The sequence below is a fragment of the Adiantum capillus-veneris genome, chromosome 9, assembly GCF_014529385.1.
Source record: "Adiantum capillus-veneris isolate H3 chromosome 9, ASM1452938v2, whole genome shotgun sequence".
NCBI lineage: Eukaryota > Viridiplantae > Streptophyta > Polypodiopsida > Polypodiales > Pteridaceae > Adiantum > Adiantum capillus-veneris.
Window position 1 is genome coordinate 96,184,024 of NC_140939.1, and position 72,089 is coordinate 96,256,112.

The 72,089-nt window shown below is 42.4% G+C and overlaps 2 protein-coding genes across 3 annotated transcripts in view; one reads left to right on the forward strand and one right to left on the reverse strand.

Moving 5' to 3' along the window:
- The window catches only part of LOC147450844 (uncharacterized), a 25,281-nt gene extending 24,677 nt beyond the window's left edge, over positions 1 to 604 (reverse strand). The window contains exon 1 of the mRNA XM_086519855.1: positions 584 to 604. The gene's annotated coding sequence lies outside the window, so the exon portion shown is untranslated. The remainder of the gene's footprint in view (positions 1 to 583) is intronic.
- Positions 605 to 25,174: 24,570 nt separating this feature from the next.
- On the forward strand, positions 25,175 to 52,577 carry LOC147450845 (uncharacterized). 2 transcript variants are annotated; one of them, XM_086519856.1, is made up of 2 exons: positions 25,175 to 29,341; positions 52,423 to 52,577. In XM_086519856.1, exon 1 carries the CDS (start codon positions 25,362 to 25,364, stop codon positions 26,322 to 26,324), a length of 963 nt encoding a protein of 320 aa, XP_086375982.1. In that variant the 5' UTR covers positions 25,175 to 25,361; the 3' UTR covers positions 26,325 to 29,341; positions 52,423 to 52,577. The 2 variants fall into 2 exon arrangements, with proteins under 2 accessions (XP_086375982.1, XP_086375983.1); XM_086519857.1 differs by lacking the exon at positions 52,423 to 52,577 and having other exon boundaries at positions 25,175 to 28,241; positions 28,355 to 30,457.
- Positions 52,578 to 72,089: the final 19,512 nt, after the last annotated feature.

The window sequence follows — 72,089 nt, forward strand, 5'->3', positions numbered from 1 at the left end:
ACATTCAGTTTCGCTTGGTAACAGTATAAAATTTATTAAAAAAAACAAATGTCTCAAATCCTCTATTTCTTTCAACTCGCCTAAAAAAACTAAATAAACATAAATATTGGTCAAAAACAGCATACTTAGCACTTGCTTGTTTACACATTGCCTGCTGTGACAACATCTGACACACGTACGGAGAAAATAAAAGACTCTGCATACACCACTATGCACCAAATTTAAGGTGCATCTGCTATTGTTTTGAGAAATTTGCAGTTTCTTAAAAGTTATCTCATGCTAATGATGAAATCACTATAAATAGTTGATATATCATTATGCTGCGGACTTCTCTTTTCCTCACAAGGAACCCGACATCAGACAGCAGAAACTTGCACCAAAAAAACTGGTCTGCAGTTTGCTGTGTTTGGGATCCTTGAAACGGAATTGGTATAGTTCCCCGATCCATTTGTGTATGTGGGTATGTGAGAGAGAAAGCTCCATGATGAAATGGCTAAGCCCTCTCTCCCTCTCTCTCTCTCTCTCAAGCAGATACAGACAAAAAACGACATCGAAGACAAAAAAAGAAGTAGCAGAAGGAAACCTGCACCGTCGGTAGCGTCTTAAGTCAGTCTCTCTCTCTCTCTCTCTCTCTCTCTCTCTCTCTCTCTCTCTCTCTCTGTGTGTGTGTGTGTGTGTGTGTGTGTGTGTGTGTGTGTGTGTGTCTGGGGTGTGACTGTATGGTCGAAGAAAGCTTACCTGCAGAAAGATCCTTGCCGATCGAGTGTCCGGCTTCGGTTCTTGGAAGGAGGAGGTACCTTCTTAAAGAGAGAGAGAAAGAGGAGTGGTTGGGGCGTGTGTTCAAACCCTACTACTGATAATTTCGTGTGGGGATGTACTCATCTTACGAATGGGGGATGTACTAACTCAGGCGGAGGAAGGACGATTTTGAAAAATTCGTAAATACCTACCCTTGAGGATAATATGAGGTAAAGGTGAGGATGTAATACCCCAATAATGATGTTCATAACATAAGGTGAATTAAGCTACAGAAGAATCTGCGAGGGTCGCGTGCAAAATGCATAGGCCTTACCCTAGCTGTAGCGATGGCTTAGGCAAGCAGGTCACAGCAACTAAGCTAGAGAGTGACCTTTGAGGTTACGCCTCTCTCTCTTAGTCATCATGCCCCCCCTCCCCCCACAATAAATGCTCCCCTCTTGTCAAACGCGTGGCACTCGTCTAATCTACTTCCCCATCGAAGCCTAGTTCTTTCAAACACTAACAAAGAAGACAATGTGATGAATGCTACTCTGTTCCAAGAGGTACTGCAGGCGCTCCCCCAAGGCCTAGCTCAGCGTCTCAAAGCTTCAATACCAGCTGGCAGAGATGGAGTCCCCTCGTCGTCATCCCATCTCCAAACTGCTACAGAAAGACATAGCGAATCTCATCGCAAGAGCTCCCACCCTAGGCAAGATCAACTACCCAAAGAGCTTCTTGGGGGAGAAGGCAAAGGAACTACTCCAAGGGGCCTGGCATCAAGTTGCAGAGGTGAGCCTCATATTACCTTACCTGCTTCTCAGATAAGAAAGAAACAGAAAGACCTCGAAGAACGAGCACTCATTGGATTGATAGTAGGGCCTAGACCGCCAGTGGAAACTCTTAGAAGCTGGATCAAGTCACAATGGGGGACATTGGCTGCAGAAGTGGAAACAATACAGGCTTTTCCTAAGGGCCATTACATGTTTATTTTCAAAAAAGCAGAGATGGCATTCTCTGTTCCGAGTCATGGTGTGCGCGTCTGTCGCATGTGTCAATGCAAGGGACTTGCCGTACACTGTGTGCGAGCCACAAATGGCTACAAGCACACAACCAGACTAATCTAGCAAGCTCAAGAGAGTAAGGGTGTGTCACTCACCGCCCTACGCTCGCCTTCGTGGAGCATTCCTCGCCGCGAAGAAGAAGGAGTTACCGTCGTGTCGCGCTCAACCACTTCGTTGCCACCGTGCCGTCGTCGTAATGCTCTCTCTCTCTCTCTCTCTCTCTCTCTCTCTCACACACACACACACACACACACACACACACACACACACACGTACACACACACACAAGGAGATGAAGAAGAAGAAGATGGAGATGGAGCAAGAGCACTCTTCAATTGCACAAATGAAAAAATGAGTGATTTTTATGTTTAGGTGACTTTTATATGAGCTCGTCCCATTCACACTTGGGCATCCATACTTAGCCAACTAACCCTTGAATGTTCCTATTAGAGCGCGCCTCTCATCGGCGATCACTCTTACCCTTTTCCTATTGGATCGACCAGCCCGGCCCATGACTACTAGAAGTGGACGCCAGTGGTTAACATGCCCCCTTCCTGATGTAGATTCCATCCTCAAAATATAACAGTGCAGCACTGGGATCCACGATATAAGTATCTTTGTCAGAAGAAAAACAACATTTGTGAAAGCTCAAAGACAGCATGTGCAGGTGTGCAATAAGTGAGATGCATACATGATATTGTAGGAAATGCAAAAACAAATTCATGAATTGTAACATTGCCAACTACAACAAGCGTAGTACGTGAATAAAATGCAATTGAGTTAGGGTCTATTAGGTCGACTCTAAGAGAAGTACACAAGAGCTAGGGCTAAAGTAAGTACTAGATTGACCAACATTAATTAAGAAATGTCGATTAAAGAGTAGTTAACCCTAGGAATGCTTCTTGGGGTCTAAGGACTAGTGATCTTGTCACTTATACCACTTAAGTGTGATCAACATAAAATACGAGGAAGTTTGTGCTATTTGCTTTCTCTTTTCTTTTTCTCTTTTTGTTTTTTTTTTTTTTTCTTTTGTGTTGTGGTCATAGTTGTTACAAGTAGCTAGGGGACTCGAGGTCTCAATTACCAACAGCTGGGAGACTCAAGGTCTCAAATACCAGCTTAAGGATAAACTAGCCGGGAGACTCGAGGTCTCAAATACCAGCTTAACACATGGGCTTCCATAACACAAGTCACACTTAGGTGGAATAAACTAGAGAGAACTATATCCTTATAGCCTAAAATATTACTAAAGTTACTACAATTAATAGACTATTTAGGAATTAAAGTCAGCAATTAAGTGGCTTAGTTTATCCTAAGGTCCTGATACCTACTTAAAGCCAATTAATAGACCAAATTCAAAGAGAAGAACAAGGTACTAGAAGTTTGAAAAAATTATAGCATCTAAATTGGCAATGTCACAACTTCATAAATTTTATGCATTGTTAGAATTCAAATGACAAGATGCGAACATGTAAATGTGGAAGCATAGATAAAAGGAAGTAGTACACCTGATATAATGGAGAACATCCGTTGTAACATGTAAACATCCATTGTCGTTGTCATTCAAAGGCATCCTTATGTAGTCACGAACTGCACAATAGTCACCACCAAACATCCACCTTCCAGAGGCACATCAGTGGAAAAAGGTACCAACACTTATGAACACAGTTAAAAAAACATAAGGAACCCTAACCTAATTATTTGCACTCCCCCTAGAGAGTCAAGTGAATAAGATATTGTAGAGATTGAGGGAGAACCCTAAGGTTAAACCCCCATCCTCATCGTCGAGAAAAACAAAGTCATCATCCGTGAGACCATATGTGCCATCCGTGTAATCATGTAAATCTTCTTCATCATCAGAGGCACCAATGTTTACTAAGAATGTCACTAGACGCCTATAGTCATCTTGGTCAAAAGGATAGGCTTGTGCAATGGGAGAGACACTTTATACTAAATATGGATCAATCATGGTCAAGAGACGTATCAACCATTCTAACTCCTCAAAATTCCTCTCACATGCTAGCGTACTTGCCAAATCCCATTCACAGGCAAGCACTGGAAAGACCATGTGAAACACTTGTGAAAAGTAACGAGGGTACCTCTCACCCAAGGCAAGAGTGGATGACTCTAGCGTACTAGCCATATCTGTACACACAGATAGATGATGGTTAGAGTGCAAATATTACAAGGGCCGTGTTCTTGTACATAATGTGTTTTTATGATTTTGTGTTATGTATAGAGCTTTTAAGTTTCCACATTATTATTTGGTGGCTCTTGCTCTTTTACTTTTTTCTCTTGTTTTTGTGAGTATAAGGCTTTATATATACATTCCCTAGGATTGGAGATTGAGAGGTCAGGGAGGAAGGTTGAGAGGGAAGCAAGTGAATGATGGATGTCAGCAAACACTCCCCCCTTTCTTGGGTAAATCATACCTTTTGGAATGATGTCGTCACCTTTTGAAACCAATTGTTCCAAGTTGTTATGGGTGAAGGCTTTAACCAATAGTTTTTGACCGCCCTATGCGTTTCATCTAATTGCAAGGGTGGTAAGGTAGTCTCCCATGATTTTATTTGCAACGTTGTTGTAGGCGGTGAACTTACAACGGGAGGTGCAAACTCTTCCTTGTTTATATGGATATGTACAATGGTAGGTGGAGGTTGTGTCAAAGCTTCTATTTCCGTATAGGAATTACATGAAGAGCAAGAAGCTTCATTTGACTTCCATGTTCCTGAGCTAGGTGGAACAAATAGTTCTTTCTTCGGTACCCAAATTAGCTCTAGACCGTGTGTGTAGCATTCTGTGATTTTTTCCTTTCTGCGATCTTCAATTCATTTTGGAGCCACAGGATTAGGCTCACATGGGCCAAGTGACAAGTAAGAGCACAATTTACGTTTTGGCACCCAGATTTGATCATTTTCTTCATAGTAGCCTTGGGCTTCCAACTCGCTTCCAATAGTTTTTTAGGAATCCAACACAACGTTTCTTTACATTTCTTGGGGCGAGTGGGACGTCTCTTACCATGCTCCTGTCTTTTAGCACTAGCTATGGTCGCTAACGAAGCTTTAGGGACCCACTTGTATGTTTTCTTTGTTATATTGGGATGGGTCTTGTGTGTCTCAAGCTTTATTTCAACTACATCAGTTGAAGATCTAGAGAGTTGGGCTATGGGGACATATGGTTCAACCTCTTGGACATGCAATGTTTTGGGTTTTATTTTCTTAAGAGGCAATATCTTAGGGACTATGGCTTGAGTGGCAGGGCTCAGAGTTGGTTTCTGCGTTGTGACACCCCAATCCCCCAAGCAATAGTGCATTTGGCGGCTATCATCCACGTGCGTCCTAGGTTTGTATTACCTTCCATTTCCAGCAGGCATGACCAAAACGTCTTGAGCTACAACCCCATTGTCATAACTGACAAAAGTATGCCAGATTCCAAAAACCGCAATTTTTTTCTTGTTGACACCCTTGACTTGGATAATACTCTCAGATAGAGGTGGCTTCCCTAATTGACACCACACCCCATATGATAGCAGATTATATTTAGCACCCATGTCCAATAAGGCGTTATATAGCACTTTTCCATAGGCGTTGTTTAGCTCAATAGGGTATCGTAGAGGTGTGTCAGAGTCCAACCAATCCTCGTCGATTTCAACGTGGAATGCATGTGTAACTCCAAGGTTAGCCTCTCGTTGGCGTCTTATGCGTTGTTGTCGCTCCTTAGCCTCAGCTTCAGCTTGTATCTTCTTCAATTCTGTTTGTGCCTTGGCTGCCTTTTTTTTATGGATGGCACGTAGATTCTCTTGGCTTAAAGGATCATAGTATCTTTTAAATTTACTCCGATTGAAGAATCCAATGGTTTCAACTCCATCAAGAGTCTCCACACGAATGGTTCCTTGTGGGGTAATCTCACATACTCTATATGGTCATTTTCCCGCATATTTCAACTTTTTCTTTTCGTTACGCACTCCATACATAAGGACTTTATCACCAACATTGATATCTTTGTTCTTTAGATGACGGTCAAACCATTTTTTCCTCCTATCTTTCTCCACAAGTGCATTTTGCACAGCTAATTGCCTCTCTTCATCTAGCCTTTCAAGGATATATAATCGCTCAACTAAGGGGTTACCATCCCAACCTTCTTGAGAAGCTACTCGAAGACTAGGAACCACAAACTCCCATGGCATAACCACTTCTTGGCCATACACCATCTTAAACGGTGTGCAGTTAATGGAAACTTTGTACATAGAGTTGATGTAAGCTTTAAATCCCAATCTGTATGATGAGCGTCAACTGTCTTTGTCAAAATGGAGATGAGAGTTTTGTTGGTACTCTCAGCTTGGCCATTTGCTTGTGAATAATAAGGTGTGGACTTATGGTGAGCTATCATGCAGTTGGTAGTGAGTTCTTTTATCACTCCATTTATAAAATGAGTGCCATTGTCACTCGTAATCTCAAAAGGACAACCAAATCTTGTAATAATTTTCTCAAAGAGAAACTTGGCAGTTGACCTTGCATCACCCTTGCGTGTCACCCTGGCTTCCGCCCACTTTGTTACATAGTTAGTGGCAACGATAATATATCAGGATTGAGTGCTACGAGCTGTCGGACTAATTGGGCCTACAAAGTCCAAACCCCACTTTTCAAATGGTTGAGTCACTTTAACAGGATGTAAGGGCATCCTATCCTTTCGTTGCATGATCTTGTCACGTTGGAATTCATCACATCCTTTTGCAAAAAGTGATGCATCCTTGAATAAGGTAGGCCACCAATAGCCTGATTGCAACACCTTTCTAGCTGTTAGTTCCCCTGAGAAATGTCCTCCGGCTATACCCATATGGGCTTCTTGCAGTAAGTATAAATACTCATTCTCACGGGCACAACGTCTAAGAATATCATCCTTCCCTAGCCTGTAGAGTGTTCTTGCAATGAGAGAGTAAGGTTCATATTCTTTTAACAGTTTTCGAGCTATGTCCTTACGAAGCTCTTTGGGTGGAAAACCATTAACTAGAAAGTCACAATCTTCTCAGTCCATTTAGGTATGGTTTCGACTAGGAATAGAGAAGTATCGGGCAACTCATCATCGACTCCAGTAGGGGCTTCACCATTGGGTATGCGAGACAAATGATCCTCCATGACATGTCTTTTACCAGGTCTCACCACAACGATAAAATCAAACTCAAAGGAGAATTAATAACCATCGTGTAATTGTTCCCGTGGAACAAGGTTTATTTACTAGATACCACAAGGCTTGATGATCAACATAGAAAACAAACTTGTTGGCCAGAAGGTAGTAGCGAATTTCTTCACTCCATAAATCACACCTAAACCTTCTCGCTCTGTAGTGGTGTAGTTTCTCTCGGCATCATTCAATTGACGACTTGCAAAGCTAATGGGGTAGTCCAATTTATGTTCTCCTGGTTGAGCTAGATCACACTCAATAGCAAAGTTTGATGCATCAATATGCACATGGAAAATTACATTCCAATCAGGCGCTTGTAGAATAGGAGCACTAGTCAAGGTCTTTTTCAATGACTCATAAGCATGGTCACACTCCGTGGTCCAGTGGAACTCAATAAGAAGCTTGTACAAAGGAGGAGCTATCTCGACAAATTTTAAAATAAACTATCGGTAATAACCAACATGGCCCATGAACCTTTGAACTCCTTTATAGTTTGTAGGTGGTGGCAATTCAGCAATGGCTTTAATTTTGCTCTCATCTGTGGAAATCCCATTTTTGGACACTATATGCTCTAAAATGACTCCATGTTTAACCCAAAATTGGCATTTGAAAGGGTTTAAGGAGATGCGATACAATATGCACTTCTCAAACACTTTTTGTAAGCATGATAGATGTTCTTTCCAAGAGGAATAAACACAAAGGTCATCTAAGAAAGCTTCGCAAAACTCCCTCAAATATTCTCTAAAAGCAGTGTTTATTAATCTTTGAAAGGTAGCAAGGGCATTGGTTAAACCAAAAGCCATAACACAAAATGCGAACACTCCAAATTCGGTTATAAAGGCCGTTTTAGCTTGGTCCTCTAGTGCGATTGTGATTTGATTGTAGCCACAATACCCATCTAAAAAGCTATAAGCTTCCTTCCCTGCAACTCTTTCAAGCACATGTTTGAATATGGCAAGGGGTAATGGTCCCTCCTAGTGGCGGCATTGACCTTCTTGAGATCCACGCACACTCTGAGTTTCCCATTCTTTTTTGGCACAATCACTATTGGAGACACCCATTCTGAGTGCTCAATAGGTTATATGAATCTGCATTTCACAAGCTTTTCAATCTCTTCTTGAACGATCTTTGTGTATTTAGGATTCATTGGGTAGGGTCGTTGCTGAACTGGTTTGGCCATGCTATTCATGGGGATTGTGTGCTGCACCACAGAAGGTGGAACACCTTTCATAACATGCTATGTCCAAGCAAATATATTTATGAATTCCTTGAGAAGTTCTCTAAGTACACACTCTTCAGTCTCTGTCAGATCTTGGGCAATGAAAACAGGTTTGGACTCTTCTCTTGGATCTGTCAACTCTATTTTCTTAACTATCACTGGACCATCATAGACTTCGTGGCTTCCATCGATAGGTTTTCTTTGAGCCTTTGTATACACGACCTTACGTTCCTCTGTGGTGTAGGATTTGAAATGTTCAGGTGCAGGGTGTAAGTCTATGGGGTCTTGTTGTTTTGTGGACTGTGATTTCACTTTCGATTCCTTTTGTTGTTGAGATAACTCTCGATTTTGTCGTCTCCTTACGGTACGGCTCAACTTTGGCTTCTTTGCAGCCTCTAGTTGTGGATGTCAATGGGTTGTGGACTACGCCACATAACGCTTTGAAGGTATTGACCCCAATTATCTATCAACTTCCGATGAGCATCACATACCCCTATATAATTAAGCCATTCTGCGATAGATTTCTTTTCATTTATTCTAGCACGCATATTTGCTCGATATCGTCGCCTCTTATATATCTTACTCTTCTTGTCTAATTTTCGATTACGGCCGATCTCTAGTGAAGAGTCACTAGATGAATCTCTACTTGTGTCTTCTGCTCCCTTGGATAGATTGTCATCTAGGGTACCACTGGGCCCTGAATGGTTATTCCCCACATTTGCACTAAGATTTCTGACCCCAAATTGTGTGGGCTATAGTCTAATGAGACGCTACTGGTTCCAATGTCAGTCAAACCTTCATCGTATAGGTCATTGGAAGCTATATGCATTGCTTCCAGTATATTTAAGGGTACGAGTGGTGGCATTTCATCCCCCTCAGGTGTTACCCAGGTCATCCCCTTGTTTCCCCAAGTGTCTATGGTTACTGCTAGGTGGACCCAATCCACATTGTCCGGCTCAGTCATCCCAGGTAGTACATCCATATAAGAAGAATCTTCCGCAACATCAGTGTTCGCTTTACACGTGTAACAATACTACAATGGGGCCGAGTGAACTGTGGTGTCAGATCTATGATCAATTATAAACCTGTTTCCTAGAGGATGTGCTCGGCCAATTAAAAGATCCACTCGAATGACAGAATCTTGGAACTGCAAGTAGACATGGTTTTTAAACCAGTCATGCACCATTTTTTCTTCCCTCATGAAAGGACGTCCTAAGATCATCTCAGATTCCATAGTGTGCTTGGAGGAATCCATAACAATGAAGGTAATTCTTATTTTATGTCCAAAGACATTGATCTTGAGATCTTCTAGCATCCCAATAGGTTTAACAATAGACCGATTGGCCATCTTTACTACTATGGTTGTGGTCCCAAGGTGAGGTCTTCCCATAGTTTCCCATCAATTTTTAGTCACAATGCTAACCCCAACGCCACCATCAAGGATTCCCTTCACAGTTAATCCCTTGGTAGTGATTGATATGGTTGCATTGGATTCAATGCCCTCAAAGTATTGTCCCAACTTGTTAACATGTATTTCTACAACAAGGTTCTCATCTAGGTTGGGTTGTGAATCTAAGTGTTCCTCCTCTATTGGCATCTCCCTAGCTCCATCCATCTGTGAAAATTGTGGTAGCCCAACCTTTAGTTCTCCATTGAGAAAAGCTCGAAGAGTTGAGACTATCTCATGGTCTTTATATAGTTTGGACATGATGGTGGTTCTAACTTTTGAAGACATGAAATCCATCAATTTGGCAATGTTTAACGGCACCTTTTGGGCTTAAGTCCCTTGACGTGGGGAAGATGGGATCTCTATTTCTTCAGTAGGGTCAGGTAGTCCCTCTGTAAACATTCTTCCATCAAGAAGTGAGTACGCCCACTTTCCCATGACTTTAAGTCACTTTCTTCTTGGATGACACTAGGTATGGCTAAGGGTCTATGGACTTGGTGAGGTTGTTGTTGCGTAGGGAACACTGTGTCTGTAATCGAGATCTGCCTAGGTGCTGGTTCTAGATCCCTTTGGGTATCTTCTACCAAACTCCTTAATTGCTTGACTCACTTGATCTCCTCTGTAGGGTTTGGATAAGTTCCTATCTTCTTCTTGGATCCTGGCCATTGTGGCTCATGAAGATCTCCCTTGTTGGTTTCTATCTTAGTGGTTGTTTTGGTCCCCATGGTTTCACCTGAATCAGAATCCTCTTCAGTGTCGTTCATATATACGGGATCCTCACCAGTCCCTATGTTGGTCTTTGAACTGGGGTATGACTTCGCAGCTTTTTGCGATCTCTTCCTTCGTGTTTTCTTCTTTTTTTGAGATCGGGCAATTGATGCCATGTTCTTTTCTCACGAATATAATTTTGTTTTTGGAGCATCGATCGTGTGAGTACGTTTACTGGTACCACAGGTGTACTTTGTGATGTCTCCTCGGTAACCTCAATCAAGTTTAATGGTGTGATCTTCGATGCATTTGGATTATTCGGGCATTGGCCAATCAAATGATCTATGCCACTTCGATTACACATGAGTATTGGCATTGTAGACGTGCTCGCTTGATTGGTTTACATTAATTTGGCGCTCTTTTGTAGCCTAATAGGACACTCGGCCACACGATGTGGATCTCCACACTCATAGCATTGAAGAGGTGATCTCTTAGATTGATGTTTTGGCCTCTTGCAGCAAGAGCAGCTACTTGATAGACAGGTTTGACTTGTCCCCAATAGTCCTCCATGTAGTATTGTGGACTTTCTTCAAGCGCATCCATCCCATAGGCAATATAGGGTCTATATCTTCCTCACAGCCTTCCAAACAAGCAATAGATGACTCACAACCCACTTGATTCACAAAGTGATTCTCGGATGTGGTAGTTGCGGTCCTAGCATTGGAGGTGGTAAGGGTGTTGTTTGAACAACATCTTGGGCCCTAGGGACCATTTGTTGTGACGTTTGTTCAAGAGGTGGGGTCGGCATCAATGCAGGCACTTGAGGTGTGTCTGTCCATGCTACGGTTGGTCTATTGGCCATCGCGCTCTTAAATACTATGCAATCCTTATCTTGATGACCATACCTCCCACAGGCATTGCAGTTCCCATTGAATTTTACTCTAAAAGTAGGGAATTCACTGGTACTATGCGGTCCATAGCATACTGAGCACCATTGTTGCTCCCTACTTGGATACATATAATTGTTTTGCGGAGCACGATTGTCTCTAAGACTCTCTTGAATGGCCTTGGTGAGATCTGCTACAGTCATCTCAGATATCTTTGGCTCCTTAGCAATAGGCTTTAGGGTCATCGGTTGATGTCCCAATGCTTGCGGGGTATTAGATTTAGGCTCAACAGACACTCTTTCTCCTTGAATCATTAAATTATCCTCCAATTGGATCGCATTGGTGGTGATTGCTTCCCAAGTGGTGATACCTCTAATGACTAGGCCATTGTAGATATCCTCATGTCGTAATCCCTAATGAATCTATTAAGCAATTGATTATTATTGAAGCACTCATTTGGATTACAATGCGAATTCAAATGCTTCAAGCGACTAATAAAGTCTCTCACCGACTCTCCTTCCTCTCGTTGGGTTTTCTGGAGCTAAGAGGCTGCATCCCAAAGCACTCCCTCTTGTATGTATTCTTTCGAGAATAATCTCCTAAGAGTAGGGTAAATCGTTTTTTCTTCCACCCTTAGGGTTCTATACCAATCCCCAACCTTCCCACTTAAGGTTAGGCTTAAACCATTACTCTTATGCAGGTCATTGTGTTCTCCTAGAGAATCGCATATTTGTTCAAACATTTCGATATGCTTTCTCGTATCCTCGTCTCCACTAGATTTTTGTGTGAGCTTGACTATTTGTGCTGCCTTACTTCTAGGTTCTCTATCAGGCATGTTACGCATAATCTCAGCAATAGATCGACCGATAGCTTGAGCAAATGTTGCCAAGTCACCTAAGTGAGCAGGCATCGTGGGTGAAGGCGCTCCAGAGACTACATGTGGAGTAGGTTTTGGCATTGGGCTTGGCGCGTAGGAAGCCCTTGGGTTCCACGTTTGGTACGGTGTTGTGCCATGTGGCGGCCCAAAGTTCATATGTGTGGGCCTAGGCATAGTAGACATCGGATGTGACATGCTAATGCTAGCCGGTATGGTCCCATGGAAATAAGAACTTGGGTGTTGTGGTTGTGGAGCATAGGTTGTTGAAATAATGGGAGGGGTAGGGACTACATGAGTACAAGGACCCATAGGTGTATACGATTGGTACACACTTGTAGGTACTGTTGCATGCATTGAGCTACCATGTAGCGGTGTTTTACTAACAAATGAGGTCCAGGACATGTTTCTTGGCATGCCCATCATTGGGGTAGCCATGGTGTCATCAAGGGAAAGATGAGCTAGACTTGGAAAAGTAAAGCTATCACTTGTGGGCTCAGATTGCACTGAGACCCTTGGCGAAACAACATATGGAGGATCCATCGGACTTACCGAGGGAGTCTCCATTTGCGATAAGGTTGGTTGTTTAGCCTTCCCTGTATCCAAGAATTTCATGAGACCCGTTGAAGGTATGTGGATCCCTTGGTTCTGTCTCTCAGCTCAATAACCCTATGGATGACCTCACAAACTCTTTGTTGTTGATCCTCCACACTAGTAGCACCCGTTGTGGATTTTAGGACATCTAACCAACCCACGTGATAGGTGTGACCTGTGTATAGGTCGGCTAGAGTTTCCGTTTGTCGTTCGTACTCCTAGTTCTCATTTAAGAACGCTCCATCTAGGATTGAGGTGCTAGGGGTGTCTTTTGAACTAGATGCAATGTGGCTCTCTATGGGTTGACCCTAAGTGGTCGCTAATCCTGGAACACTCGATTTCTCTCCTAGCAAAGATATTGACATAGGGGCTTTCACTTTAAACTCTCTTCGTTGCTCCACCTTGCGTGAGCTCTCGATTTCCTTTTCCCTAGCCGCAATGATATATCGCTCAACCTCTTGCACTTTGGCAAGGCTTCTACCATCAGGTAATATAACCTCTGAGGGGAATAGCTCTGAAGAGTCAGGGGTGCAGTGAATGGAGTATTCACGTGTACATTCTCTAAGGGCATAGGGTCTACGTTGGTCATAAATGGAGAATTTACTTCCCTACCCCCCTCATTTACATCGTTAGCTCCATGTTCGGAGCGAGTGGCTCTACTAAAGGTCTCCTTCAAGCGGCTAAGCATGCTCGGCCCGGACCATTGGCCCATGGCATGCATGTCTTGGCTTGAGCTATCAGGATTAGGCATTGGGTAACCCTCCATGACGTCGTAGTCAAAGGAAGAGTCACTAGACACTATATGTGGGTCCTGAGTGGTACTACCTTGGGTTCCCGCTGAGGGCCTAGAGCCTAAGGTAGAGGAATAATGAGAACTCGCGTAAGTCAAAATGCTCGCTAGTTGCTCTGCCTCTAGCACACGACCAGAGCGTAGATGCATGTGCCTTTGGCACCCTACAAGCATCAGCGAATACCCTGGAAGGTTAACCGCCTGAATTTTTGGGCGTTTTGTACCCTATTTTCACTCGTTTTTTGATGTTTTTAAATATTTTTTAATGACGATCTTTGGATTAGAGTGTGTGATAGCCTAAAACGAGCGTATCGCTCAGAGGTCGTGGTGTGCTTTATAGCACAACGTTCGATTACCCAAAGCTCCGATGGTCGTCAAAAAGGTCGATTTTTACTTAGGCATGAGGCTAAAATAAGCAATTTTAAAGGTGACTGAGGCCTGAGCTTGAGCGTGGGCTTGGGCTTGAGTCTGGGCTTGGGCCTGGGGAATATTTCCAATCCCGGTCCTACCTTTAAATTTTTTTATTTTTATTTTTTTAAAAAGGGATAAGGTCGCCACGGCCGCGCTGCAACGCGAGCATACACACACCTAACCTACCTACTTACAACTAACACAGCTACTGTTACACACTAACTCAGTACTATAGCAACTCATTAGCTAACATATCTACTTACTGTACTTTACATAAAACTAATATTATGGATCTACTACTTTAATTCTAACACCTTATCACAGAGAAAACACAGTACCTTTCAACACCTTATTAACAAAAACAATACACTACAGCAAAACAAACTCCTTCTCAACTCACACATCTTCCTTCTCTACCTTTCCTACATTTCAAAATGCACCACAAAGAAGCATAGAGTGATACTCGAGCTTAATGCAGGGCATTTCCCCGGAACCGACGCCAAAAATGTACGCGTCTGTCGCATGTGTCAATGCAAGGGACTTGCCGTACACTGTGTGCGAGCCACAAATGGCTACAACCAGACTAATCTAGCAAGCTCAAGAGAGCAAGGGTGTTTCACTTACTGCCCTACGCTCGCTCAACGCCGCGAAGAAGAAGGAGCTACCGCCGTGCGGCGCTCAACCGCTTCGTCGCCGCCGTGCCGTCATTGCAATGCTCGATCACACACTCTCTCTCTCTCTCTCTCACGCATACACACACACACACACACACACACACAAGGAGATGAAGCAGAAGAAGATGGAGATGGAGCAAGAGCACTCTTCAATTGCACAAATGAAAGAATGAGTGATTTTTAGGTTTAGGTGAATTTTATATGAGCTCGCCTCATTCACACTTGGGCGCCCATACTTAGCCAACCAACCCTTGAATGTTCCTGTTAGAGTGTTCCTCTCATCGACGATCACTCTTACCCTTTTCCTATTGGACCGACAAGCCCAGCCCATGACTACTAGAAGTGCACGCCAATGGTTAACACATGGCCAATGGGTCAATCGGTCGTCTCTGTTGAAATAAAGACTTTAATCCTGAACGCTCGGCATTGGTGAACTACCCACTATGGGGTGGAGTTCCCAAATTTGCCAATGCATTACCATTCACACCTACCTGAAATAGGGTCACCATTGGGTAAGGTTTTAGGGGGAAGACAGAAGACCAACTATGTCCCCCTTGGCATCCTCAGATATTAATCAAAATGGACATCTCATTGGAGTTGCCTACGGCAACTGACATCTATACCGATGATGGAGAGCTCTTTGAGCAAGAGATAACGTATAAATACCTCCCGAATACTTGTTTCCGATGTGGCGATAAATCTCACTTTGTCAGAAATTGTCCCATAAAGTTTTCCCCAGTCCCCCATGCTGATCAAACAGCAAAGAATGACCAAGCCAAAGAAGGTGACTCGGGCAGGTTTACCACAGTGTCACACAGTAGGGGCAAGACTTCAGCCCACAACATAGACAAGGGGAAGGAGAGGCAACAAGAGAAAGGTAAAACCTGGCAACCTAATCGGTTCTCGGTTCTGGCCCCTCTAACAGGTTTTGACGAAAGTGACTTCATAGACTCTGAAGTTTCAGAGTCAGACGCTGAAGAAAATCTTTACCCACGAAGCTAGAGGCTTGTTAATCCTCACGGCTCACGGACACCCTATCACCTACGACGGACGTTGTATTATTTACTTGTAGAGTAAGGTATCGGGCTTGTCGGTCCAATAGGAAAAGGGTAAGAGTGATCGTCGATGAGAGGCGCACTCTAACTGGAACATTCAAGGGATTAGTTGGCTAAGCATGGGTGCCCAAGTGTGAATGGGGTGAGCTCATATAAAAGTCAACTAAACCTAAAATTCACTCATTCTCTCATTTGTGCGATTGAAGAGTGCTCTTGCTCCATCTCCATCTTCTTCTTCTTCATCTCCTTGTGTGTGTGTGTGTATGCGCGTGAGAGAGAGAGAGAGAGAGAGAGAGAGAGAGAGAGTGCGATCGAGCATTGCAATGGCACGACGGTGGCGAGGCGGTTGAGCGCGGCGTAGCGACATCTCCCTCTTCTTCGCGGCGAGGAATCCTCCACGAAGAAAGCATAGAGCGGTGAGTGACACACCATCGTCATCTTTGAGCTTACTAGTTTAAGCTTGTTGTGTGCTTGGAGCCATTTGTGGCTCGCACGCGGTGTATCAGCAAGTTCGTTGCATTGACATGTGCAACATACACGCACATTTTTGGTGCCGTTGCCGGGGAATGCAATACACTAAGCTTGAATGGCACTCTGTGCTTCTTTTGTGGTGCAATTTCAATTGTAGGAAAGGTAAGGAAGGAGGGCGTGTGTGTTGAGAAGAAGGATTTTGTGTTATACTGTGTGTTTTTTTTTAATGGAGTTTTCAAAGGTACCGTGTTTATTCTATGTGTATTAAGGTTGTTAGTTTTCTTTGTTAATGGAGTTTTCAAAGGTACCGTGTTTATTCTCTGTGTATTAAGGTTGTTAGTTTTCTGTGTACAGTAAGTAGGAAGTAAATTTGTGAGAGCTAATAGAGTGTATTAGTGTGTAACAGTAGGTGTATTAGTTAGAAGTAGGTAGATAGAGTGTGTGTGTGTGTGCTCTCGCGCAGGCCGCGGCGACCTTATCCTTTAAAATAAAAATAAAAATAAAAATAAATTAATTAATTTTTTTAAAAGGTAGGACCGGGATCGGGAATATCTCCTAGACCCAAGCCCAAGCTCACGCTCAAGCTTAGGCCTCAGTCGCCTTTTAAAATTACGAATTTTAGCTTCACACGTAGCTAAAAATCGATTTTTTGAGGACCAACGTAACTTTAAATGCCCGAAAATTGTGCTGTAAAGCACACAACGACCCTCTAAGTGATACTCTTGTTTCGAGCTATCACACACTTTAATTTTAAAAAAAAAAGATCATTAAAAAACATTAAAAACATTAAAAAACAAAAAAATCAAACATTAAAAACGTAAAAAACACGAGTGAAAATGGACGCTTAAAAAAGGTAAGCGGTTAACCTTCGAGGTTATTCGCCGACGCTTGTAGGGTGCCAAAGGCACATGCATCTACGCTCTGGTCGTGTGCTAGAGACGGAGCAACCAGAGAGAATTTCGACTTACGCGAGTTCTCAATATCCACCTACTTTAGGTTCCGGGCCCTCGACGGGGACCCAAGGTAGTACAAACCAAGACCCGAACATAGCGGCTAGTAACTCTTCCTCAAACTACGACATCATGGAGGGTTTCCCAATGCCTTATCCCGATAGCTCAAGCCAAGACATGCATACCATGGGCCCGCGGTCCGAGCCGAGCGTGCTTAGCTGCCTGAAGGAAACCTTTAGTAGAGCCACTCGCTTCGAACATGGAGCTAATAATGTAAATGAGGGGGGTGGGGAAGTAGATTCTCCATTCGTGACCAACATAGACCCTATACCGTTAGAGAATGTGCACGTGAATACTTCATTCACTGCACCTCCTGACTCTTCAAAGTTATTTGCCTCCGAGGTCATATTACCCGATGGTAGAAGCCTTGCCGAAGTGCAAGAGGTTGAGCGGTATATCCTTGCAGCGAGGGAAAAGGAAGTCGAGAGCTTACGCAAGGCGGAGAAACGAAGAGAGTTAAAAGCGAAAGCCCCTATGTCAATATCCTTGCTAAGAGAGCAATCGAGTGCTCTTGACTTAGCAACCGCTAAGGGCCAACCCCTAGAAAGCAACATAGTATCTAGCTCAAGGGACACCCCTAGCACCTCAATTCTAGATGTAGTGTTCTTAAATGAGAAATGGAAATACGAACTACAAACGGAAACTCTAACCGATCTATACACATGTCACACCTATCACGTGGGTTGGTTAGATATTCTACAATCCACTATGGGCGCTACTAGTGTGGAGGATCAACAACAAAGAGTTTATGACGTCATCCATAGGGTCATTGAGTTAGAGAGACAGAACAAGGGGATCAACATGCCTTCAACGGGTCTCATGAGATTCTTGGATACAGGAAAGGCTAAACAACCGACCTTATCGCAAATGGAGACTCCCTCGGTAAGTCCAATGGATCCTCCATATGTTGTTCTGAGCCCACAAGTGATAGCTTCACCTTTCCAAGTCTAGCTCATCTTTCCCTTGATGACACCACGGCTACCATGCCTACCCCAATGATGGGCATGCCGAGAAACACAACATGGACCTCGTTTGTTAGTAAAGCACCGCTACATGGTAGCTCAATGCCTGCAACTATACCTACAAGTGTGTACTAATCATATACACCCATGGGTCCTCGTACTCATGTAGTCCCTACCCCTCCCATTGTTTCAACTACCTATGCTCCACACCCAAGTTCTTATTTCCATGGGACTATATCGGCTAGCATTAGCATGTCACATCCGATGTCTGCTATGCCTAGGGACACATATGAACTATGGACCGCCGCATGGCACAACATGGTACCCAACGTGGAACCCAAGGGCTTCCTATGCGCCAAGCCCAATGCCAATACCTACTCCACATGTAGTCTCTGGAGCACTTCCACCCACGGTGCTTGCTCACTTAGGTGACTTGGCAACGTTTGCTCAAGCTATCGGTCGATCTATTGCTGAGAATATGCGTAATGCGCCTGATAGAGAGCCTAGAAGTAAGGTAGTACAAATAGCCAAGCTCACACAAAAATTTAGTGGAGACGGGGATGCGAGAAAGCATATCGAAGTGTTTGAACAAATATGCGATTCTCTAGGAGAACACAATGACCTACATAAGAGCAATGCTTTAAGCCTAACCTTAAGTGGAAAAGCTGGGGATTGGTATAGAACCCTAAGGGTGGAAGAAAAACAATAAACCCTACTCTTAGGAGACTATTCTTAAAAGAATACATACGAGAGGGAGTACTTTGGGGTGTAGCCTCTCAGCTCCAGAAAGCCCAACGAGAGGAAGGAGAGTCGGTGAGAGACTTTATTAGTCGCTTGAAGCATTTGAATTCTCGATGTAATCCAAATGAGCGCTTCAACAATAACCGATTGCTTGATAGATTCATTAGGGGATTACGACATGAGGATATCTACAATGGCTTAGTCATTAGAGGTATCACCACTTGGGAAGCAATCACCACCAATGCGATCCAATTGGAGGATAATTTAATGATTCAAGGAGAAAGAGTGTCTGTTGAGTCTAAATCTATTAGCTCACAAGCATCCGGGCATCAGCCAATGACCCTAAAGCCTATTGCTAAGGAGCCAAAGATATCTGAGATGACTTTAGCAGATCTCACCAAGGCTATTAAAGAGAGTCTTAGAGACAATCGTGCTCCGCAGAACAATCATATGTATCCAAGAAGGGAGCAACAATGGTGGTCAATATGCTATGGACCGCATAGTACCAGTGAATGCCCTACTTTTAGAGTAAAATTCAATGGGAACTGCAATGCCTGTGGGAGGTATGGTCATCAAGCTAAGGATTGCATAGTATTTAAGCGCGATATGGTCAATAGACCAACCTTAGCATGGACAGACACACCTCGAGTGTCTGTATTGATGCCAGCCCCACCTTTTGAACAAAAAGCACAACACATGGTCCCTAGGGCCCAAAATGTTGTTTAAACAACACCCTTACCACCTCCAATGCTAGGACCGCAACCACCACATCCGAGAATCACTTTTGTGAATCAAGTGGGTTGTGAGTCATTTATTGCTTGTTTGGAAGGCTGTGAGGAAGATATAGATCCTAATATTGCCTATGGGATGGATGTGCTTGAAGGAAGTCCACAATACTACATGGAGGACTATTGGGGACAATTCAAACATGTATATCAAGTAGCTGCTCTTGTAGAAAGAGGCCAAAATATCAATTACACTGCTAAGAGACCACCTCTTCAATGCTATGAGTGTGGAGGTCCATATCGTGTAGCCGAGTGTCCTATTAGGCTACAAAAGAACGCCACACTAATGCAAACCAATCAAGCAAGCAAGTCTACAATGCCGATACTCATGTGTAATCGATGTGGCATAGATCATTTGATTGCCCGATGTCCAAATAATCCAAATGCACCGAAGATCACACCATTAAACTTGATTCAAGTTATCGAGGAGCCATCACAAAGTACACCTGTGGTACTAGTAAACGTACTCACACGATCGATGCTCCAAAAACAAAATTATATTCTTGAGGAAAGAGACACGGCATCAATTGCCCAATCTCAAAAAAAGAAGAAAACACGAAGAAAGAGATCGCAAAAAACAGCAAAGTCAAACTCCAGTTCAAAGACTAACATAGGGATTGGTGACGACCCCGTATATATGAATGACGCTGAAGAGGACTCGGATTCATGTGAAACCATGGAGACCAAAACGACCACTAAGATAGAAACCAACAAGGAAGATCTTCATGAGCCACAATGGCCAGAATCCAAAAAGAAGATAGGAACTTATCCAAACTCTACAGAGGAGATTGAGCGAGTCAAGCAATTAAGGAGTTTGGTAGAAGATACCCAAAGGGATCTAGAACCAACACCTAGGAAGATCTAGATTACAAACACCGTGTTCCCTACGCAACAACAACCTCACCAAGACCATAGACCCTTAGCCATACCTAGTGTTATCCAAGAAGAAAGTGACTTAAAGTCATGGGAAAGTGGGCGTACTCACTTCTTGATGGAAAGAATGTTTACAGAGGGACTACTTGATCCTATCAAAGAAATGGAGATCCCATCTTCTCCACGTCAAGGGACTGAAGTCCAAAAGGTGCCGTTAAACATTGCCAAATTGATGGATTTCATGTCTTCAGAAGTTAGAACAACCATCATGTCCAAACTATATAAAGATCCTGAGCTAGTCTCAGCTCTTCAAGCCTTCCTCAATTGAGAACTGAAGTTTGGGCTACCACAACTTGCACAGATGGATGGAGCTGGGGAGATGCCAATAGAGGAGGAACACTTAGATCCACAACCCAACCTAGATGAGAACCTTGTTATAGAAGTACTTGTTAACAAGTTGGGACAATACTTTGAGGGTGATGAATCCAATGCGACCATACCAATCACTACTAAGGGATTAACTGTGAAGGGAATCCTTGATGGTGGCACTGGGGCTAGCATTGTGACTAAAAATTGATGGGAAACTATGGGAAGACCTCACCTTGCGACCACAACCATAGTAGTGAAGATGGCCAATGGGTCTATTGTTAAACCTATTGGGATGCTAGAAGATCTCAAGATCAAGGTCTTTGGACATAAAATAAGAGTTACTTTCATTGTTATGGATTCCTCCAAACACACTATGGCATCGGAGATGATCTTAGGACGTCCTTTCATGAGGGAAGCAAAAATGGTGCATGATTGGTCTAAAAACCATGTCTACTTGCAGTTCCAAGATTCTGTCATTCGAGTGGATCTTGTGACTGGTCGAGCACATCCTCTAGGAAATAGGTTAATAATTTATCATAGATCTGACACCACAGTTCACTCGGCCCCATTGTAGTATTGTTACACGTGTAAAGCGAAAACTGATGTTGGGAAGATTCTCCTTATATGGATGTACTACCTGGGATGACTGAGTCGGACAATGTGGATTGGGTCCACCTAGCAGCAACAATAAGCACTTGGGGAAATAGGGGGACAACCTGGGTAACACCTGAGGGGGATGAAATATGCTACAAGCAATGTATATAGCTTTTGGCAAGACTCATCCTCATATAACAAAGAAAACATACAAGTGGGTCCCTAAAGCTTCTTTAGCAACCATAGCTAGTGCTAAAAAACAGAAGCCTTGTAGGAAACGTCCCACTCGCTCCAAGAAATGTAAAGAAACGTGGCGTTGGATTCCTAAACGACTATTGGAAGCCCAAGGCTACTATCAAGGAAATGATCAAATATGGGTCCCAAAACGTAGATTGTGTTCTTACTTGTCACCTAACCCATGTGAGCCCAATCCCATAACTCCAAAACGAATCAACGATCGCGGAAAGAAAAAAAATCACAGAATGCTACACACCCGCTGCAGAGCTAGTTTGAATATTGAAGAAAGAACGATTTGTTCTACCTAGCTGAGGAAGGGGGGAGTCCCATGAAGCTTCTAGCTCCTCATGTAATGCATCCATAGAGGTAAAAGCTTCTCCACAGCCTCCACCTACAATAGTGGACCTCCATAAAGTTACAAAGGAATCCACACCTCCCAGTGTTCAAGAATCACCTATAGGACCACTTCAAGTTCGATCCTGGGAGAGTACCTTACCACCCTTGCAACTCGACGAGGCACCTAAGGTAATAGAAAACTAATGGCAAACATCCTCACCTATTATCAACTAGAACAATTGGTTTCAAAGGGTGACGAGCACATTTCAAACGGTATGATCTACCCAAGGAAGGGGGGAGTGTTTGATGACATCCATCATTCACTTGCTTCCCTCTTACCCTTCTTTCCCTGACATCTCAATCTCCCAATCTTAGGGAATGTATATATAAAGCCTTATACTCACAAAAAACAAAAATAATAAAGAGCAAGAGCAATTAGCAAACGAGTATGCACAATAAAAGTCAAAAGATTGACCCATACCTACACATTCACATCCGGTACATTGAAACAAAAACCTATGTCTTCAAACACCTTTGATCCTCATCACTCGAGTGATGGAGGGTAGGTAAGATTAGTACGATAGGAGTGTTTCTGTTTTAGAGTTGAGTGATTAGCAAAGTTCTTTTTCCCACTGATGTGCCTCCTAGAGGTATTCTTTGTGTTTCTTAGTGTGTACAGGAACGTGTTGCTGTTGTTAGGATTTGGACCTTCATGGAATATTTATCTCGACTCACTCTTCAAATCAAGCACGACCATCAACACAAACAGGTGTTTCTTGTCCATTAGAATTGCCCCTTATCTTTTTTGAATCTATGATTCTCTGCTTTGATTGTGATTGGTAGCATAATATCCAGCGTATTTGCTTAGTATCAAACATTAAATTCAATGTAATTTTTTGTCATAATCACTTGTCTAGGTTTAAAAATCAAGCAGTCCGACTAAGCTAGTTTGACCAAGCTAGGTGTTAGAGATCTTCTCTTAATACCATGGGGAATGCCTTTCTAATTATCAATGGTTACTTAGGTTCTTAATTTGATTTAGGCAGCATTGTGTGAAATGTACTAGGGTTTTCTAGTGGGCTTAGTCCCTATTGACCTTTAGCTTAAGTATTATAAAGGGAGTTTACTAGTGTGATGAGCCTGGGGAGGTGTAACAGTGTTATATGACCCCCAAAAAGTTACAAAATTAAAATGCTGAAAACGAACAAACAAAAACAAATTGAAGTGCCACAATGTAAAATCTTAAGCTAGAAGAGAAATCTCAGCTTGATTTGGTACTTCACTCACATGTATCGCCTATGGTACTAAAGCCCTAGAGGTTCCCAGTGTGGGCGCTTTTCCTTGTAAAGCAAAAAACCCAAGGCATACAAAATAAGCACACACATCAAAATTGAATCACTGTGAAAAGACTTTGGGGGGTCAAAGAAAAAGTAATCAGTCAGGCGATGATTTCATGAGAAATTCCTTTTATTGTAGCTTAACTACAAGGTCTTCTAGGTATAGCCAATACTTGGCTCTCGCGATTAAACAACTTAATTGACCAGAGAAAATTGAGAAGCTTACCCATGGTATTAATAGTCCATCTCTAGTGCCTTTTGACCGTTAAATTAGCGACCCCAGACTTGTTTAATTTTTTACGTTTACATATGTTTATGCATTTGACTATATTGCAATTTAATGTTTATTCTGACAAATGGCTTAAAATTCTGTTACCAATCACATTGTCTGCCTACAACTGCATATGCTTTTTAATTCTATATGAGAATGCAATTACTGTGCCAATGTTGTTAGATTTTGCAGTGACTGAAGAAGGTTAAGGACATTCATCTCAAATGCTCTTCCACCTCGATAAACGAGCTTCAACTCAATAGCTTCCGAGGACGGAATCTACATCAGGAAGGGGGGCATGTTAACCCTCATGGCTCACGGACACCCTATCACCTACGATGGACGTTGTATTATTTACTTGTAGAGTCAGGTACCGGGCTTATCGGTCCAATAGGAAAAGGGTAAGGGTGATCGCCGATGAGAGGTGCACTCTAACTGGAACATTCAAGGGATTAGTTGGCTAAGCATGGGTGCCCAAGTGTGAATGGGGTGAGCTCATATAAAAGTCAACTAAACCTAAAATTCTCTCATTCTCTCATTTGTGCAATTGAAGAGTGCTCTTGCTCCATCTCCATCTTCTTCTTCTTCATCTCCTTGTGTGTGTGTGTGTATGAGAGAGAGAGAGAGAGAGAGAGAGAGAGAGAGAGAGAGAGAGAGAGCATTGCGGCGGCACGATGGCGGCGAGGTGGTTGAGTGCGGCGTAGTGGCGTCTCCCTCTTCTTCGCGTCGAGGAATCCTCCGCGAAGCAAGCGTAGAGCGGTGAGTGAAACACCATCGTCATCTTTGAGCTTACTAGTTTAGGCTTGTTGTGTGCTTGGAGCCATTTGTGGCTCGTACGCGGTATATCGGCAAGTTCCTTGCATTGACACGTGTGACATACGCGCACAAGGCTCAAGTAAACAAAATGGATGAAGACACACTCATTGACCTTAACATGGCCTCTCCCCAACCCGATCTTGCGAATAAGGAAAATGTTCCTCCCTCCCCGGCCCCGATGGACATCTAGAAGGATAACAAGAGAGCTCATGAGCAAGCTGCTCAGAAAATTAATAAGTCCCCAATTGGGAAAGCCAAAAAGGACAAAAGGTCCCATAGATGAAAGTGCTTAACTGGAACATTACGGGTCTTAGTGACCCTTCCAAGTCACGAAAGATCAGAGCTTGGGTGGTTGACAATCCAGTGGATATCATAGCTTTACAAGAGATAAAAGTCAATGGAGAGGACCTCTCCAAACGTCTTAAGGAGGTATCATCTACTCTCAATTGTTTCTCCTCCACTCGTACAAGGGGTTCAGGGGGCACCACAGTGGGGCTCTCATTGGGGTGGCTATCCTAGAACCAAGGTGTCTTAGCGGGGGAGCACTGGGTTGCTCCGGACAGATGTACAATTGTCTCGATTTATGCGGCTTCTTCCTGAGCCCAAAGAACCAGAATGTGGAATGACATCTCCCAATCGAGGGGGGAAGTCTTGATAATTGGAGATTTTAATATGGTTGAGAGCTCTCAAGATAGGTTCTTGAGTAAAGTTGTGGTCATAAGTGGCGGAGAGAAAGAATTTTGGGACAAAATGAAGGAAAAACACGACTTTGGGACAACTGTGAACCTGGTGTCTTCTCTTGGCAGAATCACTTCAGAGGTAATCTGGCTCGTAAAGCTAGGCTAAACCGTAGTTACATATCTCTACCGCTGGCCAACTCATTTAACCGGACCAAGAGCAAGATTAGGTTTGATTCTTGCATGTCGGACCATTACCCGGTGATAACAGTAATGGATCAGAAGGTTGGTAAGATCAGGAACCATTGGTTCCACACGGACCCTGCCATGTTCAAGCTGCCCATGGTTCAGAAGGTGATTGAAAGGCTATGGATAGGTCACTTCTCTGGTACTGCAAGTCCTGCTGCAACATGGTCGGCTACAATCAGAGAGACTCAGCAAAGCATGTCCAAATTTCGCAGAGAAGTGTCTCTAATCAGAAGGAAACAAAGGGAGCAAATCTACAACTCTCTCCTACAACTCGAAACAGGACAGCAGATTGAAGAATCACAGAATGCTATTTTCGAGTTGAGATCAAAGCTAAAACATGAGGAAGATGTGGCCAACCAACATGCCACCATTTTCTTCCAGGAGTGGTGGGCATGCAAAATTGACAGACCAACCAACAAGCAGATGTTCAATATTCCCAGGAAGAAGCAAGCTAGAGACTCCACCCCCTTATTTGTGGCTTTTGACAGTAACATTCTAAACGAACAAGAAAATCTCGAATATGGTAGGACTCACTTTGAGAAGTTTTTCAGCTCTAAAGAAGTAATCTCCCCCCAAGTGCTTGAAGCCAGGGAGGAAATTTGGAAGTACAGCTTACCAGTAGTTCCAGAGGAGGCTAGATTTCGAGCAGATCTCCCCTTTTCTACCGCTGAAATTATGACAGCCAACGCGCCCCTAATAAATCCTCGAGGATGGATGGGATGCCCTCCAAATTTTTTCAGATGTTTAAAAAAGTGCTTGCACCCTGTCTCCTCAAAGTATGTGAAGAAGCAGTGCGTTTCTGGGCCCTCCCCTTCTCTATTAACATGGGTATTATCAAGCTCTTACACAAAAAAGGTGCCAGGGAAGACCTTTCTAATTGGCGACCTCTCACTATGCTCAACACCTATTACAAGATCTTTGCTAAAGTGGTTGCTCTCTGGATCACCCCCATTTTAATGAAATGGATTTGTACAGAACAAAAAGGCTTCACTAAAAGAAGAAGGATCATCAAGGCGGTCATAGCTCTCTGGGAAGGCACTGATCATGCAGAAGATTTGGGAATCGACAATGTGTTTGTAAAATTGATTTTGATAAAGCATATGACCAGCTCGAATGGTCTTTCATCCTCCTCAGCCTGGAAAAAATGGGATTTGGTCCGGGGTTGATCCGGTTTGTAACCACTCTCTTTGGTCATGCTAGAGCACAGGTCTCATTAATGGTGCTCTATCATAATTTTTTGAGCTGAATAGGTCCATTCAGCAAGGTTGGTCCTTGGCCCCTCTTCTGTTTGCAACAGGAGCAGATGGTCCCAATTCTCTAGTTAAAGATAAGATGTCAGAGGGTGTCATCAATGGAAACCCTCTGCCTAGCAGTGGCAAGCAATAATGCCTTTCTCAGTTTGCTGATGACACTAATGCACTCCTGAGCAATGAGGCTAACTCTATTCAGGCCTTCTGGGCTGCCATGGAAACCTTCTGCACGGCTTCGGGGTCAAAAGTCAATCATAGCAAAACTGGAGTCAGAACTTCTCGCTCTTCTATTCCAAAATGGCTTCTCAAGGAAGGGTGCAAACCTATTCAAGATGGAGTGATATTCAGACTGTTAGGCATCCCATTTGGGTTCAATGTATCCCTCAAGCAAAGGTGGGAATGGGTTCTAGAAAGATTCAGGTCCAAACTGGAAAGATGGAAAAGCTTTTAGGCTTCTTTGGCTGGCAGAGTTGGTGATTAACCACTTCCTCAATGCATACATTCTTTTCTTCCTAAGTTGTTGGTGTCTCCCCGACTCTCATCTAAACATCATAAATAGGTATTGTAGGAGCTTCCTCTAGGGAGGTAATCCCTTCAAAAAAGCAGCAGCAAAGTGAGTTGGGACATCTGTTGCATACCGGTGGCTAAAGGAGGCTTAGGTGCAAAAAATGTGAACTCATCGGCGGACAAAATTGTTGTTAAATAGTACTAGAAGACCCTAATCAGGAATGGAGTAGCCTCCTCTTCAGAAACCTCAACAGCTTCTCCCTGAGCAAATCGAAGAGTTGGCAGAATCTCAACTGGGTCACCATATTCTTTGGCCCTTTCCAAATAAAAGCAAAAGGGTCTGACCTGCTAACCTCTCTATGGGGGGCATGGAACCGAGCTCGGGGCACCCTAGAAGTGTTTTGGATCTCCAATAAGTTTATCCCAGTGAGACAGTTCGACTCCATCTGGTGGCCACTTGCCCCCTTAACCCCGATCAATGAAAATCAAATGACGTCTGCTCTTCGGTTCCACAAGAAGGGAATTTCCACTTGGGGAGTTCTGTGGGATCCTCAACAACACAGGTGGAAAACAATGGAGGAACTTCTGTTACAGTACTCCCTCAGGCCGTGGGAAATTACACTCATATAGGCTAGAATGGAGTTGTTTCCTAGGATAAAGGATTGGAAACTATCTCATAAAGACTCTGTCCCACTTAATGCTTTGGGCTCGAAAGGGGGGTTTTTGCTCCAGCACCCTCAGACAAGGTGCAAGGACTTAAGTCCCCCTCTGCACATAACTTTAAACAGAGGCTGGGCAGTCAGTCTGGAGAGAAAATAGTGGATGTACAAGTTTAAGAATTTGTGGGATAAGGTAATCCAACCCAAGAAGTCAATGCTGCTGTGGCTCATTCTCCATAAAGCCATACAGACCGGGGAGAAAAGCCTGAGAGCAAGATTGTCCTCTGGCATATGTTGCAGATGCAAATCTATGGTTGAGTCGATATATCACTTATTCATAACCTGTCCTCAATCCAAAGTCATACTCACCCCTATTAGAGTAGTGCTTAAAAAACCAGTCTCATGGAAACAACTACTTCTAGGAGATACCATAGGCATCTTGTCCTGCTACTGGAACTGTAAGAGAGCTAAGTTCTTGTGGATTATCTGGAAACTGAGAAATAGCTATGTGTTTAATGAGGCTTACCAGGCTCCCAGCCTGAGATCTCTTTTCGTGGGGTTTAATTTGTAGGTGTACAAACAAAATATCAATGAAGTGAACATCGATTATCTTCAGAACAAGATTACCAAGGATGCTGAGAGAGTCCACTTTGAGCTGGATGAAGAGGACTGGAACTGCCCATCAACAGGAGAAAATTACAGGAAATCCGCAACATGCTGGCTGCCAATAGAGAAGATACACAGGAGTCTATCTTCAAAGCTGGAGATTATCCAGGACATGATTAACTCTTTACATGCTATCGGAGTGGCATGATGGTTGTAATTCTGAACTTGTTATGCTGTCTGAGTGGTCGTTGGGTACTTGTAAAAATGGAGAGTCTCCCTGGTACTTGTAAAAAGGGAGAGTCTCCCTAGTCATGTTTTGAGGCTTCACCTGGTCTGGGTGATCGATGTAATATTGTCTTGCCTCCCTTTTGTTAATATAACTTTCAATGCTTTGCTGGAAAAAAAAAGTTCATTACATAAAAGGTTTTAATGAGAGTGAAACTACAACCAATTTGCATGAGCCGTTTTCTCCTTGCCTCATGCAAAACATAGAAACAAAGAAGGTGCATCGATGGTGCAACTAGGAGGGTGGAAAGAGTCTGAAGTGCTCCAAAGTTGCGAGTTGCAAGCAACCATGTGTTGGTGCAAAAAGGTGAGGCGATAGTGGGGAGGAATCAGGATTAAAAAGAAGACACTCTACTTAAGACAAAGGTCATGTTGAGATGCTAGCCATCTATATTACCATATTATGGAGGGAAGAATTCAGACTTGCCACATGGAGCATTGCAAAGTGAAGGCCTGGAGAGGCACAATCGGATCAGGAGGGGCTCGGAGAGGGATGGCTGTAGTCCGGAGGTAGATGAACAGACAAGAATGGAGGTAGCCGAACAGGCAGATCAACCAGAGAGAGAGAGAGAGAGAGAGAGCTGTTATCCGAGCTGGTGCAGACGACAAAAGCCGTTGAAGCTGCAAATGACAAGAGCCTAGCTACTGTCCGAGATAAAGCTTCCAGGTATTTAGTCCCACAGCCCCACGTCTCTCTCTCTCTCTCTCTCTCTCTCTCTCACACACACACACACACACACACACACACACACACACACCCCACCAGATATATCTCTAAGGTCGCTTGGGATTGTTACTATGGCTTGAATCTCTCTTAACCTCTTTTCTTCTTTGATGCACTAGCTACAAGGAGCATCTTTAGAGATCATTTCATTTTAAGTATTTGATCTTACGCAATTTCTGAAGGGGGGCTGTCAATGTTCTTCTACAACTTTGTATGCTTAAGCTAGGGTATTCTTGAGAGGATATTATGTGGATGATCTAGAGGGAGATATTTGGGCCATAGGGTGAGAGAGAAATGGAAGAGCTGTCCAATTGATATAGCTACAAAAATAGTGGCACAATTTAGTAATGCTTATAAATATAGATGATGGTTTTGAAGATTCAAATATGAAAGTATTTATAAAAATGTGTAATATTGTTGCATAGATAGCGACTTGAAGCACTCTCAAAATAGGCGGCAGCAACACAATCGGCATTCCCAAAAAACATCAAAAGTGCATGTAGTTTTTCTCTTTGTATACATGTGAAGTGTCAAAAAAAGAGTGTTTTGATTTGAGTTTGGCTCAAATATGCATACATGTGAAGTTTAGTTTTTATTTTCCTTTATTTGCATATAATTAAGGAGGAGGATCACCTAGCATAAGCTGGCCTATAGGGGTGGATGGGGCTCAAAAGGGCACAGGGCTCAAAAGGGCACAAGGTGATAAGTGCTCCTGGAGGAGAGTTGTGTGCAAAGTGCATGAGGTGTTGGTGAGGCCGATGTTCAATTCTTGTAACGACCCAAACAATGGCAAGAAGCTCTGGCTATTTCAATGCAACACTTTGGCACGATCTAGCTGCCTACAATGTGCACCTAACTATTGTTGAAACACTATCCGTCTTGATGATTTGGATAATTAGGTAGTATGGTGTAGTATTGAAGTTGCATGGTAATCCTGCATCAGATTTTTGATTTGCTCTTCAAGAATCCATAATCAACCAAGCCATTGGCCCATTTTATGGGTATTTTTTGTATACCTTGCTCTATGACTTTACTGTACGATTTGATTTTTCCACGTGAACTTTGATTTAAGATGCATTGAAAATAGTTGAGTTTATAATACAATCACTCACAATTGTGAGTTTTGAAAACAAAAGGATACATTGAAAATAAGCAAAATGCAATTTGTAGTTGCTAAATGGAAGTAAAAGGTATAGTCCTAGAAGTGTTCACATGGAAGTCTTATTACGTTGTGGAGAGAGAGAGAGAGAGAGAGAGAGAGAGAGAGAGAGAGAGAGAGAGAGAGAGGGTCAAGGTCATGAATTGACCTAACCAATACAACATCAAGTTGGCAAGAGGTTTTCTTTTGGCCGCTTCGGGATAGACCGGCCGGTAGGCCGGTATGTATATTTATGTGTCTGTGTACACTTGCAATTGAATATATGTATGATGCACATGTGTTTGTAAGTGTATATACTCTTTCTATCACACAGAGACACTCTATCAAAAGGAGATTATGTATTATGATGCAACCTCTCTTTATCATGAGTGTATTACACTATATGCCTTTAGTTTCTCTTTTGTCCTTGAGAAAAGACTCAAAATTTAAAAAATTCTATCTATTACAATGATAGGAATTGAAGAACTATAGCTAAAATCTCATGTGAACATGAGCCAATGTGCATGCACATATTGGTGCAAGTATAAACCCCTTATTGAAGGCTTTTGGTGAGGCACGGAAATGCAAAGCCATTTCATGTGATAATACAAAATGTTTGCATCAAAGAGACATGTGGGGTAACTGAAGAACACGCTTCTCTTCTTTTTAGAGCTTAAGTATGATAGGTATGTTCAAGGTTCATTACACTGCTCCTTTCAAACTTTCTATAGTTGAGTCTATGCAATAATCTATGGTCCTTTACCTTGAAGTATTTGTCAAGAATTAAGGTTTGATATTATGTTGCTGCATTTGTCTACGCTACCCACAATAATGGAGCATCATATTCATACAACACAATGTGGCATCCCGCAGCCACTCTGACTCAAGCCTAGTTGCTTGTGCGAGTATGCAACACAAAGCGAGGAGCCCAAGCGATGAAATTATAAAATTTCCACTTGGTGCAAGAGTCTGTGTGTAAGATTGAAGCTAGAGGAGCAATAGCCTTGCACTTGCTATGACAGTGCCAATGATAAGGCCATCTACATGTCACTCATTGCCATGTGAGCACACCAGGGCTTCCAGCTGGCTCTCAAGGATGTGACGAACAACATCATCCCCTCTTAGAATATGTGCCTAGTACTATGAAATTTGGGAATACAGGCCCACAATGTGTGTTATGCGATGTGCGTGGGTCACATTCGAGGTGACACTCTAGCCACACTATGTGCCAAGTGATGCTCACAAATGGCCTTTCTGGGTGCCACCATAGGGTGCTCGCCATCAACTCACCTTGCATGGGAAACACCACATTGAGGTTGGACTTTGAGAAGCAAGTGTTGATGGATAGCGGCTTGAGCTAGCACATGGTGAACAAGCATGATGTGGTACCATGCATGCCAAACCTATGGACATACCCAATCTTTGCCTTGGCCTACAAGCATGTAGGTCAGCCCATTACCTGTACAAGGACACGCTTGGACAAATTTTGTCTCGCCTAGAAGACTATCTCCGACCATAAGACAACTTCTTACAGAGCCTCCACAAGTGTGGTACTTCAAGGTGTAGGTAGATAATTCTAGCCATTCTATAGTAGCCATGGATAAATAATTTTGACCAGCACAAAGTGTCCGTTGATGAGCCGCAAAGCAACCCATTGGTAAGAGTGCATGAGACCCACTATAGGTGCGTCGTGCAAGTAAATGTAAATGCAAGGTTTGTGGAAAATAGATAGGCCATGTGCTCTCTCTCTCTCTCTCTCTCTCTCTCTCTCTCTCTCTCTCCCTCCCCCCCCCCCCCCCCCCCCCCCCACACACACACACACACACATAGTACACCTCATGTTGGTGGTTCTATCTCCCTCTCTCATTCTTTGGCATGCTCTTGCGACATGTTGGAAGTTGTGCATGGTTTTTATATTCTATAGACACACTACAACATGGTGCTCTCTCTCTCTCTCTCTCTCTCTCTCTCTCTCTCTCTCTCTCTTAAGGGTCATACACAATTTTCTGATCCTGAGATCATTTTTGACATTTGCATTATTAATCACATGATGTGATAGATGCTACAAGTGATGTAGCTTGTCTTCGGGTGCCATATTAGACAATACACCATGAAAAAATCCCGCTCATATCTCAACCATCTTTACCCCTACGCACATCATTTACTTACATGAACTATTTGAAAAGGTAAACATACATTCTTTGTTTTAGAGCTATACCTTATGACCATTGTGTAGTGGCTCTTGGTATATCTCTAATGGAATGAAATTAATTAATAACCTTCTCTGTGTCTCTGTCTATCTCTCCCCCCCACCCATAAAGACCAACATACCATATAGAGAGAATGAATAGTAATAATAGACATTGAGCCCCCTTTTGAATAGAAAGCCCTTTGTTGCCAGTCATAGGGTCTCCCAATTGAAGATATTGGTGAGAGCTTGAGAGTGATTACCAGAGAGTGTCACACAAATTCTCATTGTCTCCTATGCATGCAAGTTGATAAATTTCAGCCAATAAACCAACACATCTTCCTACTTTTTAATAACATGTTTGAGATGATGACTCGACGGCCTCTTGGTGTTAAATATAGAGGTGATTCTCTCTCTCTCTCTCTCTCTCTCTCATATTATTGTGAGTTTTTCCTATTGTGGGAAGAGGGAGAGAGTAGACTCCATATATAGAGAGTGCATATAGTAATGATAGACATGGGCCCCCTTTTGAATAGAGAGCCCTTTGTTGCCAATCATAGGGTTTCCCGATCGAAGAGATTGGTCAACACCTTAAAGTGATTACTAGAGAGGGCAACACCGATTTCCATTGTCTCCTATGCAGGCAAGTTGATAAACTTCAGTAGCAATAGTTGAAATTAGGAGAATAAGGAGAGCAAAAATGTTGAGCTAAGTCGATGTAACTCCAATTGATATGTTTCTCATTAACACTCCCTTGCATCAAAAGAATAAAAGAAAAATGTATGTGTGTGTGTGTGTTTGTTTGTTTATAGAGACGATGGAGACAATGGTTTGTCAATAAATATGTATATTTATTTTCCTCTTTCTTCCCTGTGTATCTATGTGTAATAAAATGGACCTAACTTGCACTACACCCGTACCTCTTGCATCTACAACCAATGGTGCAAGCTACTCTCACATAGAAGTATATAAAGATGGACACACACACACACACACACACACACACACACACACACACACATATTTATATACACATGTAGGTATGTACACACATGCTCACATGTTTGAGCTTGAGAAACTATATCAGATTGGCCTATTGGTAAAAGCGGGCAAGATCCCCCGAAGATGTGGGTACATATACACATACTCAGATGAGTAAGCTTGAAAAACTATATAGGAATGATCCCTTGATAAGAGCGAATGAGACCTGCCGAAGGTGGGTCGCATGAGCCAGTAATGTACAAGATATGTGGTTAGCGGTAGCAACGAAAGCACTTGGGGTCAAGAACGAGAGCAATGAAGGGGCCAACAAGGGCTTCAAAGGCTATGGAGATGGAGAATGGGCAATTGAGGTCTAGACTATGGTTGACGCACACACAATACTATTATGGTATTTGGTACATTGTTTCATGGACCATATAAGCTCAATGAGTATAAGAAATGTGTGCAAGATTCACCATCTGCAGTTTCTGACTCGAAGCCTATTTCATATGCAAAAATTTGGCATGCACATTTTGGTCATCTGAATTTTTCCACTTTGTTGCTTTTGTAGAAACCTGACATGGTTGCTTCATTCTATGTGAAGGCTATATTTTTGGCAAAATGTAGCATTCTAAGTTTTCAAAGGATGGATCTATGCGAGCTACTTGCAAATTGCAGCTTGTACACAATGGTGTTTGTGGTCTAATGCACACCCCTTCTTTTGAAAATCACTTGTATTTTGTGATTTTCGTTGATGATTACTCCAGGCATGCTTGGGTGTATGCTCTTAAGCCAAAGTATTTATGTGCTTCAACCAATTTCTCCTTATGGCTAAAAATGTATCTGATTGTAGTGTGGGCACACTTATAGCCCTTCTCAAAATGGCATTGCAAAGAGTCAAAACACATCACTTATGAAAATGTCACGATTTACGGTCAAAAGTGAAGCTTTTCCATATGCGTTTTGGCTTGAAGCTATCACGTATGTTGCATATGTACTAAGTAGATGCTCCACTAAAGCATTGAAGTCTATTACTCCTTATGGGGCTTGGCATGGCAAGAATCCTTTCATTGGTCATTTGTGTGTGTTTGGTTGCTTAGCTCATGCTTTGGTGTATGAACAACAATGCACACAATTGGATGATTAGGCTGTGAAATGTATTTGTCTTGGTTATAAAAAACAAAGGTTATAGGTAATATGATCCACAAATAAAGTGTATCATGATTGATTGAAGTGTTGTTTTTGTGGAAGCTACAGCTCTGGCATGTACCAAAGAGACATACACGAGCTCACAAAATGTATATGATACATTTTTGCCTTTATTTGATGGTGGGTGTACAAATGTAAGTCCTGATGAGGCACATGTATAGCCTATGTAGGACATTACATATCAATAATTTTCTAATGTAGATTTACAAGATGTAATTGATGGGGATAGGGCTGAAAAATGAGCAGGCTCAAGGTATGCCAAGATGGCTCGTGCAAACCTTGTGTGACAGTAAATTGTGTGTAGCTTTGTTTGGTCGTACTCATTCAAGTTTTTAGCATGCCTCTAATACATTAGATTGTTATGTTTTGGCTATGTCAAGCATGTATGATGAGGAAGAGCCTTTATCATTTGATGAACCACAAAATTCAACTACTCTTGCTTGGTTGGCATGGTGGAGAGTTATGATCTAGAATTTAAAAGATATATAGTTTCGAAGCAAATGAACACATCGACAAATTATGAGAGGATATTAGTATTACATGAGCCATGTGAACTAGATCGTAGTTTTCATTTATTGTAGAGTTGAAGTAATAGATAAAGCATCACTAAGTAATAGGCTAACAAAAATTTACGGGATATACTTTTAAAAGTAGACTACCAAATATTTTTTTAGAGGAAAAAAATAAATTAAAAAAAATAATATATTTTTGGCAAAACTTACCGAAACATGTGAGTGAAGAATATATTGCGAGCCATGTTGAATTAGTAAGCATATTGTTGATAAAGGATCAACTTAATGGACATTAAAAGACAAATGAGGGCAAGCAATGAATGAAAAAATAATGTATCGATAGAGAATCAATCATTAATATGACATAGACAATAGAAGTATGAGTAATTTTTATCTTTCTTGTATGTTTAGAGAACATGTTTTTTTTTGCAATGCAGTGGATGAGCTAGCAAAATTTTGTATCCAATGGAGCTCATGCTATTAAATCTATGGATGAAACTTTTTTCTAGTGTATGTGCTACATGGATATTTCTACAAGTAGAGAGTTTTTAAAAAATAAAGTTTATATGAATGGTTGGCAGTGTAGTATGTTGTTACACATCTTAGAAGGTAATTTTCTACTGTATTTTGCCTTTCTTTTGATCCCCATATCCTTATCCTCTTCATTTTTTTCTATGATTGATCCCATTTACAAGAAGTTTGTGAATCCCTTATTGTATACTGAAGGAGGAAGACAATCCCCAAGGTTAAGCAGCAATACTTGATTTGTGGTGGGATAAAATTGTGGTTGCATTGTGGACTATTTTCTTGACGAAAGTGCAATGCGTGTATGCTTGTGTGCATGCAAGAAAGGGGAGAAGGAGACACAATGCTATGTGGGTGGAGCAAGCCCCTCACCTTTACCCCAAAAACCTCCCACTTAAAGGCAAATGTGCCAATAAGAGGGTCCTCCTTGTTGCTGGCTTACTATGCTGTCTTGGTGAGCATGGTTGAATGAGTACCTCTTATAGCTCCTCCTCACATAAACCGATGCAAGGTTTTTTATTCAATATCTATTGCCACACTTGTAATTACCTCATAGGGTGATTCTAATTGGGTCCTTGATACCGATTATTACTTACACTGCTATGTTGGTAATGCTACCCAAACTATGTATGTAGCTGATATGTTACCCAATACACTTCTGAGAGTTGACTAATCCTTTGACAATATTGTTGCACGAGTACAAGTAGCCTACTCTTAGCATAAGGTTCTCCACCTTGAGTATGAAATTACTAAATTGAAATTTGAATTCCTTGGTGCTGGCTTACTATGCTGTCTTGGTTAACATGGTTTAAGGAGTACCTCTAATATCTTAACTCAGTGGGAGCAATCCCTTGTGGATTTAACCCTTAGAAAGCAAAGCAGTGAGAACAATCCCTTGAGGTTCTAACCTTAAAGGGTAAATGTTACCCCCTTTCCTTTATGGCGCCTCCTGGCTTAAACCACAGCAAGGAATTCTATTCACTATATGTTGCCACCGATCCCCTTCCCTTTCTGATGATGTTGGCGGCGTGGCAAGGCATGTAGCTCAACCTTTTCGTAATATCTCCTCCTCTTTAGGGCCCGCTCATGATCTTGATGTGGATTGCGCGCAGTGGATAGCTTGCAGGGTGTGGCCATACCTGGCATATTGTTTGGGTGACGACTGCTGACACGCTTCTCTACTGACACATACCCATCCACTACCCCTATATTAAGGTGAGGGGCTCTTCTCCCTTCACTTAGACTTGGGTATTTTTCTGTATTTTGCCTTTTAACATACAGGAAAAGCAGCTATAATTTAGGTTTTGGCCATTGGGTTTTTGATATATCCTGCCCTGTGCAACATTGTAAACAAACTTGATATGGTCAACTTGGTTTGTTAGGTTAAAGAAAGTGGGAATAAAAGAGCAAGATGACCTTGGAATTGTACTTGGCTTTCCCCTGGCACTTTGGAGATGATTTTGGGATTACTTCTGCTCACAGGTTCTATATTTCACTCAAAATCTCAGTTGTTAGATAATCTCTTGCTTTGTTTGGAGGATTATGACAGGTTTTTCTTACCTTAGAGTATTGAAAAATGGGGGATGCTAACACTAAGCTTCTTACCAACCTATGGTATAGTGGTTTTTTATAGCTGAACTCTAGCCATATTTTATGTTAGAGACCTTTTTGAGGAAAGTTGATAACTAATCTTTGACATAAAACATGAAGCATTTTTTCTAAAAATTATGCTGGTCTTTTGACTAGAAAAAGCTAAAAACTGGTTTGTTGGTCTCTAGTCCTACTCACTTTACTAAAGCTTGAGAATTTATTAAGCGCAATCTCTGTAGAAGTTTTGGTTTCCTATCATGAAAACTTGTGGAAAATTAGTTTTACCTGAGAATTTGCATAACATGCTACCTGTGGAGGGTATGGTGTTGTAACATGGGGAAGACTGGTGGCCTTGACCTTATCTATTGCTATCTGGCTTAATATTTCTACTGAGAAGGGTATAATATTGGACACTGGTTTGTATTCTGGAGGGTTATGTGGTGGTTCATATTCCTTCAAAGAGTTACATTGGGGTTTTTTTGAGAAATGTTTTCGGCTTACAACTTTTTGTTTTACAAAACCATAGGAAGTGATTTATTGCCAAAATCTGAGTTTGGAAATTGCAGGTTCTAATCTGGTTATGATACATACATTTTGCAGATAATACCATGATTGTCTATTGATATCTGGCTTAATCTCTATACTGAGGAGGAAATGCTTATTTGCTTTGACTTACCTACAACCTGTTGCTGATTACTGGTTGGCTTTTTGGGTCTTGGATATCTGGCTTAGTCCTGATATACTACAGCTAGCGCTTGGGGGTACTACCATAAATTATATGTAAACTTTATACATACATACATATTCTAGGATTGATGCTTTACTGAAAAGTGGCATAATATATATGGATACTGATCTGGTTTTTGGTGCTTTACTACCTAAATATGTCCTGGTCTCTGGATGAGGCTAGTCCTATTTTGGATTATATTTGACTCTCATAAACTGACTATATTTGGGTATAGTTTGAGGTGGCCTGCTTTCTGGCTGGCTCTGGTTGGTACTTCTTTGGCTCTAGCTAATACTTCTCTGGACTGATTTTAGCAAGATCTTTTTACTTCTTTGTTGACCTTGCTGGACTTTGTCATGCTGGCCTTGACTTGCAAAATATCTGACATACAACATGCTGTTGATTACTGGATTAATGTTTTGGATTTTGGCTCTTGGATAAATTGCCTCTAAACCGGTCCAGGTTTGAAATCCGTTCTTCCATAGCAGGTGTCTTCTGCCAGCTGTGTCTAGATAGGAGTTCTGGTCTACAACTGAAGTTACAAAACTTTGCATTACATGCAGGTTTTTTCCATACTTTTTTAGCTAAAGCAATACATAGAATGATATGGATTAGTCGACATTTTTTACAGTAAATTGTTATTATAAAAAAGAAGTTAAAACATATGGAGTAACTGTGGCAAAAATATGATGCTAAAAAACCCTTGAGATTTTAATAAATAGGACAATAGCTAGTCTAATAATATTCAAGTTTGACATGGATAATAACTGATAGATTCTTTGAAGCCTGCCATACGTAGCCAAGTCTAACATATCTGTTTTCTTGACTATATGGATGCATGTGAGAATTCTATCTTGGCTTAAAAAGGTTTAGCATGTTGCAGTTCGACTTTGATAACACTTGATGATTCAACTAGGATACTTATGATACCTTCGTATAAACTCATTTGGAATGATACCTCATTCTTATTATGCTGCACAATTATGAATTTAAGACCGAGTTGTTTCTGTACAAATCATTGCCTAGACATCTTCAGCTGTCGTCTTTTGAACATTTTGTTCCTTGGTGTGTATTTATTAAATTTAAACAACTACACACCCCCCTAAACACCAGGCCCTCCCAGGAAACTGGGTGGACGAGGACGCTGGCTTTGGATACTTCTTGTCTATAGGCTTTGATTGACCCATTGTCTATAATTCCTTGACAGGTTGACAAGTGTTAGGTGGTCTCTCCTTGACTATAGACTGGATTCCTACTCACGACTATTGTAGTCTTTTGGCTCAGTCGGTTTTAAGTAGCAGGTTAATCCAATTCTACTCATCCATGCTTTTATAAACTTTATTTTGATGATTACAGGAACATGCTACCTACTACACATATGTGGACATGGCATATATCATCTAAAGATTATCAATGACAACCATACTTTTTTCAAACTGGTTGACAAAGCCTTAAAACTCCTACAGGAGTAATGTCTTCCTTGAAGACAATATCAGACATTGTGTTAATACAAATATTTTTTACCTCTTCATGGGCACTTTGACTTGACACTTCTCTGCTAAAGACTTTAGTTTAACTCATCTTTTGATGAGGCAGTAGGCCCATACACAATGGGCCTATTGCTGAAACACATTGTGTATGGCGCCTGGGATAGGACGGGTACACACACACACACACACACACACACACACACACACACACACACACACACACACACACACACACACACACACACACACACACTTATCTACATGGGCAGAAGATAATGTCCCATTGTCTCATACTTATTGACTTGCTGCACTATTCTACGCAACCTTGGACTTGGCGTTTACCTAGCTTGCTCTGGCTCACAGTATCCTTAACACACATAGAGAGTATCATAATGTTCTATGGCAAGGTCTTGGTTTGACCACTAGCAATTATTCGAACGAGATTCTCTTTCATTAATAGGGTTAGCTGAGTCCCCACTAGCTGACTCGAAGTTACATTAATGCCCTCACACACAAGCATGCATCCCAATTGGCATACATAAACCCTAACCTTGCCACATTGTTCGATTGGACGGATATTGGAGTTTGTGACTGGACGGTTATTGGAGTTTGGTTCATTCAATAAATCTATGTGGGTTCCTATTTACAAATTTATGCCTACCTTGTATATACACAAGGCTTTATGCTAATCAATAACATATTTTGTAATCTTGTTCTAATTTGACTGACCCCTACTCGGTTTATAACCTGTCTAATGGGACCGATGAAGGTGGCCAAGTTCATGTACAAAGGGATTCTCCAACCTAATTTTGAACTCCTTTATTATGGCTTACCAAACGTGCTGTGGCGAGTAAATCAATACTCAATTATAATGCTTTCTTTAAGAATTTGGCCGTGTCCTCAATGGCTTGGTCATTTCTACCTAAAAATCATCACGCGTAAAGACATACTCGTAGCTGGCTAACTTACAAAATGTGACGTAGCTTTTAATTAGATCTAACCAGATATTTTGAAGCTGTATATTTGACCTACCACCCCTACCTACACATGCTATAAATGATGTCCCAATAACATGCTTCATACCTAACCATGTGAAGGTGAGTTATGATCCCGTAAGGCCAGTTAGACTTCTGCAAAAATAGAAAAATCTTCTTCTAACATCCAACATAAAAAAACACCTGTGTTTTTTCTCCTATCTCTCTTTCTCTCACTCGCATGAACTTCTTTGTGGTGTCGTTTGCAAATATCTGCGGGACACTTCCTTGAAGGTGGCATGAATGTGTCTCGACACACATCTCAGTGTATGTATCGCCCCTCCTCCTCCTCCCTTCGACTTCATGTGTAGGTAGATCTCGCTCTATCTTACACAAACATACACACACACACACATACTCATGCGCATGCGGACACATATTGACCTTTGTCTTTGACGCATTGGTAGTACTACACACACACACATAATGTATAGGGGTGCTCCCTATCATAAACACATCATAATTTATGCATACACTCTCTAATAAAGCTCGATTATCTCGTGGGATGTACCATGAATTAGACGTACACGCATAGCGGTGCGATACGACATTCGCAACATATAGAGTTTGCGGAGATGATAACTTCGGGCATGGCTCAGGAAATACATTTCCCGTAGAAAGATTACAAAACCGTTCTACAGGTAGGTGCCACGCACGTACTCAGTATTTGGGGTTTTGCATACTTTTTCTTAACACTTTACTGATGCTGTTCGAAGAAAATTAGTAGTTATTGTTATGGTTGTATCATCTGAAAATCTTGGTGTCTAATTGCTGGCTGCAATACTGAGGTAGAGTACGTGCTAATCTACTGAGGTAGATTAGCACGGTCATACTTTGAGCAACAACACGAAAAATAGATGACCTGGCACTAATGGGGGCTTTTCACAAGCCAAGCTCCCATACCCCTCTTCTCTCGTCCCCACCCCATGAAAATCCCCTCTTAGGGAGGGAGTGATAAAAGGCATTGGAAAAAAGTAAGAAAAAAAAAAAAGTATGATTATGTAAATATATGAGAAAGGTAAAATAGGCCACCTCATGCCTGCAGGGCAGCCCATCCCCACCTTGCCTCCTTTTTCTTCACTGTTGCCCCGCCGTGTGTCCCTTTTCCTCTCCTCCACTCAAAAGGTCAACCCCTCTCTCTTCCCCTTGTCCTTTCTCCTTTCTCTCTCCCCTCAAGCTACCCCACCTCTCACCAATAATGCATTCTAACTCACCAATAATGCACCCTAACTCACATGCAACTTACCCTATCTTCCAAAATAGTATACCCCACCCCCCTTTCTCTCTCCTATCATATCCCATGACCCAAATACCCCCCTCTCTCTCTAAAGGGCGCCATGTCTCTTGTCTTGTAGCTAAATAACCTCCCCCACACTCACACACACTCAGTTTCATTGAAAAAGGTGCCCACAGACCCATCCCCACCCGGTGGTTACCTGATTTTTCTTGTGTTCACGCACATCTGCACACAGATTCACCTCTGAACACACTCCCCTCTCCCCCCTCTTGTAATTACTTTATTCTCCATGTCACCTCTCACTTTTTTTTCATCAACCCATCTCTCTCTTAGTCTCTCTCTCATGAGACTGCTGTTCTGGCACATATACACACAGCCAGACAAGTGGGGCCCACAGTCACATGGCCTATGTAGATAATGATTTCTTCATTTCTAAATTCTAGAATTTCTCCCCCCTCCTCCCCTATATAAAGAGGGGTCACCATCACACTAAACATACACACAACATCACCAAAGAGTACACTATGCACTGTGTGTGCCTAATGCACACACCCACACCCACACCATCACCATCACCGCAATCACCATGCTCGTCTTGAGCATGACCTCTACACCCTTGGGCTATGGAAGATGAAGGGCAACTAAATGAAGGATGATGGCCATAACCCTCGTGCGAGTCTTCGCCATCAACTCCCACCTATTCGCCATGTGCTTTACCACTCTCTTCCTTCTCATTCCCCTACCCTATGCTCCCCATTTCATCGCCTTATTCTCTAAATAAAGCTTGAGGTTTTGTGAGTATGTTTTCTTGTAATGTTTTTCCCATGTGAGGTGTGCGGAATCGCCACCTAGTCTTGTGTTTGGAGTGAGCTTGTGTATGTGTGAAGGGTGTGCGGATTCGCCATCTTTTTGTGGTGCCTAAGTACTAAGCCGCTATACCCCCTCCCACTCTCTCTCTCTCTCTCTCTCTCGCTCTCTCTCTCTCTCACTTGATCTCATTCCCTTTCCTCTTCATCATTACTCTCAAGCATCCATCTCTCTTGGATGAAAATTTTGTTATGGTGGTGTGTTGTTTGCGTCCTAGCCGCTGAAGCTAGGTGGTGCCCCCTGTTTGCTTTACCATGATAGGCTCGAGGCGCGCCATTCGGTCCCCGGTGTTTTAGAGGCCGTCGGGGTTCGGGGTTCGCTTTGCTCCCGTCATTTGGTGCCCCCACAGAGGATCTTTTCATGAAACCCTTCAGTTTACAAGATTGAAACCCCTAAACTATTGTGAATGGATGAATGGCTAGCAGGATTTGCTAACTGGACGACAGAAGAAGAAGAAGAGCTCCAAGCACAACTAGACGAACTCCGCATCTCCATCGAAGCTCGAGTGCCACGCGTAACGATAATCGATTTGCAGTGGGAGAGTCAACCAACACGCCAAACCCAGTGGATATGCATAGGCCAAGTGCCAAGAAGAAGAAGGAGAAGGTCGAAACCATGTCCGCAACCTACAACCAACCCACAACAACAAAATGGAAGGAGCTCTGCCCAATAGAGAATCAACACTATTCTACTTTGAGAATCGGGTAACTCAATTCACCGAGGTAATTATCACAGTCAGTTTTCAAGTCGCACCTGATGCTGCAGCACAGATAACGGAATCATTGGCTCACACTCTCACTAGAGAAACTAGGGATCTACTGAGTTTGTTTCAGGAAAGAACACCACCCTCTCCCACAATCTTGGATAGTGACTAAGTACCTCTAAGCTTCACATGAATCAGTACAACCTACCTCAAGACAGATCACACATACCAACACGTGTACGCTTCAATTAGGGTAATACTGGACTTGAAGGCTCACTACGAGCACGTCATTGACACCATGCTGGGTGGGGAGCGATTTTTTGAGGTTCTGGCATCAGATCAGCCATTTGTCTTACCTTTGGTACAAGGCAATGTACCGTTTGAAGTTTTAATCTATGTCCTAGTATAAGAGGGTATACACGCCTCCTTGTAAAGAAGAAAACAACTTTTGCAAGTTAAGCAGTGTGTCTTTCTAGCTCTCTCTCAGTAATCATGGCAAGTGTAGCATTTCCAACATTTAAAGGAAAGAAGGGGGAGGATTTGGTAACAGACTTCCTAGATGACTTTGAAGTAGCATGTGTAGTGAGCAACAAAGATACGGATGAATCCCGGGTTAGAATCTTTAAGCATCTCATGAAGCTAGAAGCTAGATCATGGTACAATGCACTTCCACAAGCAACCAAGGATGACTGGGAACCCTTAAAAACCGCTTTTAAGAGGCGCTTTGGGGGAGGTACCACTTCAGAAAAGTTGTGGGACAAGTTGAGAGACTTGAAACAGGAGGGTCTTTTAGAATATGCCACCTATGAGTCCAAATTTGTGGATTTGTGGGAACGGTGGGTTGAGTCATTGGCAAGGGGGGAAGCTGCACCCGATTTCCTAAAAAAAGATTGGTTCACGCATGGCTTATGGCCGCTTCTCAAGGAGAAGGTAAAAGGTAGATTCCCGGCTACGTACGAGTTAGCCGTTGAGATTGCTCGCCTTAAGGACAAGAAGCTGTGAATGAAAGCCAAAGAAACTGAGTCAACAGAAACAACAACATCACGTCGACCAGCAACTACGACAACCACCATTCCACCACCACCACCGGCTCTTGGGGTAAGAGATGACCAACAAGATATGTTGGCCCATATTACTGACCAACTGCAGAATTTGTCTGTCCACTTAATACAGCAAAGGAGGAGTCAAGAAAGAGATCAAGACCCTGGAAGAGAACGACGACAAAACAGGGAGTATCATTGCTACAACTGCGGAGAAGACGGTCACGGTATGTACTACTGTCCCAAACCACGACAAAACTATAATAGAGGAGGTAGGAGGAACCAATTGTCACCCCCTAGAGAAAGAACACCCCCACCCCGAGCACCAGCCCCACCAACACAAATTCTACGTCCACCCCAGACACCACTACAAGCATCCATCCCAGCTCTTCCACCAGCCCCACCACCTGATCGCCCTGTAAACATCATAAGGCTAGAAGAGAAAGGAAAAGCCGTAGTAGTGGATCCACCCAGAGCAAAGGAGAGGGACAAGGGTAAGGAGAAGGTAACCTTTTTAGAACCACTTGAAGCCATGACTGTGAAAAGAGCTAGGAGGGAGAAAGCTACACAATTAGATGATGAGAGAAGCATGAGAGGAGAAACTAGCAAGAGGCCATCCAGGCCACGACGGAAATTGGGCATCACCGACTTCCAGCTAGGGGAAATTTCTAAGCCCTATGATCTAACATTGGATGTGGCAGAGCAAGGACCGAAGATTACATGGCCACAATTGCTACATCTTGTACCTAAAGTAAGGCAACAATGGTCTAAAATGGTAAGTACAAGACGCTCCAAAACAAAGGTAGCCGGAGCAATTTCGGGATGCAACATGGATGACATCCTTCCAATGTTGACGTAAACATAAAAGGAAAGAGGGTTGGAAACACCTACATTGATGGAGGTGCACAAATCTGTGTAATGAGCGAAGCTATGATGCTTCGATTAGGGCTCGAGGTTGACAGGCCTTCTCCATGCAAGGCAAAGATGGCAAACAACGCAAAAGTAAAGTGTGTGGGTGTGGTAAGTGCCGTAAAAATAAAAGCTTTCAACACTGAGGTAGAGGTAGATGTTTTTGTAATGCCTGCTAAGGGGGAGGGCTATCCACTAATTTTGGGAAGGCCATGGTTGATGGCCATGAAGGCAAAACAGGACTGGGGTACTGGCCTTCTACGCATGACCGGTAAGAAAGGGGAGACAATCTACTACGACATGAGGATTGGCAAGCAGAAGCAAATGAATCTGGAAACATCGGCAGATGAAACCACTAGCGAATCTTCCAGTTATGAGGAGGAGACCACATCCACCGACGAAAGTGACAGTTCCATTGATGTGATGGGTATCATTATGAAGGATCCACAAAGGGTAAGCACAACTGGTGATCCATCACCAAAAGGGCAACCCAATGAAGAGGAGAGCAAATCACCTAGCCTAGGAGGAAGTAGGTTGAAGGGTATGTTGTCTACGGAATTAACACTTGAGGAGAAAGATAGTTTTTTGCAAATGTTGATGGGATTTCCTAACCTGTTCATTGACAACTATGAAAGAATCACAGGCATTACAGTGGTGGAACATCATATTAAGCTGAAGGAAATGGTAAAACCAGTTGTGCAAAAGCTACGACGACTGGGGGTCATACAAGAAAAGGCACTCTTGGCCAAGGTAAGGAAACTGCTGGAGGCGGGATTCATCTATCCTGTAGAAAACTCAGAATGGGTGTCACCTGTAGTGGTGACGCCTAAAAAGAATGGTAAGTGGAGAGTCTGTGTTGACTACAAACCACTAAATGCAGCTACAAAGAGAGACCACTTTCCTCTCCCTTTCTTGGATGAAATCCTGAATGAAGTAGCGGGTTTTGAATGCTATACCGTCTGTGATGGTTATTCAGGATACTTTCAAATACGCATAGCTTTGGAAGATCAGCTAAAAACCACTTTTATCACACCATGGGGTTGTTTTGCATACAGGGTTATGCCATTTGGTCTCACAAATGCACCTGCCACATTCCAAAGATATGTCACATATGTTTTTCAACCGTTCTTTGGAACATCCATAAGAGTGCTCATTGATGATTTTTGTATATATAGCTCCCGTATTTCACATTTAGAAAAGGTAACTGAAGGTTTGGCCAGGTTGCAGAGCCTAGGCGGGCAATTAAATGTGGATAAATGCCACATTGGGGAGAGTAAAGTCATTCTACTAGGCCATGAAATTTCAGCAAAAGGTATCAACCCCAACCCAAGTAAGGTGTCCGCACTCATAGCCCTACCTTCACCAACGACCGCACGTCAACTGGTCTCTTTTCTATAGAAGGTGAGGTACTTAAGTAGATTCATACATCTACTATCACAACTTGTTCTACCACTGCAACAACTCACTCAAAGATCAACTTTCACTTGGGACGAGGAAAGCGAACATCACTACAACAAGGTAAAGGAGGTCTTAGCCACTCTGCCAACTATCTCACCACCTAAGTGGGATGAAAAATTCTATGTCACCTCAAGTGTTGGTGATGACTCATTGGGGGCTGTGCTACTTCAAAAGGATACGACGACATCTTTCATGAGGCCAATCTACTTCTCTAGTCGAATGATGACAGCAGGAGAGAAAGGTTTCACCCATGTGGAACACTTAGTCCTAGCTCTTAGATTTGCAACTACAAAGTTTATGTCATATTTGCTGCCTAAGCAATTTGTGATTCTGACCACGGATGAAATATTTCCCTATGTTGTACAACACATGGATGTGTCTGCTAGAATTACTAAATGGCTAGTTCGTCTGCAAGAGTTTGACTACACGGTACAGGTAGAAAGCACGACAAGGGCAAGTTTGGGGGGACTCATGACCTACCAAGTCTTTGAAGGGAAGGAGAAGCAATCTAAGGGAGGAGAAGTCCGATTACCTCCAGTACCACCGATGGTAGAAGGAGCATACTCTCTCTACTTTGATGGAGCCTACAAGCGAGCGTCTGACAAAGCAGCTGCAGGCATAGTGGTCTTTGATGACAAAGGTATTTTCGTTGGGCCAATTGTTAGATTCACATTCTAACAATGAAGCTGAGTATGCAGCACTAACCAAGGGTCTACAATGGTGCGTCTCACAAGGTGTACAATGCCTTAATGTATTTGGGGATGCTCTACTTCTGGTAAGGCAAGTAAATGGAGCATGGACATGCAAGAATCCTAGTTTAAGGACTCACTTAAGTGGTGTAAAAACCTTGTTGGGTAAGTTTGAAGAAGTTCAAATACACCATATCCCAAGGGATCAAAACCAGGAAGCAGATGCCCTAGCAAGTGAAAGACTACAGGAAGTGGTGGTTGGAGCAATAAAGCTAAAGCTCCCTCTATTTCAAGGCAGTGATGCCTTGCCTGACATCATTCATTTTTTGGAAACAGGAGAATGTCCATCAGATTTAACAAAGGGACAGAAGCAATGGCTGACGCGGAAGGCCACAAGGTATCGACTCATTAATGACGGTTTGTACTGTAAGGGTAAGGACCAAATACTCAGGAAGGTCCCTCTCTCTCAGGAAATCACGGGAGTAATTACTAGCTGTCACGACGGGGTTTGTGGTGGTCACTTTGCCCTAGACATAACAAGTAGGAAAGTCTTGCAAGCAGGCTTCATATGGCCTAGCCTCAACCGTGATGTACACCACTGGTGCAAAACATGTAAGTTGTGTCAAAAGGTCGGGACTAGATCACTTATGCCTGAACCACAGACACCTATTCTCTCATATGGCCCATTTGAAAAATGGGGTATCGACGCCATTGGGCCATTACCTAGGGCCAACTCAGGAAAATTCTACATTATCATGGGGGTCGACTACATGACTAGATGGGCAAAGGCTACAGCCACCACTAGAATCACAGCAGTAGAGGTAGCTAAATCTATCTACGAGCACATATGTTGTAGGTTTGGCACACCTTTAGAGATCATCTCTGATAGAGGGCCAGGTTTCAGAGCAGACTTGGTAGGAGAATTAATGCAGAAACTGGGCATTACAAGGAGGCACTCTTCACCATATTACCCTCAATGTAATGGCCTAGTTGAAAAGGTAAATGGAATGGTTTCTAAAATTATTACCAAGCAGGTAAACAATCATCCTGGAGACTGGGATAAGTATCTACTACCAGCTTTATGGGCCTACAGAACTTCATTTCGTACATCCTTGGGATTCACACCGTATCATCTAGTATTTGGTAAGGAAGCAATCTTGCCCATTGAAGTGCAACTACAAAGTCTCAGAGTAATGGCAAGCCAACTTCAACAACCCAACATGCATTTGAGAGATCACATCATCAACTTGGAAAGACTGCAGCTGGACAGAGAAGAAGCAATAAATTATTATGCAGCACAAGCAGAGCATAGATGGCTTAGCTTTAACGAGCATCTCCGGAAAAAAATTGAAGAAAGGAATGTTGGTGCTCCGCTACGACAATTGCTTCGACACGCGCAAGGATAAGAAACTCCTGCTCTGATGGGAAGGCCCTTTCATCATTAGGAAAAAGTATGCCAATGGAAGCTACCAGCTTATGGAGGCTGATGGAAAACTTCATAAAACCAGGGTAAATGGTTGGCGACTTAAACCTTATTTTCTTCGATTTGACCAGGCTCCACCAATTGACATTCCAGATGAGGACACACCATCAGCCGCTACCTCCGACGATAATGATCAAACAGATGAGCTAGAGACATGAATGCCTCTAGCCAAAAGGGGAGGGCTAATGATGGGGGCTTTTCACAAGCCAAGCTCCCATACCCCTCTTCTCTCGTCCCCACCCCATGAAAATCCCCTCTTAGGGAGGGAGTGATAAAAGGCATTGGAAAAAAGTAAGAAAAAAATAAAGTATGATTATGTAAATATATGAGAAAGGTAAAATAGGCCACCTCATGCCCGTGGGGCAGCCCATCCCCACCTTGCCTCCTTTTTCTTCACTGTTGTCCCGTCGTGTGTCCCTTTTCCTCTCCTCCACTCAAAAGGTCAACCCCTCTCTCTTCCCCTTGTCCTTTCTCCTTTCTCTCTCCCCTCAAGCTACCCCACCTCTCACCAATAATGCATTCTAACTCACCAATAATGCACCCTAACTCACATGCAACTTACCCTATCTTCCAAAATAGTATACCCCACCCCCCCTTTCTCTCTCCTATCATATCCCATGACCCAAATACCCCCCTCTCTCTCTAAAGGGCGCCATGTCTCTTGTCTTGTAGCTAAATAACCTCCCCCACACTCACACACACTCAGTTTCATTGAAAAAGGTGCCCACAGACCCATCCCCACCCTGTGGTTACCTGATTTTTCTTGTGTTCACACACATCTGCACACAGATTCACCTCTGAACACACTCCCCTCTCTCCCCTCTTGTAATTACTTTATTCTCCATGTCACCTCTCACTTTTTTTTCATCAACCCATCTCTCTCTTAGTCTCTCTCTCATGAGACTGCTGTTCTGGCACATATACACACAGCCAGACAAGTGGGTCCCACAGTCACATGGCCTATGTAGATAATGATTTCTTCATTTCTAAATTCTAGAATTTCTCCCCCCTCCTCCCCTATATAAAGAGGGGTCACCATCACACTAAACATACACACAACATCACCAAAGAGTACACTATGCACTGTGTGCCTAGTGCACACACCCACACCCACACCATCACCATCACCGCAATCACCATGCTCGTCTTGAGCATGACCTCTACACCCTTGGGCTATGGAAGATGAAGGGCAACTAAATGAAGGATGATGGCCATAACCCTCGTGCGAGTCTTCGCCATCAACTCCCACCTATCCGCCATGTGCTCTACCACTCTCTCCCTTCTCATTCCCCTACCCTATGCTCCCCATTTCATTGCCTTATTCTCTAAGTAAAGCTTGAGGTTTTGTGAGTATGTTTTCTTGCAATGTTTTGCCCATGTGAGGTGTGCGGAATCGCCACCTAGTTTTGTGTTTGGAGTGAGCTTGTGTATGTGTGAAGGGTGTGCGGATTCGCCATCCTTTTGTGGTACCTAAGTACTAAGCCGCTATACCCCCTCCCACTCTCTCTCTCTCTCTCTCTCTCTCTCTCTCTCTCACTTGATCTCATTCCCTTTCCTCTTCATCATTACTCCCAAGCATCCATCTCTCTTGGATGAAAACTTTGTTATGGTGGTGTGTTGTTTGCGTCCTAGCCGCTGAAGCTAGGTGGTGCCCCCTGTTTGCTTTACCATGACACGCTCGAGGCGCGCCATTCGGTCCCCGGTGTTTTAGAGGGCGTCGGGGTTCGGGGTTCGCTTTGCTCCCGTCAGCACCTACTTGGTACACACACACACACGCACACACACACACACACACACACACACACACACACACACACACACACATGATACAAATACTGGTTGTTTTTATACAATAATTCTTATGGTAATGGTTAAGTTTGTCTTGTTGAAGTACTTTTTTCTAGGGTTGGTACGTGATGGTTGAGTATCAGCTTTTGGTTGATATGACACATGAAGTGCAGGCCTTTCGAACATGAATAAAAAGTGGTTTTTAGGGTAGCAACTTTTGGGTGATATGACACATAAAAATGCGATTCATAAGCACACATAGACACGCGGTAAGGCCCAGGTGCAGGGAGATTTGGTTTTTCATTTAACCCTAACTGAAGACATTTGATGCGTGATGTTGAGCCTTAAACCTCATGTGAGGGTCTCGATAGAGATGGCAATGAGTGGAATTTTTGAAAAATCATTCGTTATACAAAGGAGATGCTGCCCAAATTTTCACTTTTTAGAGAGATTTAATGCGAGAAGCGGTAGTGATGCAACATGCCTGCTACCTTTTTTGATTGTTAAAAATATTTGCTGATTAGGAGTTGAAAATCTAATGATATGTAGATACATGGATTTTACAATACCTTTTGATAGATACTTTACATTAGATAATGTAGATGAATGTCTAATACAATGGACATGTTAAACTCAATCAAGGTAAGTATATATTGGTGACCTCATAACCATAAGCTATTTTTTGATACTTTCCTCTCTTAGAAACTATGTGGAGGTCTTGGTCGAGATGACATTGGATTGGATTTTTTTGACAAAAATTTAATGTCTTTCTTGTGGGATGAAACAACATTGACCTATGTGGATTTGATGACCTAGGGCTACACAATATCTGACAGCTTCGATGCTGATTTTGAGAGAACACCAATAGTTCTAGTTTTGATACATTGAACGACAATTTTTTTAATTTTTTTACATGGTTTGGGACTGCAATTTTCTTAGTAGTATTTGCTCTATACTGAGTAAACATATGATTGAGTAATTGGTGGTGACAATGCTTAGTTGATGGAATGCTGGCCTTTTTCTATGACTCTTAACTGTGTCTCCATGGGAATGACACCATTGTTGATGATAAAGGAAACATAAAATGTTTTTTATTGAATAGAAGCATAATTTTTGAAATTAGTGTTAGTATTTTACTTTGAAAACACCCCAATGGTTTAAACAAAAGGGCCTTAATCCTCATGTGAGGGTCTCAGATAAGATGGCATTTTGATTGGATTTTTTGAAAATTGATTCAAATTACAAAGGAGACGCTGTCCAATTTTTTCTGGAATTAAATGACGTTTACAATACCGTAACTATATGGCTCATTCTTTAAACTTAATATTTGATCTATGTTATTTTGTTAGTTTTTGTTATAATTTTTGACACCAATAACAAGGGGAGGGAGTCGTTGACACCTGTCTTCCCAAGTAATGCCACTTTTGACAAGCTTGTGTTTCTTGGATGGTGACAGGTAAGAGATTCTTTTCTTGGGATTACAACAAAAATTACAACGAAAACTGCAGCAGTAACAGAAGATCGTCCAATGTACCAGCTGGATCCTTCTCCATGTAGATGTAGTGGAAGCTCATCCCAAAGGATGGGCACATAGAGATACAACACTAGGATATTATATTGTAGTGATTAAAGATCAAATTTTTGATCTAAATGATTGTATTATCCATCAGATACAGAATGTTGTATTGGTGTATATGAAATGATAATTGAGGTTTATGACATCTTGTTTTAAAATATTGTTATTTAATATATTATTTAATACAATTGTCTACGTATGGTTCAACTATGAGGGGATTTTCATACTTAAACACACACACACACACACACACACACACACACACACACACACACACACACACACACACACACACACTTGGTCACAACATCTGACCATGATAGCTAGTTCTAGTTACACTAGCTCAACCTATTGGTAATGCTACCCAAGTTATGTATGTAGTTGATACTGGCAGTTGACTAATCCTTTGACACTATTGCTGCATGATTACAAGTAGCCTAGCATAAGGTTCTCCATCTTGAGTTTGAAATTACTTAATTAAGATTTGAATTCCTTGTTGCTCGCTTACTATGTTGTCTTGGTGAGCATGGTTGAATGAGTACCTCTTATAGCTCCTCCTCGCATAAACCAATGCAAGGTTTTTTATTCAATATCTATTGCCACACTTGTAATTACCTCATAGGGTGATTCTAATTGGGTCCTTGATATCGATTATTACTTACACTGCTATCTTGGTAATGCTGCCCAAACTATGTATGTAGTTGATACTTTACCCAATACACTTCTGACAATTGACTAATCCTTTGATAATATTGTTGCATGAGTACAAGTAGCTTGATCTTAGCATAAGGTTCTCCACCTTGAGTATGAAATTACTAAATTGAAATTTGAATTCCTTGGTGCTGGCTTACTATGCTGTCTTGGTTAACATGGTTTAAAAAGTACCTCTAATAGCTTAACTCAGTGGGAGCAATCCCTTGTGGATTTAATCCTTAGAAAGCAAAGCAGTGAGAACAATCCCTTGAGGTTCTAACCTTAAAGGGTAAATGTTACCCCCTTTCCTTTATGGCGCCTCCTGGCTTAAACCACTGCAAGGAATTCTATTCACTATATGTTGCCACCGATCCCCTTCCCTTTCTGATGATGTTGGTAGCCTGGCGAGGCATGTAGCTCAGCCTTTTCATAATATCTCCTCCTTTTTAGGGCCCACTCACGATCTTGATGTGGATTGCGCGTAGAGGATAGCTTGTAGGGTGTGGCCATACCTGGCATATTGTTTGGGTGACGACTGCTGACATGCTTCTCTGCTGACACATACCCATCCACTACTTCTATATTAAGGTGAGGGGCTCTTCTCCCTTCACTTAGACTTGGATTTTTTTTTGTCTTTTTCCTCTTAGCATACAGAAAAAGCAGCTATACTTTAGGTTTTGGGCATTGGCTTTTTAATATATCCTGTCTCATGCAACATTATAAACAAACTTGATATGGTCAACTTGGTTGTACTGGTTAAAGAAAGGGGGAATAAGAGAGCAAGATGACCTTGGAATTGTACTTGGCTTTCCCCTGGCACTTTGGAGATTATTTTGGGATTACTTCTGCTCCCAAGTTCTATATTTCACTAAAATCTCAACTTTTAGATAATGTCTTGCTCTGTTGGGGGATTATGACAGGTTTTTCTTTCCTAGAGTATTGAAAAATGGGGGATGCTAACACTAAGCTTCTGAACAACCTATGGTATACTGGTTTTTTTTATAGCTGAACTTTGGCCATATTTTATGTTAGAGACCTTTTTGAGGAAAGTTGATAACTAATCTTCGACACATAACATGAATGCACAGTAGTCATATGACAAGTGGGAGCAAAAAGTCTCTTCATAATCTATGCCTTTTTGCTGTGCATAACCCTTTGCAACAGATCGAGCCTTATGGCGATCAACCTCACCATTCGGCTTGCGTTTCAACTTGTAAACCCACTTTGTACCAATGGCCTTTTTGCCAGGAGGCAAATCACATAAAGTCCACGTGTCATTTTCTATAAGTGCATCATATTCTGATTGCATGGGAGCCATCCAATTTTTTGAATTTTGTGCTTCATTAAAAGACAGAGGTTCCTCAACATCATGTAAGCTAGACATAGCCAAAGCATAACAATCTGATGCATAAGATGCATGGCGAGAGCCTGAACTAGTACGACTCGACAAAGGTGCATCCAATTTACTGTCACGCAATGTATGCACCAACAATTTTGGCATACCTCTAGCCTGCTCATTTTCAGCCCTTTCCTCATCAAGTACATCATGTACATCTACATCAGTAATAGGCTGATCTATACCATTTTTAGAAACCCCCATAGGCTGTACATTTGCCTCATTGGAATTTACATTCGTATTTCCACCACTGCAAAGAGGCAACAAAGTGTCATAAATGTCCTGTGAGCTTACATTACTGTCTCTAGTACATGATAGCAAGGGCTGAACAGAATCTTCCACAAACACAACCTCCCGTGAAACCAGAATACGCTTTGTTTGTGGATGATACAACCTGTAACCTTTGCTTTCAGCACTATAACCAACAAAAATACATTTGACAGCCTCATCATCCAATTTTTTGCGCTGTGTTTGTGGCACCAAAGCATATGCCAAACATCCCAAAACACGCATATGCTCAATAGAAGCTTTCTATCATGCCATGCTTCATATGGAGTAATAGACTGCAAATCTTTCATAGGAAACCTTTTTAGTACATAAGTGGCACACATGATGGCCTCAAGCCAAAAATAATGCGGCAAAGCTTGACTTTTGACCATACATCGTGCCATTTTCGTAAGCGACCCATTTTTCCTCTCAGTAACGCCATTTTGCTGAGGTGTATAAGGCACTGTACATAGGTGTTTTATCCCACGACTAGCCAGAAATGCATTAAATTCATGAGACATATACCCCCCCCCTCAATCAGAACGGAGGTGCCCATAGTACATTTCGGGACATTTTCAGCCATAGCTAGAAATTGTTTGAAGCACATAAAAACTTCTGACTTTGCTTTAAGCGGAAATACCCATACATGCCTAGAGTAATCATCAATGAAAGTCACGAAGTAAAGGTAATTTCCCAAGGAAGGAGTTTGCATGGGCCCACAAACATCACTATGCACAAGCTGCAACCTGCATGTGGCCCTTACTGAACCATACCCATGCATGCCTGGAGTAATCATCAATGAAAGTCACGAAGTAAAGGTAATTTCCCAAGGACAGAGTTTGCATGGGCCCACAAACATCACTATGCACAAGCTGCAACCTGCATGTGGCCCTTACTGAACCATCCTTTGGAAAGTTAGAACGCTTTATTTTACCCAAAATACAGCCTTCACAAACATGTTTGACAGGTGCTTCAAGAAGCAGTAAAGAAGAAACCATATCATATTTTCTACAAGTGCAGCAAACTAGTAAAATTCAGATGCCCAACTTACGTGCATGCCAAAGTTTTTCATATGAAATAGCCTTAGAATCCACAAGTGCATTTGCAAAATTCTGCCCAGACTTGTCATACAGCCTTGGTTGTGTAGATCTTTGTACAAATGGTGCGGATTTATTGTTATATGCATAAGGACACAACAAGAAAGCAAGTGTGATTCTTCTATTCTTGATGTACTTTTCAATGGGTATAGGTTGGATGGTATAAAATACTCTCTTTGGTCTTGCTTGGTCAAACAAGTACTTGGTGTAGGAAATTTGTGAGATTATGTGGTTGGCTTGGAGATTCAACCGTTGAGTGTTTCTCTAGCCACTCCACAAAGAGATAGTGTGAGTACTGTTGTAACACCTATTGTTGTTGAGACACTAGAGCAAGGGAGATGGAACTAGCATGATGTACTTGCTTTTGGTATCATTTTGTTAACATATAAAAGATCTATTGTGGCATAAATAAAGACATACTTTGATTTTTTGGTTTAAATACACATAAATTTTTAAATTTCTACTTAAGAAAGCCTTGAAATATGAGGGATTTTTAACTCTTCTAATTGGTTTAGGTCGTACAGGTTCACTCACTCCCTCACGTAGTAAACCTGCTCCCATCCGTCCTCACTTTCAAGCACTTAGGATACGTGTGTCAATCGCTGGAGCAGATTCTAGAAGACGACTTCTTCCACCTCCTTTCACTTTTGGCAGTGGTGCTCCTCGATGACATTTGTTAGCTGCTCATCAATTTCTAGAACTGGCTCAAGGTATTGACAAGACTTTATCGATGGTGCCTTTACAGAGAGTAATTGTTCCCCCTAGAGGTATGCTTGCTACCTCTCATAAAAAAATAAAAAAATCAACTCATGGTGTTTAAATCCTTTGGGAGTATGCATGACACAAGAAGCCTAAGGGTCATGCTTGGTCAATTCGAGTAGGTGTTTTTGGGCACAATCAAACAATTATTGAACCTCTTATTTCTTTATGCCGTTGATGAAGGTCCCAACAATGAGGAAAGCGTTTTCAAAGTGGTAGGTTATCTTGTTGATGTCAAAGAAAATACCACGCAAAATATCTTATATTGTCTTCTAGAAGGGAAATAATTTTTTTTTGTAAATGACAAAGAGAAGAAATAAGCTTTCAAACTTGCTTCAGTTTATGAAGCTTTGTTGTTGCAAAAGTATAGATAACCTTGTTACTTAACTTTTTTAAAACTTAGATGCAAAATTTAGGGTTTGTAAATTATTTTTTATTTGCATTTTTCATCACAATAGTGAAATCACAAAGTTTATGTTTTATTAAATCGTCAAAAATTGATGTGATTATGGGAATGTAGTTCTTTTGACTTAAATATGTGATTGTAAATTTGTCAATTCTCCATTGTTTTCAAGATCCTTCATTGTTAAACGAAGCATGACGTAGAAATTTTAAGATTTTTTAGCCATAATGTTTTTTGAAAAAAACTTGCAAGCTTAAATGCTCATTTTTTGAGTTTTTTGGGCTATATTTGGGTTTTTTGATGACAATCAAAACTACACCTCATGCCCTGTTGTAAATTTTGATGACCGAGTGGTATATGCATTTACATCATCCATAACTCAAAATCTACTAACCAGTCTTCAGGGTCTTCAACACATGTAAATATGGGGCCAAAAATCGGCTCCATCATCTCGGTTATCTTCAAAATTTTGAGTTCAACTTCAAATCAAAGCATCAGCGCGCTCCTCAGTGGGGACACCAGAAGATGGATAGGGGGAAAGGGGAACACACCCTGGATCCAAAAGGTCTACCTCTCTATAGCCCATGATATTCAGTGCACCCCAATCCACTAGAGTTCACCTTCAAAACTCACGTAATCGATATTAGACCACACCGTTTTTTGCCTGTTTACGATCGTGCCACAACACTCATCTCTCTCTCTCTCTCTCTCTCTCTCTCTCTCTCTCTCACACACACACACACACACACACACACACACACACACACACACACACACACACACACACACACACACACACACACACACACACACATGCCCGAGGAGGCACACACATCTCAAACCGGCATAATATCATAGGAGCAGAGCAACGAGAAGAAGGGGGAAAAGGGGGAAGAAATGGCACCAGAATCTAGTATGATTTTCATCAATTATGGAAAAAAAACTTCTCTACAAACACCATAAAATCTCGACTACTACTGGCTTGGCATGGCAACCTTGAGTAACAAGAAAATTGGGCAATTTTGGTTTCACCTCTCTGCGGCTCTCCTCATTCAGAGCATGGCAAGAAAAACTCCTTTGTCGGCACCTTTGTGGGATTCAAAAGCTTCGAGCAAAGCCCCCCCGAGATCTTGTGGAAGCTCCTCTTTGAGCTTCACCTCCTCCAAAAGGAAGCCCGCCCAAAAGACTCCCTCCTGAGGGCTTCTTCTCGTCCTCCATCTTCTCCCCAAGAGAGCCCCACCCTAAAAGACCCCCAAAGCAAAAAAAATTGGCCTCCTATATGGGCGTGGGAAAGCCTCTGGCTATTTTTGGCCAACCCTTTTTCTTATTTTTGAAGTTCCCCCTTCTGCATGGGAAGGCGCCCTATATTTGGCATGGGCTTGGTCCACAAGTTTCCATGTGCACACTCCTCTAAGTGGGGCATCGATGGCGCAGTCACAGTGCCCCCTACTTTTGTCTTCAAAAATAGGCCCTTGGAGGGCGCGTGAATCTGGCTCGAGAAACTGCCACATCAACACCCACAGTCAATAATCGTTGGCCCGTCCAACCCCCACAACACCATCGCACTCATCAAAACCCGTAGGCGTCGCCGCCCTGCAAGACCAACACCACCGTAAACGCCGTCGTGAGCAGCGCCACAGAGCAACGACCATAGCTTTAAGAGCTCCACGAGCTCTCTCCATGTCTCATTGCTTCAAATGGCTCCATGCTGAAGCGTATATACCATAAAACCCACTCTCTAAGTAGCACATGTGGGACTTGGGATGGCCACGTGGTGTTCTCTTGTTGAATGCCTTCCATAAGGCTGTAGTAGCCCACAAAATCCCCTTAAAAAAACCCTGTTTCCCCCACTTCCATCCTCTACAATCTTATGCCTAGTGATTGGATTCTCGAGCCGACTAAACCGTTGAGAACCCACCTCATCGGCTAAAAACTCCACTGCCTCGGCCACACTCCAACTTCATCAAGCCCGCCAAGCATCAGTCCAAAAACTACAAAAAAACATGTGGGATCGCACTACCGTCGCTTTGCACAAACTTTGACAAGCCGTAGCTAGCTAACCAGGAATTTGATCGACAAGCAATCACTTCCTATAGACTCCACACAATGCACACTATCTCTGTAAAGGCCGTCGAGCTTCAAAAACATATGCAAGCACATCAATTGAGGCAGACAAACAGTCCCAGGATCGGCCCCTTGCAAAAATTCAAATGTTAATATCCTGACATCCAGGAGTCCGATCGACGATCTGAAAGGATTGACACACTCCACATGATGAGCTCTTCACACGTATTTTCTAAAACCATCCGTGACCACTTGGCACCACTTGCCCTGTTCGATATGGATTTGCAATACACTGCACCTTCAAACTTGAATAGCTCACACTCTATAGTTTCGTTTGATGAGCTGTCTGAACTTGCTGCTTGAGCATCTCAAGCTCTACATTCCCAGGCCAAAAAGTAGCACCTCAGATATTCTTCACCTGTCACCCTGTCAAGCCCTCTCTGCAGCCCATATGGTCTAAAAACCCACATAACACATACATCTCTGCTGTCACTTGGTTGCCCAGGCTCTTCCCATCTACTCTAGCACTCTGCCATGCATCTATAAGCGTACACATCACTATCTGTGCCCTCTGCTAGGGTTGACACACTTTGGTTGCACCAACATGAAATCATTATCACTTGCGTATGAAGCTACTGCTCTAGCATGTGTCAAAACCTCATCAACATCACACCTACATCTTCATTGCATCCTCATATGTCTAAAACAATGACACTTAATGTGCTGTGTATGAGCACAATGCCAACAATGCAAGTATCAACATGAACGAGACCCCCCTCTCTCACGAGTCATGTTTGCAGATTCTGAAATGTCACACATATATGCTATATGCATGCCAAGGAATCAAAACTATGGCGAGAAATCCTGGGAGAAATTTCACAAAGTCTCCCTTGTAAAGTGAGCAAAAAACTAAAGCAAAATATCAACCATAAACCGTGCTAGAATGGAAACAAAGTGGGTGATTTGGGACAAATAGCTCAACTGAGAGTAAAGTGCATAACTATATACATCCCACAAAAAAATTGCTTCTAATAAAGATTTGACAATGGTCCAAAAACTTGTAGAACCCATAAAGCTTGTGACTGCATGTGAGCTGTAGCTACACATGTATATGCAACTCTCACTCTTGTGAGAGTGGGCACAAGAATACTAGATCTGTGTCCAAACTCACAAAACCTATCAAAATGAGAGTAAAAACTTGGTCGCTGTCAAAGTGGGAGTCATGCTTGACCACTAAACCATCAGAGAGTAAACTGCAGATGTTACCATACATATGTGGTAGTGATGTTTCTGAACACACCTAGGACCGCTGGAGCATTTTCTCCCTCACTAGGAGGTTTTTTCCTCGTGCATGCTAGGGCTATCTTATCTTTCATTATGCACTAAGCAATACATACTCTCTGTTGTATGCATTGAGATTCTTCGTCTTCTCCAAGCTATGTGTGTTTCCTTGCAACCCTATTTCCAAAAATTGGTATCAGAGCAGGTTGCATCCTCCCGGGCATAGTCGCCAGCATCACCAGCACACGCTGTCTGGCATTTTTTGGATGAGCATAAAGCTAGTTTATCATGATAAAAAGCTTGCTAGTTAGCCTCATGTATATATGTGTACATAGTGCTTCGAGTCTTGGGAGTGACCATGTAAAAATTCATGTACAAAAGTTTGGTTGTTGGGCTTGTGTACTGGTGTTTTGGGTTGTTCGAGTCCCCAAAACATGGTTTTCAATAAGTATTTTCAGCCGTGCTTTATAGCTTGTGAATCAGACTTGTACATCATGAGTTATGTGCGTCCAAAGTGGGTGGTCTTGACTTAGAAAGTGGTTGCAGATGCATGCGACAAAGGCAACTGGGCCAACTTGATGATCTAAGATCAGAATTGTTGAGATTTTAAGTTTCTGGACATAGCCGAAGCAATGGGCTCCAAGCCGTGCTTTATGACGTCACATTTGTGGCAGGAGCAGTGCACCATGCTCCTGGGAAGTTGGTCTGGGAGCTCGGAAATTTTGGTGGGGGAAAGGAGGAAATTGGGGAGACTGTGGGGAAGGTGCCATGTGGCAATGGGATAATCCCACATAGGGGAGAGTGGACTCAAAGCAAAGGGCATATTGGGCAAGTTGGGAGCCCATTTGGGTTGCAATACTTGAGAGGAGCTTGGCTATGGGGGTTCGTGGACTCTTGGGGGAGAATGGGTGCCATTTTGAGTTCCCAATTAGCTGCCCAAGCGCATGGCCATCTTTTTTGGTCCCTTGGACACTGATCCCACCCCTTCCCTTGGACCAAAAGTCACCGGCTGGCCCATTTCCTACCCAAATGAGGCAAAAAATGGACCAATTTAATGGAGTCTTGCAAGAGAACCTTGTCGACTGAGGAGAGATAAGAAATCTCTTGAAATAAAAGATCAAAAGAGGCCCCATTTTATAGCTGCAACACCTGCAGAGAGCTCATTTTTGAGCAAGAGAGAGTACACCCCAACTTCGAATGGCCATCTCTCTTATCTTTTATCTATTTTTAGCTTATGGATACTCTACGAACATCTACTCAAGACGGGCTACATCATTATATCCTTGGTTTTTCCTAATTTCAAGTGTGCTTCATGCTAGAAGGTGCTTATCACAGGTGGTTTTGGCGATGCAATAGTTCTTCCTTCCGACGATGTGACTCGTGCAAGGCTATAGAGGCACTCATTTTCCTCGTCGTTTGCATGCTAGCATTGTTTTGGTGCCCCCAACCCGAGGAGCAAGTGCTCATGTGGTCTAATTATTGTGAAATATGTCTATTCTGCAAGCAGAGAATGTAAAGGGGAAGTGGGTCTTTATGGACAACCACCTATGTATGTGCAAATTGTGGACAACACTTGAGACGGTTGCGTAATTGGATTGTAGCCTTTGGAGGGTCATGAGGTTTTGTGAAGCCAAGCACTGGGGGCTAGGTTACCCAGTGGTGTGAGGTGGATTAGGTACATGAGTGATCCATCGACATCCCTTGAACTTACGACGTTATAAGACCTAGGGAACTAAGACGTAGGATCCTCCTCCTACCGCCCTTTATATAGGCCTAGCTCTTATCTCTTGCCCTAAGCGGATCCCTAGTCCACACTGGTCCACAGTCCAGGCCCTTGGCCTAGGTCCCTGACCCCCTAGGTTGGGCCTTGCCCCGTAGGACCCTTGTCCTGACATTACTCCCCCCTTAAGGAAGAGTTCTCGTCCTCGAAAACAAAAGTGGGAAGGTTCTTCTTAAGAACACTAATGTTCTCTCAAGTGGCATCCTCCATGGATCCAACTGTTTGGTTGACCGAAACATGGTTCCGAAGGAGGTTCAATGAAAACAAGAGTAACATCTTGATTTTCCACATTGTTGTCCATTTATAACCATCTAGTCTGTAGACTCCATTTAGAAAGCACATGAGCATACTAAACGAGTTATAACGACAAAGATATACCTGAAAGAGTATCACTTTTTTTTACTTTCTGTGAAAGTAACTTGCTGACCTAAATCATCAGCCAAATGTAAGTCCTTGACTTGTTCTCAAATTTCATTAGTAAACAACCCCACCCTAACGAGTGTCAAGGTTGAGAACCTGACTTATACATGAAGAGACTACCAAGTCGCAACATGCATTAACTGATAGTAAGTAAACTCCAAGAAGAGCAATAAATGCTTACTAATTGGATTGCGTGGTGCTAACGTACGCACTTTGCTTATCCTTCATCACAAGCTTACTCTTTGTAATCTGCCTATCCCCTTGGATAACTGACAGTACTGAGGTGTGTTTTCCTCACGGTTTACAGATAGTCGTCCCAGATGACTGGCAAACGGGGAATCACAGTAGTGTATAACATTGGTGAGGAATCAACAATGTCCAAAATAACCATCATGGTTAACTAGAAAAAATCCACAAACACCCAAACCGAGCCACGACCTCTATTGGTGATTAGTAGACCCAAAAGTAATCTCCTAGAGATATTGCACTTAGAGTGCAAAATGCTTCATAAGAAACAACTTAAGGAATATGCATGCCGTTCCAAATCAGCCTTTGCTAAACACTAGGGCCCATAACACCTAGTGTACATGCATTGAGCAAAAAACAGATCCGAACCTGTATATCCATGGTGAGCCTTGCCAATACTTATGGCACATGTGATGCACCTAGCACATATTAAGAAGGAATGTAAATAGTTTTGAAAAGAAACTAAATACTTTCAGCTACAATCTTGTGCAAGCTTTGCTGAAATGTCTGAACCATAGCAGAAGGTGAAACAATGATCACTTCTAAGTACAAACAATGAAACTTTTTCATTTGCTATATGTATAAACAACCATCTATAATGTTGTTTAGCAATACTTGTACCTTAATAAGTCATTCTAAGTATCCGACATTTGTTGGCCACGAAATTGCTCCTGATACGTCGTGCTAAAAATGGTCTAGAAAACAGATGTGACCAACACCTAGGAGCTTTATCGTGACACATAATTGAAATAATGGCACCCATGTCACCCCAGAGACTCATATTCTCCACATGTGGAATATGTCTCATGTAAGGATGTGTAAAAAAGAACATCCTTCAAGTACAAGATGTACTTGTGTGTGGAGGTAACTCTAAACACTCATCACAAGAGTGACAGGGACCCTCATTCCTTCCTCCACACTGGCTAAACCGAACTCCTTGAGTCCCTAGACCATGTTGTATCCCCTATGACAACATGTGCCACATCAAATCCTACAAGTGGATTCATAACAACATAAGGTAGAAAGATCGATTGGACACTTGGCCCAAAATACTTTGTGCCGACATGCCCTTGGCATGGCTGTGTAACATTCAAGCGTACTTATACGTCTTGAAAAAACCAAGCAAAGCATACTAAAAATGGAATAACACCAAATCAATAAATGCGTACCTGGAGATTTGAACGTAATGTTCACTTACCTGTATTCAAATGGAGAGGAGCACATCCCCTACTTGAAAAAGAAAAAAACAAACACCATAGCATTGGGAACCCTGGGTGTTACCTTTGCAATCCAAACCCGTTGGGTAGAATCTACGTAGTCAACCCCTTGGTAAGACCCTATGTAGAAACTTCTCAACTAGGAGGTAACGATAACCAACATAGGTAATCGTGTGCAGAATGATGAGAATCAACTTGAAAAGTTGAATTTGTCCATTGCCGCCTGGTAGATTGTGGAATTCTTTCCTTGAAAGTGTAATGGGAATAGATCAAACTGTGATCCTCAATGTCATGGGGTGATTTAGTAAGCACCCGCGGGGTCTTACCCCAAAACAATGCGTCCATAGACACTCGTAGTGCTATAGAGAGAGCAGGAGATCCACACAAGTGGAAAGTCTAGCACTGATGGACAGCCATGCTGTCGCAACGGTATGTTGCATCTAAAACCCGTGGTAGAAATCAGTTGAGTTGAATTTATGGTTATCAGAAACTCGACTCAAGTGTCGCATTGAAACTATGTCGTGCCAAAATGACACCATAACATTCGTAATGACAAGACTCTTGCTTGTCCATTAACGTCGTTGTGTAGTCCAGTGGGTAGATCTGTTTGATCTTAAGAACAATCCCCCAAGAAATGCCAACAGTTGGGTCATACCGGAGATCTGACAATGACTCTTAGCCAGCGTGTGTGGCGCATAGCCCTTATGGCAATTAGTGTTCAATCGACAAAAGGATGAACAATAATGTAGAGGGCGTCTTGCCCAATTTCTAACCTGAGAGTTAGAGCACCTTGGCTCATGCTGACTCCCAAACAAAACATGTATCAAAAACTGCGTAGAAAGTTTTCATTATTCATGGAGAGAAATAAGAAAGAGAGAGAGAGAATGTTGGGTTGAGGAACTTTCCTTAAATGACGAGTTTGTATATGTTGTGCCCAATTTGTGTGCTCTGACGCATCTTATGCCTTACTTGCAGCTTATCCTATAAGCATGCGCTGCCTGTATAACACTCTCATCGAGAGAGGGAATAGAAAACACAAGCCATAGCTTGACCCACTTACCATGTATGGGGTCGTCACTTTACAAAAATGACTTAATATGCCACTTTGCCTATGAAATAAGTCCTAGATTTAGGTTCCATTTAGTGGTATTATGTGTTCATAGCAACCAAAAATTTAAACATTCAAGAACTTAGTTTTTCCGTGACAGAGTGTCTGGTGTGATAGCGGAAGCATAAGTTCTAAAGTCGTGGAATTCATGACCCGTGGTTAGCATGCCTTGCATACAGATTTTTAAGCCCTTGACGAACGTGATGGCCTCAAACGTGAGATCCAAAGCCATTGAGAGGCGGAAGTGAAAAAAATATCCGGTGGCCTCTACACCAAGACTATGCACAATGGCCTCATCATGGGGGATACACAATAGGGGCACCACCTAGCAAGATATGCGGCTAGGACGCATACATATACACAATGAAGCATGCCATGGAAAACAATTTCGAGATCCACGCCCAAATGTGGAATGGGGTGGTCGGAGAATAAGGTGAGAGGAGTGGTGAGTGAGTGAGAATGGGCTCGCTACGCGTTCATGTAGTAAGGAAGATAACGAGGTCAGGGATACATGCAAGTATGCTCACTTCTCATACAAAAGGTGGTGAATCCGCACACCTTAAGATGGAAGTAGCAAGATGATAGGAATATGAGAGGGAGAGAGAGTGTGTGTGTGTGGTGGCGAATCCGCACACCTTAACATAAGCAGAAAAAAAAAGGCAAGGAACAAGCATATACCATACTCACAATGAGATGTATCCAAAGCGACACAAAGTATGGCACCAAGATGGAGTGTGTTGATTGCTTGCAAAAGATGAATACAATAGGTAGCGTATGGCAGGAAAATGAGAAGGGAACAAGATCGTAGGAGGCATAATGGAGAGATGGGAGTTGATGGCGAGGAATATCATGAGTGTGTCCACCCTTCTTCTTCTTGAAATTGTGCCTTCAACCCTTAATTACAAGTGGTGTGGAGGTGTGGTGCTCATCTTTTGTGCATGGTGATGGTGATGATGATGGTGTTGTGATTATGTGATTAGGGTTCATGCTACAAGCATGTAGCACAAGAGTGTGTATAGATAGGTGTGTGTGTGTGTGTGTGTGTTCTCTCTCCCAAGTGAGCTCTCATGGCCTCCTTATATAGGGAAGGAGGGGAGGATTTAGCAATATTTCTATTTGAGGTGAGTGTCCCACTTTGGTGACTAGGAAAATGGGGTGCATGTGACTGTGGCTCCCATCTTGTCTCTTCATTATTTAAAATACCAGAGTCAATAGAGAGAGAAGAAGAGAGAATGTGGGTAGGATGTAGAGGATAGGAGATATTTACAATAGTTTAGCTTTGGCTAGACATAAGCTTATTAGGGAGAGAAGAGAGAGGTAAGAAAATTATAAGAGAGGTTGTCGAAGATGGATATTTGTTGATGAGGATGGATCCTCCAAAAATGGTGATAGAATTACTCTAGACTAGCCAAGACCTCATTAAAAGAGCCTTGTCTCTTGTAATCATGCTTGAAGACTTGTAGAACCATAGCCATTCTAGAAGGAAGAAAAGTGGGGATGGCCTATGTCACCATTACACGAGAAAACTGGGGTCCACTACAAAAATCATATCTCCGTGTTCATAACTCCAAAAATTCTGAAAAAAATTGAGCTAAAAGTTGAGATCACGAGCTACATCTTTCATGTTGAACGCTCCTTCAGATTCGGGGTTCTTCTTTACTTAAAAAATTCAGCCAAATAATGTATTATTTGTGGCTGCAAAAGTCTTTTGGTGGTCCCCTTTGAGTGGACTTCTCTCTTGCCTTCAAGTGTAAGCTCCTTCATGTGTATGAAAACATGACCTAGAGTGTTGAAAAGATTGGCAATCATCTAGATGGAGGTATTATTGAAATTTGAAAGTGGGGTTGAGGTTTGAAAATGAAAACTAGTGAATAAAATATTTGGTAGAGTGGAATAATATACATACATGAAAAATATATTAGAAAATACTAGAATATATATATTTAATATTTTTAAGGTCAAAAGAGAGATCAACAAAGAAAGCTTACTTATTATGTTACATCGTGATTGATTAGCATAAGTATTATTTATTTAATAAAGGCTAAAACGTTTGTGAAAAAGGAAGAAAAAATCAAAAGTAACTTATATAATGGGAAATATTTTGATAAAAGGGCAAAAATATATGGGGGGGTTCCCATGCATGGAAAAGCTTTTCTCATTAGCTTTCCCTCTAAGGCTAGAGGTATTCATGCCTCTAGCGTTGTACCTGATTCTTCTTCAATTGAGGTGGAGGAGTCTCCCTCCTCGAGGATTTCCATCATAGGTGTTTGATCAAATCTCAAAAAGTACTGCTTCAACCTCCATCCATTGACACGTGTTTTGTGGAGCCTACCGTCTGCATCCATCAATCGGTAACTGCCATTGGCGTAGCGTATTCTAATGACAAATGGCCCTTCCCATCTGGGTGAAAACTTTTTATCCTTCCTAGTGTCAAACCTGTTATCATACCGTAGGACCAACATACCTTTCTTGAGACCTTTTGCCCTAAGTCCCTTGTTGAAGGTAAGTCGACGTTGCTCTGCCTGTGCTGCATAATAGTTGATAGCATCTTCTCTGTCTAGTTGAAGCCTCTCTAGATCAAGAATGTGGTTGTGGAGATGAGCATTAGGACGTTCCACCTGCCCAGCTAGCACCCTAAGACTAGCCAATTGTACTTCAATGGGTAAAATGGCTTCCTTACCAAACACCAAGTGATATGGTGTGAACCCAAGGGATGTGCGAAATGAAGTGCGATAAGCCCAAAGTGCAGCCATAAGATGCTTGTCCCAATCACTTTTGTGATTGTTTACATGCTTAGTGATGATCTTGCAGATCCTACCATTTACCTTTTCCACCAAACCATTGCATTGTGGGTAGTAGGGAGTTGAGTGTCTTCGTGAGATACCTAACTTCTCCATTAGCTCTCCTACAAGGTCTCCTCTAAAACCTGGTCCCCTGTCAGAAATTATTTCAAGAGGAGTGCCAAAACGGCAACAAATGTTTTCAAATACGAACTTAGCCACTTCCTTAGCTGTAATCCGGGTGGTGGCAACTGCTTCAGCCCACCTGGTCATGTAGTCCACACCCATGATGATATAAAATTTACCTGATTGGCTCCTTGGCAAGGCCCAATAGCATCAATTCCCCATTTCTCAAATGGTCCATATGAGATTATAGGAGTCTGTGGCTCATATGTGAGCCTCCTATCCCCTGCCTTTTGACATTCCTTGCATGTTTTACACCAATGATGCACATCCCTATGTAGACTAGGCCATACAAACCCGGCTTGTAGAATCTTTCTACTAGTGATGTCAAGTGCAAAGTGTCCTCCACAAACACCATCATGGCAACTTGAAATGATTTCAGTGATCTCTCTAGAGAGAGGTACACGCCTAAGAATTTGATCCTTACCCTTGCAGTAGAGGTCGTCATTGATAAGGCGGTATTTTGTTGCCTTGCGCACAAGCCACTGCTTTTGGCCCTTAGTAAGATCCTTAGGACACTCTCTTGTGTCCAAGAAACTCATGATGTCAGGCATAGCATCGCTACCTTGGAAGAGAGGCAGCTTCAACTTGATAGCACCCACCACTGAAACATCTTGCAACTTCTCTCTAGCTAGAGCATCTGCTTCTTGATTTTCTGCTCGAGGGACATGATGTAATTGTACAACTTGAAATTTCCCTAAAAGTTCCTTGACTTTGCACAAATGGCCTAGCAAGATATGATTTTTACAAGCCCAAGTTCCTTGTATTTGTTTTATTAAAAGCATGGCATCACCAAATACATTTAACCGTTGAATGCCCTGTGTCACACACCACTCTAACCCAAGAGTTAAAGCTGCATATTCTGCCTCATTGTTAGAGTGAGAATCCAAGAGATTCCCAATGGAGAAAACCTTGTCCCCTTGCTCGTTGAAGATGACAATGCCTGCTGCAGCTTTGTCCACTTTCCTCTTGTAGGCTCCATCAAAGAAAAGAGAGTGAGCCTCCTCTACCTTAGGGACTTCCAGCACGGGTGTAATATCTTGATCATTTGGCTTTATCTTTAGCTTCTTTTCATAGTGGCGATGAGTGAGAATACCTCCTAGACTGGCCCTTGTGGAGTTCTCCACTTGCATTGTGTAGTCAAACTCTTGTAGCCTTGTGAGCCATTTGGAAATCCTAGAAGAAACATCCATGTGCTGCATTACATAAAGAAATACTTCTTCCATTGTTAAGATTATGAATGGTCTAGACAATAAATAAGAGCGAAATTTGGTGGTAGCAAACATTAATGCAAGCACCATGTGCTCCACTGCCGTGTATCCCTTTTCTGATGGGGTCATCATTCGACTAGAGAAGTAGATAGGACGCATGAAAGAAGTTTGAGGATCCTTTTGCATCAATACAGCCCCAAGTGTGTCATTGCCAACACTAGGGTTTACATAAAATGGCTCGTCCCACTTTGGAGGTGCTATGGTGGGAAGTTTAGCTAGAATTTGTTTTACCTCATTGAATTGTTGTTCATTTTCTTCACTCCAAGTGAAGATCTCTTGATGGGTAACTTGTTGTAAAGGGAGAACCACTTGGGAGAGCAAGTGAATGAACCTACTCAAATACCTCACCTTTTGAAGAAAAGAGACCAATTGCTTTGTTGTGGTGGGAGAGGTCAAAGCCACCAAGGCTTGAACCTTGCTTGGGTCAGCTTCAATGCCGTTGGCCGAGATCACATGGCCAAGAAGAGTAACCTTGCTTTCACCAATGTGGCATTTCTCCACATTGAGTTGGCCACCCAAAGCTTGTAGCCTAGCTAGACCTTCATAAACTTTCTCCAAATGAAGAGAGCGAGAGCTATAGATGCAAAAGTCATCAATAAAAACACGGATTGATTTTCCAAAGAATGGCTGAAAAACAAATGTCACATATTGCTGAAAAGTGGTTGGAGCATTAGTGAGACCAAAGGGCATAACTCTGTAAGCAAAACATCCCCATGGTGTGATGAAGGTTGTCTTCTTTTTATCTTCTTCAGCGATGCTAATTTGGAAGTAGCCTGAGTAGCCATCACATACCGTGTAGCGCTCATGTCCTGCTACCTCATTGAGTATTTCGTCTTGAAAAGGAAGAGGAAAATGGTCCCTCTTTGTGGCTGCATTAAGAGGCTTGTAATCAACACAAACCCTCCACTTACCATTCTTCTTTGGTGTGACTACCACTGGAGAAACCCAGTCTGAGTCTTCAACAGGATAGATAAAACCGGCTTCTAGCAATTTCCTCACCTCTTTGAGTAGGGCGTCTTGTTGAATTACTCCTAGCCGCCTGAGCTTCTGTACTACAGGTTTACTTCCCTCCTTGAGCTTAATGTGATGTTGAACTACTGTGATGCCAGTGATTTTATCATATTCATCAATGAACAATGTGGTAAAATTACTTAGCATCAAAATATAATCTTCACGCTCCTTCCCACACAACTCACTAGAGAGCATTTGATGTAGCTTACTTGCTTCTACCAGAGGTTGTATACCTGGTGTCTCCCCTTGGCTTGATGATGAGGCATCAGGTTGCTCCATCTTCTTAGGGTCCTTGAGAATGATCCCCATCACCTCAATGCTACTGTCACTTTCTTCACTCACTGTTGACTCCTCCTCTGAAGTGGTTGAAGAGTCACCACTAGAAAACTCATCCTCGGAGGTTTCTAGATCCATGTCGCGTTGTTGACCTATCTTCATGTCGTAAAGTATTGGCCTTCCTTTTGCATCCTTCATCTGGATTATGCCGGTGTCCCAGTCCTGCTTAGCTCTCATAGCCATAAGCCAAGGCCTCCCTAGAATGATAGGATAGCCCTCCCCTTTGTGTGGCATGACAAAGATGTCCACATCTACCTCGGTGTTGAATGCCTTTATCCTAACTGCATTTATGACACCAACACATTGAACTTTTAAATTATTTGCCATTTTGGCTCGGCATGGTGCCGGCTGACTCACCTCTAAACCTAGGAGCTTTATCGTGACACATAATTGAAATAATGGCACCGATGTCACCCCAGAGACTCATATTCTCCACATGTGGAATATGTCTCATGTAAGGATGTGTAAAAAAGAACATCCTTCAAGTACAAGATGTACTTGTGTGTGGAGGTAACTCTAAACACTCATCACAAGAGTGACAGGGACCCTCATTCCTTCCTCCACACTGGCTAAACCGAACTCCTTGAGTCCCTAGACCATGTTGTATCCCCTATGACAACATGTGCCACATCAAATCCTACAAGTGGATTCATAACAACATAAGGTAGAAAGATCGATTGGACACTTGGCCCAAAATACTTTGTGCCGACATGCCCTTGGCATGGCTGTGTAACATTCAAGCGTACTTATACGTCTTGAAAAAACCAAGCAAAGCATACTAAAAATGGAATAACACCAAATCAATAAATGCGTACCTGGAGATTTGAACGTAATGTTCACTTACCTGTATTCAAATGGAGAGGAGCACATCCCCTACTTGAAAAAGAAAAAAACAAACACCATAGCATTGGGAACCCTGGGTGTTACCTTTGCAATCCAAACCCGTTGGGTAGAATCTACGTAGTCAACCCCTTGGTAAGACCCTATGTAGAAACTTCTCAACTAGGAGGTAACGATAACCAACATAGGTAATCGTGTGCAGAATGATGAGAATCAACTTGAAAAGTTGAATTTGTCCATTGCCGCCTGGTAGATTGTGGAATTCTTTCCTTGAAAGTGTAATGGGAATAGATCAAACTGTGATCCTCAATGTCATGGGGTGATTTAGTAAGCACCCGCGGGGTCTTACCCCAAAACAATGCGTCCATAGACACTCGTAGTGCTATAGAGAGAGC

Coding starts and splice junctions, on each gene's coding strand:
- LOC147450845 (XM_086519856.1), top strand. CDS start 25,362: ATGTCGGACCATTACCCGGTGATAACAGTAATGGATCAGAAGGTTGGT.